A 57,549-nucleotide genomic window follows, 5' to 3' on the forward strand; every position below is an offset into this window, starting at 1 on the left:
TCAGCACTAGGACGGGCTGGTGTTTCTACTCGAACGGGCTGGGCTGGCTGAGTGCCACTGCCCGGCCCAATAAGCATGCTTATTCCATGGTTCCCGCAGGGCCGCAACAACGACCCGAGGGAGGGAACATGTCTGGAGGAGATACAATTTTCATTATTTCAGTTTCAAAAAAAAAAAATCATTATTTCGCAGAGCAATGAGCACCAGATGCAGTGATACGTCAACAGGAATTTTTTTAAGGAATCTGGAGGGGCTTTCTCCCCTATAGTTGAATTTATTTATTAAAATAGAAGGTAGCAACAGAAACAGTCAACACAACAACTCGAAACGTTATAAATCCCCTACAACTAAAAAGAACAAAAGTAAGACTATTTTTTGGTGCGACATTTTTTTTTCGTTCCGTCCGTCCGCCAGACGTGCGATCGCCTCCCCGCAATCCATAAGAAGTAAAGTCACGGAAGTTGGGGGTCGTCGGCTGCCTGGTGCCCTGGTCTCTCTCCCGTGCGATCTGATCTTCCCGCAATCCCCCTCACTCCCGACGCCCTACGCCAGGTGCTCGACTCCCCCACTCCCTCAACGCCGCCTCCTCCTCGATTTCTCCCAGACAGATGAGGCACCAGCCCACTAGGGGAGGGCATCAAGCAAGGACGCAAGGCTGCCTGCCGCCGGCCACCAAGGCACAGGGCCCATGCGCACTCTCTCTCTTGTGGTGACAGCAGACCATCGCGGTAGCCCTACGCCATGTGCCTAGGTTTTCGTCGACCCCTTCGCCATGTCTTTGTCGGACCCTTCGCCGACGACGAGCACCAACAGGTATGCCCATCCCTTCCCAGCTGCTCCCTTCCGTGGAGAATTATTAAGGAGTCGATGGTTTATTAATTGCTTAGCTTCATATATAAGCAATTTATATGTTTGAGAATGCTCTAATCCTCTGTTCATTTGAACATGATTCCAAAAATGTTCAGTTATCAGCTTCGATTGCAAAGTTCCTTTTTTTTTCTCAAATTTAGTTCCCAGATTTTATCATCTGCCTCAAATAGGCTTTCTTGGCTGTATGTTACCGTTTTTTATAATTTTATTTTAGATAGCTATAGCAGTTGCTTCTAATTTAGCTTGTAGTTATGGAATCTCCTTTTATCATTGCACCTGTTTCTAAATCATAATGGAAAGATTTCTTTAAAACTAGCAGGTCCATTATTGGTACCTGCAGGCTAGTCATGTGCTACACTGTACGACTGTAGGCTGTCATTGCCCATGGCTAATTGGGTATGGTTCTAAGCTGTCTTAACTGGAAGCTTTAATCCCAAGGGTAGTTTGGCACAGGAAGAAAGACACCCGAACCTGCAAAGGCACATTTCAAGAGTTGTTTCTATTAGTTAGTTCAACAACATTGCACAAACCACAAAGAAAAATGTCTCTTTTCTTTTTTTATGGACGCCCTTTTCAGGTTTTCCAGTGCTTGATTCATGTGAGAATATTTTTTAGGGGAATTGCAATATTCTTTTCTAGAATACCCTTGCCCAAGCAAGAATAGGAGGACGAGCCTCCACCTAGCTGAGATTCGGGTCCTTGTGAACACCTGAAGCTACTAAAGAAAAAGGTAAATGAATGCTCCAATGCTTATAACTAATTATTTGCTGATAGTTTTTCACTTTTTTGGATTTATTTTTAGTTTTGCAATGAATAGGAGAGTAAGGGATGGAATTAGAAAGAGGAGGGATGATGATGGCAACGATACGATGTCAATATAATGCAACACCGTAGGATAATCCCCGCTGGAATGAATACCTGTGCACCGAACAAGGCCAATTGGACCGAGCTAATGGTGTATAATGTGGAGATTGAAGACCACAAAAAAGTGAAAGGTTTCATAAAGTATGGTGCAATCTATTAGTAAAATTTTGGTCTTATCATGAAATAGTCATTGATTTAGAATGACTGTTTGCCAAGTTTGATGAATGACTATTTAACGTGTGTTACTCTAGATGTATATTTCTTAAATGTTGGTTATTTCCATGTATTTAAAGATATGGGTACTTGAATCTGTGAAAGTTGATCTGATATATTTTTGTTTCCTGTTGCAACACAAGGAAAAGTCTATATAGTAGAGCTGATGAGCTTGCGACACCATTTACATGACTGGTTAATTTCACAAACTTTGCCTTTTGAATTAAATAAATGTTACTTTAATGTCTGTATTTAATTTGATAGTATTGTTATTTTATCGTGTGATTCTTGTGTTTTTAGTATAAAATCTTAGTTGTTCCGTAGCAACGCACGGGCATGCTACCCAGTAAAACTTAAGAAACAAAAAAAAAGAGACGGAATACTGTTTAGAAGTTATAGTGATGAAATAAATATTTTGCTTTTTTCGCCTTTGTCAGCACTCAGCACTGACATCAAAGACAAAGGAGTGGGCACTTGCCAGCTGAGTACTATCCAAAAAAGAGTAACTGGTGGGATTTTTTTCTTTGCAGAAAAGGGAATTATGCATGTCGAAAAATCAATCCCTGATTTGGAATCGCGTGAGCGTTCGCTCATTAGTGGGGTAAAGAAAGCTCTCTTGTACTAAAAAAAAACTTGTAGAACACACTCAAAAGATCTTATATTACCATGCATGCATGTAACGGAGTTGATCTCAATGATATTCTCGGCTAGATTTATTCAAACATATATAGATATTGCGCCTGCACGCTTGAGCATTGGCACCAGCTTGCCACTGAGGTGGAGCGACATGACATTGTTCACACCGCCGACGAGCCTGCCGCCGATGAAGATGGCCGGGATGGGCCGTTCGCCGCCGATCATCTTAGATAGCGCACGCTCCATCTCTTTGCCCCTGGGGACGCTGTCTAGATCGTACACCAGCGCTGCCACGCCCAGTTCCGCCATTAAGGACTTCACCGTGTGGCTTAGGCAGCAATTGCTGAGCGTGAACATCACCACCGCGCGCTTCGACGCCAGCTTCATTACTCTGGAATCATATAATTAAGCAGATAAAATACTCTGCAAGAAAAGACGTTTCCTAGGGGAGCGACCACTACGGATGGACCTATGCGCATGCGCAAATGCGAGTATAAATACACATTTTTTGGATTCAGAAACAAATATGGTTCCCTGGTGAATTTGATTACTGACACATGCTCATAGTTTATCTGTGTTCATATATATAGATATGTGTGCGAAGAGTCCATACCTGCCAATAGCATGTTTCTTCATATCATCGCCTTGTATTTTTCCCAGAAGTTCATCCTCATCACTTGACAACTCATCCTTGTGCGCCCCATGTTGTATCTTCAGGACTTCATCTCGCTCATTTGGATCCTCTATCTCTTTATCTTTGACCAAGTTCTCTATAGGATCATCATATTCTCCATTTGAATCCTCTATCTTCAGGACTTCATCTCGCTCCATGCAGTATCTCTTTCTTCCAAGGCAGAGTTTCTTCAATATCGGAAGATGGTCAATGTCCGTTGGAACACCTGCTACACTTTCATGTATTTCAAGTATTTCGAGGTGTTTCAGACATCCGATCTTATCTGGCAATTCTACAGTGACGTTGCATCTCACCTGCAAGTATCTCAACAACAGCAGCTGGCAGATTCCCGTGAGGGGGAAACTTGTGCATTCATTATCGACCAGAACATGAAGGATTATAACACGAACTAGCTTAAAATCAACAAGTGAAGGCATACTGTTTAATAGTCCCATAAAACTAAGTGACCGAACATGCAGTGGCTCGATACTCTCTGGTGTAGTTGCATATGTTGCGCTACCGAAGTGGAGTGACAGTCGGCGAATCTTTTCAGTGAGTGCAACTGCCGACTGAGAATAATCAATAATAGTGATGAAATTATCTTCTATGGACTTGCATTTGATAAACTCAAATACCACAGGGTGCACTAAATAGGACATCCCCTTCTCGTTACAGCTGATATCCAACCTTTGAATCAGACCTAAACTGACGAGCTCATCAAAATAACTGGTGGCAACTTCAACAATGTCCTTATTCTCCATCGCATCGATGAAATCTTCAGCTACCCACTGCCTCACCAAATTATATTTCAGAATTAAGTAGTTTTCAGGATATACACTAAGATACAGTAGACATGTCTTCAAACTATGGGGAAGACTAGTGTAGCAGATATTCAGTACTTGCTTTAGAATTTCCACAGAAGTTGGGTTTCTTGTCAAACTGTCACAGAGTAAGTTCTGTACGTATTCCCATTGATGTACTATTTGGGGTTTGGTTGCTAGGAGTGAAGCTATGCAGGTAATTGCTAGTGGTAAACCACAACATGTTCTTGTAATCTTATCTGAGACATCATGTAATTGTTGCGGGCATTCATTTCCAGAGCCAAAAACTGTTCTGATAAGTAAGTCTTTAGAGTGGTTGTAACTGAGGGGTTTCATCTTGAATACATGTTCCGGGTCATAACTGCAACATGCCAGGGCTACATCCTCAATTGTTGTTGTTGTTATTATTCTGCTGCAACAGTTACCCTCAGGAAAAGCACGGCTAATAGTTTCCCATACTGACACAGCCCATAAGTCATCAACCATAATACAGTACCTAACATTTAAAAAAAAACAGAATGTTAACTTGCTTTACAAGATTCATGTCTACCAGAAATAGAATTTATTCTCATCGAATTTGAAGAGGAAGAGGGCAGAGAGACCATATCCAAATCTTTTCTCAGATCTACTTGTGGCTGCAAGTGCACACAAGGATTACGGATGCTGAGACTGAGACTAACTTCAAGTGAGTAACGCTAAACCTATAAAATGATGTACAAAATTTTGGAAATGTTTTTGCAATGTGAGTCAAACACACTTGTAGTGCAGTGGCATGTGCTCCCTGCAGTTGAGCCGGGCGTCCAGAGGTTCGATCCCTGGCCTTTGCACCTTATTCAGGTGGGACTGCGGGAGTCCCTAGCTACCCCGGTGACATTCAAAAAAAAAGAACTATATGAAGCAGCTAGTATAAGCCACACAAATAATCTGTCAACTAGATGGACATCTGGTCAATGAAACATACGAGTATCTTTGCCGTTCTTTGCAGAACTTGCAATCACGAGACAGTAAATATAAATAAAGTAATAAAGAGTGCATATATAATGTGATATAAGAGCCAAGAAAAAACCTCTTATCTTGGAGATGATTGGTGATATCTTGAATGAGATTTGGCACTCGGCAAACTTCGGGTGGATGGTTTGGACGGATTTGCAAGAGTATGTTTGTGAGAATCAACCTCATATTAGGCTTTTTAGCCGCATGTACAAACGCGCGGCATTCAAACTCTTCCCCCAAAACACGCCATAGTTCTTGGGCAACCGTGCTTTTACCGACTCCTTCCACACCAAGAATGGATACAACCTTGAGCTGCAGCTCTCTTTCATCACCACCATTATTTGGCTTAAGCAACCCGACTAGCTCATTTATTTGGCATTCTATGCCGACAAGGGCTACACGATTAGTATCCCCGGAGGCCCTTCGAAGACGGGGGCATGCTGATGCCTTGTTTATGACTGTAGGACAACTAAGGACGTATCCAAGCTTGAACCTGTAGTACCGTTCCATCACCTCCGCCACACGAATCCTGAATCCTGAGATCTCGTCCGCAAAAGCCACCTTGGCATCTGACTCTGAGTCGGCAAGGACGAACTGGTCTACACAGTCCTCCATGTCGTAGGACAATTCGCGCGCCTCTTTCATCCAGTAATTCGCAGTGAGTGGAGATTCGTGTTGTTCGTGTACCTCTGATAGCTCCACCAGCTTGGTTCTTATGTTGGCAACACCATTTCTTAGTTGCCGGATGGCCTGTGCCTGGTCTTCAGCTTCAGGTGCAGTATGTGGGAGCTTGTCGAGCTTCCAAAGGAGGGATCCCATGGCACCCATTGATGCACAATTCAGAGCTTCCATATTTCTCTGCGGTTAAAGAAGTGGTCACAGAGATCATGCGAGCTGTATTAGCTTTGGGCATAGGTGAAGTGAGTAGGGATAAAATAGATAGATGCGGCTGGTAGAAGAACTCACCGAAGTTATCTCCTGTGGCGCAAACCTTCAAAGGACATGGCACTACGAGGAGCAAGGCATCGTAGCAGTCCTATTTCAATCAATGTATGCCCAAATATGCGGGTACTACCCTGGCCCTTACTAATGACCGTCTTGTATAGTTAGTTGTTCGACTTCTATATCTGATCTAAATAGGGCCATAAGAATGAATCTCACCGGAAAATCCAATCAATCAGACGGAAGATATAAACCTTGGACTCGTGTGTTATGACAGTAGTAGCAAAGTTAAGTTGATTTTTTTTTGAGGTGGATCACACCTGAACTTTGGTTATGGTTTAAAACTACTGTATTAAAATGTGTCTATATCACTATATATAAGTCTATATCACTACCATATTACCGACTCTATATAAGTTTTTGTACCTCTAATAGAAACTAAGCGAAAATGAAATAAAAATAAAAATTAAGGTTATACAACTCCTACATAAATAATTTATCATCTCCACCTAAGGATAAATCATGCTATGAATATGACTAGTGAGCTTCTATGTACGATTGTGCTCCTGATCAAAACATTTCTTAAGTTTGAGAAACAATTCTATGGCACGATTTAGTGGCGTTGTTCTTTGAGTGGTTGACGATGTGTCTGTCGTTATTGAGGCTGCTATGGTGTTTTTATCAACTTTGGATCCTATTTTAATCTTTCAAATATGTTCACAGAGATAAAATGCATATATGTGCATTCAAAAAGGTGAATGTACATATAAATCAGTGTACTCATATGTAAAAAGAAAAACAGTTCTACGACAGCCTGATTCATTCAAGTGTTGTAACAGAATGCTATTCGAGCCAAAGCGGATTCTGTGATAGGGATTAATTGCGGAGGAATACTGGGAATAGTTACTAAAATACCCCTAATTACATCAATTTTTTTAGATCTAGCTAATAACTAGTTCTAACTTATCGAAACAGTATCTTAACGTGCATAAGGATAAAAGGGTTGTGGTGCAGGCTTCTAGTATAATATACAGTATATAGCTGTATAATTTTATAATACGGCGTTGAGCAACTGCCCAAGCAAGTGCGCAACAGCTAAAGTGATATAAAAAACGAGACAAGCTAATCATGCTCTCAAACAAAGATCCAACCACACAGAGATAAAGATATACGACACCAAGACATGAGAAAGAGAGGGCACCGAAAGGTCAAATACTCAAATCCAACCCGGGAACAAGAATCAAGAAGCTCCAACCAGATTTCTCCGGCCGGCGGGAAAGCCAAAATAAAATAACACAAGGCTGCTTATTTTATCTGACAACGGCGATACAATCATGACACGGAAAAAAGATGGATTGGCGCTTTCACTGTCAGCATTGTAAAGGACGACGACGCAGGCAAAGGTCTCGAGGTAGTCTACCGTTCTCTCTTTGTATAGCAAAAAGGGATCCTACTCACTCCCTCACTGAAAATCTCGTTTTTAACTTACTTCTTGTTTAACAGTTTGGCTTATTCAAAATTTTTATAAATATATGACTTGTTTTGTTAATAAAAATATTTTAATAATAATTTATTTATTTTACTATTTATATAAAAAATTAAATAAGATGAACAGTCAGATAAGAAATTTAAAAGTAAAAAACGACGCATTCAAAGGAACGGAGGGAGTAGTGTCCTCCGCTTCATTTCACTTAGGCATTGTTTAGATAAAAAACGTTTTGGATTTGGCTATTATAGCATTTTCGTTTGTATTTGACGATTAGTGTCCAATCATAAACTAACTAGGTTCAAAAGATTCGTGTCATGATTTACAGACAAACTGTGTAATTAGTTATTTTTTATCTATATTTAATGCTCAATGCATGTGCCATAAGACTTAATGTGATGGAAAATTTTGAAAAGGTTTTGGATTTTAGGTGCAACTAAACAAAACCTTAGCACGGCTGGCAAAACACTATTGGAATGAACGACTAGCGCCTGTACGTGCGGACAGACGGGGCATTCTCGTATGCGCACACTTGTAAAGTCATGTTTGGTTGCAGCCGGTAAAGTTTAACTCTCGAATATTTGGATACATGCATGAAATACTAAATATAAACTATTTATAAAACTAAAAAACACAACTAGAGAGTAATTTGCGAGGCAAATTTTTTAAGTCTAATTAGTCCACGATTAGACACAAATTGTCAAATAAGACGAACTCCCAAACAAACACCCCTAAGTTGTTTTCATGTCGTTTCGTGCGCCCAAGCAAGGTTGACATCGGCCCGAGCGTCACTGCTCGAGAAAGAGGGGAGGAGGCCTCTATCGGAATCCAGCTCTTTGCCGAGTGCCAAGTGGTTTACCGAGTGTTTTTTATCAGGCACTCAACAAAGAAGATCTTTACTGAATGCTAAATAAAAAAAAACTTGGTAAGAAAAAACTCAGCAAAGAAGTTTCTTTGCCGAGCACAGAAAAATACTTTACACATGGCAAAGAATCTTCTTTTCTTTTAGCACTCAGCAAAGAAAATTTTAAAGCACATTTTGAAGTAGTATATGAATTCAAATAAAAGAGTTTCCAACTACAAAGTTTTATAACACATCAAAATGTATAATGTTTATTTTGGTCCTTTCTTCATATGACAAAAGTAAAAGTAAATTTTGGTCATTTCTTTCATAAACTACAAGAGAGATATACAAGATTCGTGAACAGTGTTAGAACTACCATGTCGGATGAACATATGACCAAACAACCAAACAAATTTTGTAGATCTTAAGAAGTTATAGAATTTTGTAGTAGGCAACCTTTTCATTTGAATCCATATTGTCATACAAACTGCGTTTAAATTTGAAAAAATTAAAATTCAAAATTTTCAAACATTCTCGGATAGAAAAAACAAAAAAAATATTTGTATATCTCAAAAAGTTATGAAACTTTGTAGTTGATAACTTTTTTATTTGAATCTATCTTGTCATGCAAAGCCGCGTTTGAGTTTTAAAAAAAATAAAATTTGAATTTTGTAAACGATCTCAGATGGAGAAACTTTTTAAACAAAAAGTTTAGATCTTAAGAAGTTATGAAACTTTATAGTTGATAACTTTTTTGTTGAATTCATTTAGGGCCTCAAATAAGTATTTTACACTCGATTTAGTATAATATGTGAGGAACCAAAATGACTTATATACACATGTGAGCGTGTAATGTAGTGGTTAAAGAAGGTACCGCGTGTTTTGAGCAAAAAATGTCACGACTTGCGAGACGGGTGGGCGCTGGCCAGTGGAGGGGCTGCAATTAAAATTTTTCTTACTCATTTTCGAGGGTTTTTTTTGGTTTGAACTATGCCGAGTGTTAGCACTTAGTAGAGGCTTTGCCGAGTGCCCGACAAAAGTCACTCGACAAAAGTCACTCGACAAAAGAGCTCTTTTGCCAATGGTTTTTTGACTAAGTGCTCTTTGCTGAGGTAATATGTCTGGTAGTGGGTGGTGGATGCCTAGCCGGCACCGGTGGTGGAAGAGATCAATGTGAGGCAGGAGAAAAGCGAGGGAGATGCAATAACTGATCTACCTTTTGAAACATCTAGATGCTGCACTTGCAATATGTGTGAAGCCAGATGAAACACTTGCTGCAATACAAGATCTACTTGTGAAACATCTAGATGAAACAATTGCAACATTTGTACGTACAGAAACGACTGAAACACTTGGAATATATGTTTGAAACACTTGCAAAAATATATGCTACATCCAAATGAAATACTTGCAAACATACGTTTAGAAAAACACAGATAAAACATTCAAAACATACACTTGAAACATATGTGTACAGCCATTGCAATATGTACACAATCCTAATCTACTTTAACAACATCAAGATAAAACAGTTGAAACATTAAGATGAAACATCTGAAACACTTAAAACATATGCTTGCAACATGATCTTTCAATGCAATGTCATCTTGTTGCTTGGACGAGTGGAGTCTTGCTGTTGTGAAGCTCGATGCCAGTGTAGAGGTCGACGGCAGCGCATGGAGCTCGTCGTGCCATAGTGGCGCGCATAACTCGCTGCAGGACAACTTCACAATAAGCTAGCTCACCCCCTCCCTCGGCCTCGCCAGCTCACCGGCTCGATGGAGGCAGCCACGGTGAGTAGACATTGCATTGGAGTGTGGCCACAACGAGAGCAGGCAACGCGGTGGAGGCAGATAGGAGTGAGAGAGAGCATAGTGGACAATTTTTTTCCAGGGTGTGGATGAGAGGGAGAGAAGACACGAGACTAGGGGAGACACATCCAAATGAGGTGACGTCCATGTGGAATAATTATTTTTTACTACAAAATTGTCAAATGTACTTTGAAGAACAGGTGACCAAAGGAGGTGTTGGAAGAATTTGCTCTGGCAATACCTAGCCATTATTCATGTAAGATGAATAAGATGGGTAGCACACAGGACATAGGGATTATACTGGTTCAGGCACATGGTGCTATATGTCCAGTCTGAAGTTGCGTCTCTCTATGTTCGTATGCTTAGTTATAGGGGCTACTACGTGTAGCTATATACTAGAATGTAGAAGAAGGGATCCCGAAAGGGAGGCCCCTACCTATCCTTATATAGATGGGGGTAGTGATACATAAGATCACATCGGCTAACAGGTTGGCTTCCTAGTTTGTTACGTACAACAGAATGGTTCTATTGCTAGATATCCTTAGAAGGAATGACTTGATCTCCAAGCTAGTGAATTGTTCTGTTTGCCTTCATGGGCCTCATCTTTCCTCGTCTTCAGTTTGGTGGACAGACATAGTCGAATATACATCATGTTGACAATCATGTTGCAAATAAACTCTATGTTCATGCTATTTGCATAACATGTGACAATCTTGCTAGTTCAAAGTTAAATAGACTTCGTAAGAATTTTTCTAACACATATTTTTCTGAATTTGAGATGAAAAGATTGTTTAGTGATTTCTATGTAGAAGAAAAAGATTGTGTTCCCTTGTTCATATGTTCTATTTGAAGAAAGAAATCTTGAACAAACATATTCCATTCATTCACCAAAATTTTTTCCATCACCATCTCATACTATTGAGTTTGATTGGTACTTCTCTTAAACCGTGCGATACTAATGGCAATAATGTTTCGTTCTTATCCTTTGATATATGTTACCTTGCGAAGATAAAACATTATAACATGAATGAAATGATTATTTTGAAAGAAACTTTTATTCTCCCATCTTCGAAGCTATTTGCGGGTTCACCAAAGTTGAGAGAATATCTCTTATATGTAAACAATATTAATATGAATTATAAAGAAGCAAATGGATAAAATGGAATAAAATATTATAGGAACTGTCACACCCATATTTTAAGAACAAAATAGGATGCATAAAAGACTCATATGTGCCTCAGAAACAGTCGCACACATAAGTAGACAAAACTCAAATGTACCATTGCAGTGTTTATTACATAGCGGAATAATAATTATTACATAATCTCAAACAAATAAAGATACTCTCGACGGAAGCACCACACAGGGACACAGTCGACTGGTTGACTTCAAGCCTAGTACTCATAACGGTAGTCCTCATTCCATTCATCTTCATTAGAATATCCTGAGGTGTTGGGAAATTGCAAGAGTGAGCACATATCGTACTCAATAAGTATAACTAGGGGTTCATGAGGCTCAATTAGCTGACACTGGTTTGACTGCATTTAGCTTTTATACGTAGATAGCATATTTATATTTAGATAGGAAATGTCAATGTAGCATAATTAAATCCCATAACCACATGATCAATGTATACAAGAATTAAGAATAACACATATAAATGATATAATAAACCATCATTTATCATCATTAATCATGTTCATCAGTGTCCATCTATTCCGTTAGTTTTTCGAGCCGCCCGTATCCGTGGGCACGGCTAGTATACCAGATTTAACACTCTATAGAGGTTGTACATCTTTACCCATGAGTCACGATTTACCCTTTTGCCCGAGGTCGCGAGTCTCTTAACCCCCTTCCTAGGGAGGTCGGCAGGGATCACTATGAAGCCTTTCAAAAGTTCATCTAACCAGTTAGGGTCGCAAGGTTTCCCGGGCGCGCAGATATAGAGCCCCTCTTCCAAATGGCACAATGACTCGTAGCCTATACACATAAGGACAGAGGCCACACTATATCCAAAACAGCAAGCCCCTCTAGCGCCCTTTCGGGTAACCTCTAACAAGCTAGATAAGGTCTTGATACTGAGCTAAAGCCAGAGCCATATAGCCCTCATGGTTTGTACGAGTTATCCCAGCTTTTGCCAAGGGATAAGTCCTTATGGAGGGTCAAGATCAATCTAGCAAATGCCAGAGTTCTTTTCACCCTTTATGTTCAAGTTGCTAGAAAGCTTATTTTATTATTTATTGTATATCCTGTTAGATGATAGCATATATAGTGCGTGTGTTGTGCATGTAATGACCAAAGGCTTGGCTAGGATTAGTTCAAGGCTGATAGCATATTGTTAGAATGATCTAATATTAGCAATATCAGCATGTGGTGTTAAGTGTGTGTAGGTGCATGTAACGACCTGTTAGAATCACTCAAGTGTAGCGTGTGGTGTTAGAGTGTTATTGTTAGAATGATCTAATATTAGCAATATCAGCGTGTGGTGTTAAGTGTGTGTAGGTGCATGCAACGACCTGTTAGAATCACTCAAGTGTAGCGTGTGGTGTTAGAGTGTTATCAGGTGCATGTAACGACCAAGCATTGGTCCATATTAGCGTGTGGTGTTAAGTGTGTAACGACCAAACATTGGTGCATGTAAAGCCACCGGTGGAGGGCTATTCCCCACCAGTATAAACACGCAACCGAGTGATGCCAGAAAGGCTAACTCGTTACTGCATATTATTTTACATTCACATGGTACCAGAGCCTCTCTCCTCACGGAAGAAATTTTCGATCCACAATGGCGTTCGCCTCCTCCTCCACTCTTCCAGCTGCCATCTCCCTCGGCTTGGCCTTCATTCCTATCACCGATAAACACACCTACCAAAACTATCGATCATGGAAAGCCCAAGCTCTTTCAGCCATCAAAGGTGCCCAAGCCGAGCGCTACATCCAACCTTCCGCTAACCCTCCATCCCAAACCATCACCACCAAAAACGCCGACGGAAAAGAGGAATCCAAGCCCAATCCGGACTATGCTGTCTGGGTGGCTCAAGATCAACAAGTTCTGAGCTATCTGCTCTCTGGTCTCTCTGCAGAGATCCTTGGCCAAGTCAATTCAGAAACCACAGCCGCGGGCGCATGGGTTGCCATCGAGTCCCGCTTCGCGGCACAGTCCCGGGCGTGTGTGATCGCCACCAGGATGGCCCTCACCACGGCGTCCAAAGGGACCTCCACAATCGCCGAGTACTTCGGCAAGATGAAAGCCCTCGCTGACGAAATGGCAGCGGCGGGCAAGAAGCTGGTCCTCGACTTAGAGCAGATATTGCTCTCCTACCACCCTCTCTACTTGGCCAAAATGCTGGGTTTGGGGATGCAATTTTTCGTGATCAATATACATCTCCACCTGTGACTACTAATGCTCAGCCGAGTGATGTTGATCATACAGGTGATAAAGAAAAAAATTTCAGCGAAAATGGCGCACAACTTCACATTCCAGGTCGGCATTGCATGCAACTACACGGGGGCGATGTCATCGGCTCGCGGCTCGAGGTTGATGCGCCTGCGCCTCGTACTGACGCGCAATCAGCCTCGGATCGCCCGCCTGCACCTCGTACTGCGCCGCGATCAGCCTCGACTCGCCCGCCTTCCTACGCGCCAGAACGGTCGCCTGCGCCACGGGCGGAGCCGACTGCAGCAGCCGGATCGTCTGCGCCACCAACGGACAACGCCGTGGCCTTAGATCCCGCTCCAGCGCCACAACCTGATCCGACTCCGGCCGTACAGTGACCGACCACCGGATCTTCTATGCCCACAGCAGCGGCCACATCTGATCCTTCACTCCGTACAACGACACCAACGCACTCCGATCTTCCGGTGTCCGGACCTTCTCCTCCACCTGCGCCTGCAGCAGCTCCTCCACCACATCACCACTCAACTCGACTTCAACAAGGTATTATCAAACCTAAACGATATACTGACGGGGCAGTTAAATGGTGCAACACAACCATGCTGTCAAGTGATGAGCCGTCCACAGTAGCTGCTGCTCTTGCTAACAAAAATTGGGTTGCTGCAATGGATACTGAATACAAAGCACTTCAACAAAATAAAACATGGCACCTAGTCCCTAGACCAAAGGATAAAAACATAATTGGATGCAAATGGGTTTACAAAATAAAGAGAAAAGCAGACGGCTCTATTGATAGATACAAAGCACGCCTAGTTGCAAAAGGGTTCAAACAAAGATATAGTATAGACTATGAGGACACATTTAGCCCTGTAGTTAAAGCTGCTACTATTAGACTTATTCTATCCATTGCCGTCATCACGGGTTGGTCACTTCGACAACTTGATGTCCAGAATGCCTTTTTGCACGGAATTCTAGACGAAGAAGTGTACATGTATCAACCTCCTGGCTACATTGATACAACTCATCCTTCTTATGTGTGTAAACTAGACAAGGCCCTATATGGACTCAAACAGGCTCCTAGAGCCTGGTATGCTCGCCTCTGCAGCAAATTAGTGAAACTTGGCTTCACTCCATCCAAGGCTGACACATCACAATTCTACTATCAAAAAGGCAGTTACACAATTTTTGTCTTAGTTTATGTTGATGACATTATTGTGGCCAGCTCTTCTCAAACTGCCATAAGTGCTCTTCTGCAAGATCTACAACATGACTTTGCTCTTAAGGATCTTGGTGATCTTCATTACTTTCTTGGAATCGAAGTTAAGAAGACACAAAATGGACTGCTTATGTCTCAGCAAAAATATGCCTGTGACATCATAGCCAGGGCAGGAATGAAAAATTGCAAAGCTGTTGATACTCCATTGTCTACTTCAGACAAGCTCAGTGTGACTGATGGAAATCTTCTCGGTGCTGAAGATGCTACCAAATACCGCAGCCTGGTTGGGGCTCTCCAATATCTTACTCTAGCTCGTCCCGATATATGTTTTGCTGTGAACAAAGTTTGTCAATTTCTTCATGCACCTACAACAGTCCACTGGAGTGCTGTTAAAAGAATACTACGGTACATACAAGGCTCAAAATCAATTGGTCTTACTATTCGAAGATCTCCTTCCCTCGTTTTCAGTGCTTTCTCTGATGCAGATTGAGGCAGGAGATGTTGATGACAGGCGATCCACAGGTGGTTTTGCAGTATATTTTGGTGGCAATCTTATTTCCTGGAGTGCCAGAAAACAACCCACTGTGTCTCGTTCTTCCACTAAAGCTGAATACAAATCTCTAGCCAATGCTACTGTAGAGATGATTTGGGTCCAGAAAATCTTACAAGAGCTAGATTATGGTGTGACAATCTCGGTGCCAAATACATGTCTTCAAATCCAGTATTTCATGCTCGGACAAAGCACATAGAAATTGATTTTCACTTTGTCCGTGAACGGGTTGCTCAGAAGCTCCTTGAAGTTCGGTTTATTTCTACACATGACCAACTTGCCGATGGATTTACTAAGCCCATCCCAGCGTCACAAATTAAGAGTTTCAGATCCAATCTCAACCTCTTCAATGGCTGAGATTGAGGGGGGATGTTAGATGATAGCATATTTAGTGCATGTGTTGTGCATGTAATGACCAAAGGCTTGGCTATGATTAGTTCAAGGCTGATAGTATATTGTTAGAATGATCTAATATTAGCAATATCAGCATGTGGTGTTAAGTGTGTGTAGGTGCATGCAACAACCTGTTAGAATCACTCAAGTGTAGCGTGTGGTGTTAGAGTCTTATTGTTAGAATGATCTAATATTAGCAATATCAGCGTGTGATGTTAAGTGTGTGTAGGTGCATGCAACGACCTGTTAGAATCACTCAAGTGTAGCGTTTGGTGTTAGAGTGTTATCAGGTGCATGTAACGACCAAGCATTGGTCCATATTAGCGTGTGGTTTTAAGTGTGTAACGACCAAACATTGGTGCATGTAAAGCCACCGGTGGAGGGCTATTCCCCACCAGTATAAACACGCGACCGAGTGATGCTAGAAAGGCTAACTCGTTACCGCATATTATTTTACATATCCAAATATTCATGTTACAAGATCATGGATTGTAATCAAGCACTAGCAAAAACTACCCACATGCATACAAATAGGTAACAAGGAATTCAGATAACAAGCATCTACGATTTTGCTAAGGTCGTCAAGGTGGACACATACATATGATATATTGTATTAATTGTGTCTAGGTAATAAGGATAGTCCCAAGTTATACTTGTCTTGATCAAAGCTTTCCTGGAACTCCTGCTGGTCCTCAAAAGATTGCCCTTGATCACCAACATATTGCTCATCGTCTATACTCGATCATCAATCAACAACACGCATTCCAATGGACAATCATACACCAAGCAAACAAGCTATAATTAGAACAATACACCAAACAGTGATAAAACAAATATAAAAGTTTATAAAAATATTCTACGCAGCGCTACGATCTCACAGACGTAAAGATCACGAAAATCGGAGTTGAAACGGTGAAGTTATGAATATTCTAAGATTTCCTATAGAATAATAATTAATTAAATAGTATCACGAAAATAAAAAGTTTCAAAACAGTGAAATAGTGTCACTAACATGTCGAGCTCGTAAATCCGAATCTAATGAAATTTGAATGGACAAAAACGGAGTTAAAATGAATATTTTATGAGCAAACAAGTTCAATGGCAAAACTGTAAATAGCAGAAAGCGTATTTTCCTTCAACCGACCAGGAATACGCTTTTGAACTCAGAAAACGTATTGGTTCTCTAGGCGCCAAGGACTGTGGAGCAATTACTAAAATAATCCAGGGACTCCTAAACAAATTTTACAGCCAAAGGGGTATCGGCCGATCTGGGCCCTCGGGTTAGGAATGGACGGTCGAGATTGCGCCTGGGGAAGACGCTGGTCGGCTGCCTCGCCGGAACAGGCACCCCGCGGCGGCGCCATGGATGCACCTCGCCGGAGCTCACGTTTTAGTCGTTTCCGAGCGCCAAGCAGCGAAGGAAGACCACCAGAGGGTAGCGGAGAACGTCGCGAACTCACCACAGCACTTTACCTTGAGCGAAGAGGGATCGGGGAGGCCTCGCGACTGCGATGGTGGAGACCGGTGACTCGGAGAGATACAAACTCGCAACTGGGGTGGCTAGGGTTCAATTCGGCGCCTTAGATGCAAAAGGAAAGACTACAGGGTGAGGAAACAAGCTTTATGGCGCTCGGTTATGCACTTAGGGCGAGAAAATCCTGAAGAATCTGGGTGGGGTTGCTCCCCGGCCGAGTCCCGCTCGGTGACGGCTCAAGGAAGATGAACGGGGCGCTGCCACGCGGGCCCGAGCTGCCAGAGAGAGCAAGGCACGGCGCATGGGTGGGGAAAGACGCTAGGCCGCGCATTGGGCCGATCGCAGGGAGGGAAGGGCGCCCGCGCGGTTGGGGCTCTTGGGCTGCGGCTGTGCTGGGCTGATGCGATGGGGAAAAGCCGACTGGGCCGCGGGGGAGGAGAAGCAGGCCAGGGGGCTGGCTGGGCCGAGCTGGGGGGGTTTTGCTTTTCCCCTTTTTTTATTTTCTTTTCTTTTCCAAATTTGTTTTCCAAGGCTTTCTCAAAATAGTTTGAGTTCTTTTAATTCTCCAACAAATCACACAGCACAAAAATAATTATTCTCCAGCATGAATGCACAATCAAGTTTACGAAACTTATGATGAATTTTAATTCCAACAAAATTTATTTGATTACTACATTTAAATGCTCACAAAAATGCTTAAATAAATCCAATTAATTCCTATAATCGAAATAAAAATTTTGGGTGTTACAGGAACTGTCAAATACAGCCACACTCTATTTTCTGTAGACCATTTTCAGGTACACAAAAGTTGTGGACGGCAATTCTTGATGAGACTATGCCAAGGCCATCAACACTCACTATATATTAGTCCCAAGCCTCCATTCAAGGTGCAAGTTAAACTTTATTCCAAATCCTTTTGGTTTCCACCTACAAGGCTCATACTTAGTTCATGTGATTGTAGATTGAAACACCTTGCTATTATGGAAGAAAAAGATCGTGATGTTATCGCAAAACTACAAGTCAATGGCCTAGCACAATTCTTTAGATCGGAAGAGTTAGAGTCAAGGATGACTCATTTTCAAGAGGAAGAGGATGATGAGGACATCCCAACAGAGAATGCTACCAAGCAAGCTACCTCAAGTATCAACCATGCAACATAAAAGATAAATTCTTTGAACTCTTTATCCTTCTATAATCTAATAAATAATCTAATAAATTGTTTGAACTCTTTATCCTTCTATGAATCTCACCGGAAAATCCAATCAATCCGACGGAAGATATAAACCTTGGACTCGTGTGTTATGACAGTAGTAGCAAAGTTAAGTTGATTTTTTTTGAGCTGGATCACACCTGAACTTTGGTTATGGTTTAAAACTACTGTATTAAAATGTGTCTATATCACTCTATATAAGTCTATATCTCTACCGTATTACCGACTCTATATAAGTTTTTGAACCTCTAATAGAAACTAAGCGAAAATGAAATAAAAATAAAAATTAAGGTTATACAACTCCTGCAAACATATAAATAATTTATCATCTCCACCTAAGGATAAATCATGCTATGAATATGACTAGTGAGCTTCTATGTACGATTGTGCTCCTGATCAAAACATTTCTTAAGTTTGACAAACAATTCTATGGCACGATTTAGTGGCGTTGTTCTTTGAGTGGTTGACGATGTGACTGTCGATATTGAGGCTGCTATGCATGGTGTATTTATCAACTTTGGATCCTATTTTAATCTTTCAAATATGTTCACAGAGGTAAAATGGGTATATGTGCATTCAAAAAGGTGAATGTACATAGAAGTCAGTGTACTCACATGTAATTAGAAAAACAGTTCTACGACAGCCTTATTCGAGCCGAAGCGGATTCTGTGATAGGGATTAATTGCGGAGGAATACTTGGAATAGTTACTAAAATACCCCTAATTACATCAAATTTTTTAGATCTAGCTAATAACTAGTTCTAACTTATTGTAATACCCGATTTTAAGGATAAAACCAGATATGCACCATATGTGAGTTTTAGAAGTCAAATCTCACATATAGCTACAAATAAGGGGTAATATCAAAAGACAATGCATAAATATATAACATACTTAGTATAAAAGAGATAACCTTCAGTATCAAACAACAGATAGACAACTCCAAACTTCGGGTATTAACTCCTCTCCACAGGATCAAACTGACTGGTTGATCACAAGCCCAAAACTTCTCATGAGGTGTGGGGGAAATAGCAAGAGTGAGTCCATGTCGAACTCAACAAGTATAACCAGGGGTTCATGAAGCTCAAAAAGCTGACACTGGTTTGACTGCATTTAGCTTTTATATGTAGATAGTATATTTATATTTAGATAGCAATTGTCAAGGTAGCATAATTAAATCCCATAACCACCTGATCAATGTATACAGAAATTATGAATAACACATATAAACAACATAATAAACCATCCATTATTATCATTATTCATGTTCATCAGTGTCCATCTATTCCGTCAGTTTTCCGGGCCGCCCGTATCCGTGGGCACGGCTAGTATACCAGATTTAACACTCTGCAGAGGTTGTACATCTTTACTCATGAGTCGTGATTTACCCTTTCGCCCGAGGTCATGAGTCTCTTAACCCCCTTCCTAGGGAGGTCGGCAGGGATCACTATGAAGCCTTTCAAAGGTTTCGTCTAACAAGTTAGGGCCATTAGATTCACTCGACAGGCAGATATAGAGCCCCCTTCCATGGCACATAACCCGTAGCCTATACACATGGACAGAGGCCACACTATACCCAACGTGTCTAGCCATTCTTACGCCATTTAAGGTAACCGCTAACAAGCTAGAAAAAGGTCCTCATACTGAGCTAAAACCAGAGCCATGTAGCCCTCATGGTTGTACGAGTTGTCCCAGCTTTTGCCAAGGGATAAGTCCTTATGGAGGGTCAAGATCAATCTAGCAAAAGCCAGAGTTCTTTCCATCCTTTATATTCAAGTTGCTAGAAAGCTTATTTATTGTTTATTGTATATCCAAACATTCATGTTACAAGATCATGGATTATAAATCAAGCACTAGCAAGAACCACCCAAATGCATATCCAAATAGGTAATCAAGGAATTCAGGATAACAATCATCTATGATTTTGCTAAGGTCATCAAGGTGGACACATGCATATGATAAATATTGTATTAATGGTGTATAGGTAACAAGGATGGTCCCAAGTTATACTTGCCTTGATCAAAGCTCTCCCGAGCCTGCTGCTGGTCGTCAAAAGCTTGACCTTGATCACCAACGTATCGCTCACCGCCTATACTCGATCATCAATAAACAACACGCAATCCAATGTAGACAATCATACACGAAGCAAACAAGCTATAATTAGAACAATACACCAAACAGCGGAAAACAAAGATAAAAGTTCATCAAAATATTCTACGCAGCGCTACGATCACATAAACGTAAATTTCACGAAAATCGGAATTAAAACGTAGAAGTTATGAATTTTCTAAGATTTCCTATAGAAGAATAATTAATTAAATAGTACCACGAAAATAAAAAGTTTCAAAACAGAGAATTAATACTTCCAACGTGTAGAGCTCGTAAATACGAATCTAACGAAATTTGAATGGATTAAATCGGAGTTAAAATGAGTATTTTATGAACATACTAAATCCAGTGGCAAATCTGTGAATAATCAAAAACGTATTTTAACTTAGGTTGAAGAGAATACGCTTTTATTACTGAGAAAACGTAATCCGCTAATGCGCCTTGGACCGCGGGTTCAATTCTCAACTAATCCAGGGACTCTTTAGCAAAAGCTACCCCTAAGGGGTATCTTCTAATCTTGGCCATCCACGATCGATCTGACGGCCGATAACGCGCAGGGGGGGACGCAGGCGGCGGACCGGCCGGAGTAGTGGCGCTCACGGCGGCGCCATAGGGGCACCTCGCCGGAGTTCGAGAAACTCCGCTACGGTTTGCCAAACTCGAAACCGAGATCATGGGAACGAAGCTGGGATCGATGCGAGCTCACCTGAGCAGTTTGTTCGGGCCGAGGGCTAGCGGGGAGGCGTGTCCACGCGCGGCGGCGGTAGAGAACTCCCGTGAGATCTAAATCCAATGAAACCCGACGCTAGGGCTCGGATTGAACGGCTTGGGCGCTAAAGGAAACCCGCGGGGTGGAGAAGAATCTTTATAGGGGTTCGGGAAGATCTTCCATGCGATTAATCCCGTCCAAAACGGGATTCGTTGCCTGCCTAGAGTCCCGGTCGGCTGGGAAGAAGAAAGGAAGGGAAGGGGAAGACGCTGACAATCGGGGCCGGGTTGTCAGCGATAGAAGGGGCAGGGCCCGGTCGCCAGGGAGAAGAGGGGGAAGGGAAGGGAAATGGGCCGCTTGCGCGGTCCTGGGCCGAGGGGGAGGAATCAAGGGGGGCAGGCTAGGCCGAGAGGGGACAGGGCGCGCGCGTCTGGCCTGCTGCTGGGCTGTGAGCTGGGAAGGAGCTGGGCCTCGGCCACAGGTCCAGGCCGAGAGCAGGTAAGTTCTCTTTTTTTTTCTTTTTTTTTGTTTCTTTTTATTTCAAAGTCTTTTCAAAGCAGTTTTCAAATCAATTTGAAAATATTTTGACTTTGATCAAAACCACACATTGAATAAAACATATGCTCCAATATGAATGCACAACCATGTTGCTAAATCCTACAATAAATTTTAAATTTAATGAAAATATTATTTTTCTATGTTTCATGAGCATCAAAAATACCATAATTAAATCAATTTAGCTTTATTTCCAAAGGACAAATTTTTGGGTGTCACACTTATCTAAACAGTATCTTAACGTGCATAAGGATAAAAGGGTTGTGGTGCATGGCTTCTAGTATACTCCCTCCGTCCTTGAAAACTGTAATTTCTAGAGTTGTCCTAAGTCAAATTTTTAAAACTTTGACCAAATTTATAGAAAAAAACGCTAAGATTTATAGTACCAAATTAATACCATTAGATTTATCATTGAATATATTTTCATAAGATACTCATTTTATGTTATACATATTGATACTCTTTTCTATAAAGTTGGTCAAAGTTAAACAAGTTTGACTGGTACGGATTCTAGGAATTGAAGTTTTCAGAGACAGAGGGAGTAATATACAGTATATAGCTGTATAATTTTATAATACGGCGTTGGAGGCCAAGCAACTGCCCAAGTGCGCAACAGCTAAAATGATATAAAAAACGAGCCTAGCTAATCATGCTCTCAAACAAAGATCCAACCACACAGAGATAAAGATATACGATACCAAGACATGAGAAAGAGGGCGCCGAAAGGTCAAATACTCAAATCCAACCCGGGAACAAGAACCAAGAAGCTCCAACCAGATTTCTCCGGCCGGCGAGAAAGCCAAAATAAAATAACACAAGGCTTCTTATTTTATCTGAGAACGGCGATACAATCATAACACGGAAAAAAGATGGATTCGCGCTTTCACCGTCAGCATTGTAAATTTCGACGACGCAGGCGAAGGTGAGAGGTAGTCTACCGTTCTCTCTTTGTATAGCAAAAAGGGATCCTACACCCTCCCTCACATTGAAAATCTCGTTTTTAACTTCTTGTTTAACAGTTTGGCTTATTCAAAAATTTTATAAATATATGACTTGTTTTGTTAATAAAAATATTTTAATAATAATTTATTTATTTTATTATTTATATAAAAAAATAAATAAGACGAACAGTAAGAAATTTAAAAGTCAAAAACGACACATTCAAAGGAACGAAGGGAGTAGTGTCCTCCGCTTCATTTCACTTAGGCATTGTTTAGATCAAAACGTTTTGGATTTGGCTACTGTAGTATTTTCGTTTGTAATTAGTGTCTAATTATAAACTAACTAGGTTCAAAAAATTCGTGTCATGATTTATAGACAAACTGTGCAATTAGTTATTTTTTATCTATATTTAATTCAATACATGTGCCGTAAGATTTGATGTGATGGAAAATCTTGAACAGGTTTTGTATTTTAGGTGCAACTAAACAAACACTATTGGAATGAACGACTAGCGCATGTACGTGTGGACAGACGGGGCATTCTCGTATGCGCACACCTGTAAGGCTATGTTTGCATTGGTTGCAGCCGGTAAAGTTTAACTGTCGAATATGTCTTGGACATATGCATGAAATACTAAATAAAAACTATTTATAAAACTAAAACCACAACTAGAGAGTAATTTGCCAGACGAATATTTTGACACATGCTCTTTCTAGTATTGGAGCATCTCCGACAGTTTTGCAAAACCCTTTTCCATTCTTGATTTGTTAGAAAAAGGAGAAAAATCTCTCTACAATAGTTTGACAGCCTCCTTTCTCATCTTTTGCAAGGCCATGTTTACTTCCAAAAAATTTACAAAACAGGAATAGTAGCATTTTTGTTTGTATTTGACAAATATTGTCCAATCATGAACTAACTAGGCTCAAAAGATTTGTCTCGTCAATTCCGACCAAACTGTGCAATTAGTTTTTATTTTCGTCTATATTTAAATACTCCATGTATGCGTCTAAAGATTTGATGTTACGGAGAATCCGAAAAAATTTAGCAAAATTTTTTGGAAAGCATATTTCACATATCACATCGAAGCTTTAGACACATGCATACAGTATTAAATGTAGACGAAAATAAAAACTAATTGCATAGTCCACTTGTAAGTCACGAGATAAATCTTTTAAGTCCAATTAGTATATGATTAGACACTAATTGCTACAGCTTTTCGGAAACCTTATCTGGGACAAAGGGATCGCCTCAGAGGACCTGCGGCAGGAAGACAGCGACGAACGGATCGTTTCGGAGGAGCTGAAGGACGGATCGCTGGCTACGCAGTACTGAGATCTTGCTGATCGGCTAGCGAGATCCTGCTGATCGCTGGCTAGGCGATGAGGTCCAGGTCCGCCTGGGAGGAACTGCTGGCCGCCAGGAACCAAAGGGCGGCAACGAGTCGGCGGCGACGTACATCCAGAAGTGTGCGTCAAGAGTAGTCGCGTGGTGCGGAAACATATTTCTCGAGAAAAAAAATAAGTTCGTGGGACCAAGTTTTCATTTTAGAAAATGAATTATGTCAAATTACTGGACATATATGGACTCTTTTTATTTTCCTCCTCGTATAATTTTAGGAGTTGACAAATACCATGATTCGGGAAACAAAATTTGTCCAACTGTTGCAGATAATTGTAACATTTTTTTCTCTTTTTATCTCCGATTTTAAACAAAAATAATAAAAAATAAATATATTATGAGTTTTCTATTTTTAAACTTTGCAAAATGTGCTCACGCCCTCTGTGTGGCTTATGTGAGTCCAGACTTATGGTTTGTGCTCATACAAGTACACATAACTTGCATTTCTTATCTTTTTTACCTCCCATTTTTTCTTATAAATAATAAATATATTATGAGTTTCCTATTGTTTACTTCCAAAACATGATCACACCCTCCATGTCCTATATAAGAGTTCAAACTCACGATCCATGCTCATAAAAGTAACCACAACTCGTATTTAGCAACCCACGGGCACGATTGTTAGCACTAAACAAAATGTGTTAATGTTCTACGTTGGATCGGTGAGACAAGCAAAATCTAAGTAAGTGAGTACTTTATCGACATATTTTTAAGTTTTATTATTTTCTTTTCCCCTAGTATAGTTTGATATTTTTTATAGTTTTTGTATTTCTATTTTCCCGGCGCAAATTCAGACACGTGATGGATCGTGTGTTTGTGTCCCAGCGAGAGAAGTGTATAAGAGGGTTTGGATTGGTGGTCATAACGTGACGATGATGGTGGCCGAGATGACATGGGAACCGTTCGTCGGGGTGGTGGGAGATGGCAGTTTGCGTAGGATTGGCGGCGGGGGCATCGTGCTAGACTGGTAGACAGAAGTCCTGTGGTTACGGTAGGACGTTGTGAGAGGTTGGTATGGTAGTGATCCTGTGTGAGGTGTCGATTGTGGGTGGTAGAAGTCCAAGGTAGCAACTGAGGGGGTGCATGAGGCAGTGTACGCAAGCAAGAGCAGGAGTGGAGGTAGCACTGGTAAGGAAGAAGAAGGATAATACAGTTTCCAACCACACAACTCTTCTCTCGTACCAACGCACGGGCATATTTTCTAGTTAAGTAATAAAAAATTGACCCCACCACCACTTTGCAGTTGATAGCCGGGAGCCTAGAATTGCCCGGTGTCCCATAATATTGCCCTCGGTATGCCAATTGGCCAGCAAAATCCTCGCTCCGATCCGCCGCTGCTAGGAAGAAGAGATGGCGGCTAGGGCGGTTGTGGGCGCAGTGCTTAGCGCTGTGACGCAGAACGTGGTGGAGCTAGCGGTCAAAATACTTGTAGGGAAGGGATGCGAGCGGTGGCATGGTTTCCCGGCGAGCGACATCGATTTCATCAGAAGAGAGATGCTGATGATAGCGGCAGCCGAGGAGGATCATCTATCAGGAAAGGGCGACCCAAGCGCCGTGAAGTGCATATCCATGGAAGAGATGCGCGATCTAGCGCACGACATCCAGGACTGCCTCGACCGGATCCTGCGTTACGCTGAAGGCGAGGGGGAGACTTCACTCCTCCATCGACTCATGGCGATCGGCAGACCTCCGTTTGCCACCGAGGTCAGGCAACTCAAGGACCGGCTCATGGCTGCACATCAACGAGAAGTCGACTACAACGTCAACGGCAGCCAACCGGCGGACGCCTCCTCGTCGGCGACGTCCCATTATTCCCAAGCGGACACGGAGACGACGACCAGCAGGGTCGTCGAACTAGCTGTGGGCATCGACAAGCCCAAGCAGGAGCTTCTCGAGCTGCTCCTCATCGACACGGAGGAGGGCACCCCGAATTCGAAGCACCTGAAAGTGATCTCCATCGTGGGTTTCGGCGGCTCGGGGAAGTCCACGCTCGCCAAGGCACTCTATGACTGCCCCGACGTCGCCCACCGATTCCCTTGCCGAGCTTGGGTTGTCGTCGGACCTGAGCACAGGGGCAACAGCAAGGGCTTCCTCACGACCTTACTGGAGAAGCTCCGCCCAGGAGACTCATCGACGAGCCATGTCCATCAGGCCATGGTCCAGGACGGTATCAGAAACTACCTGAATACTAAGAGGTGACGATTGCTCATTTCCCATTTTTGAGATCAAATAATCTTTTCTACTCCCTTAGTCCCTAAATAACCATCGTGTTCTTGCTTCTTGAGAAATGACTTTAACTAATTTTATATATTTATCGTATATAATCAATATCATTAGATACAGAGTAGAACGTTTAACCTATTTTTATAATAAATTAATTTAGAGATACAAATGGTATATAGATTTTCTACAAATATAATCAAACTTATAGCTTGGAAACTAAAAATAATAGTTATTTATAGATGAAGGAAGTATATTATATCTGGTAGGTGAATTAGCAATACTAGTCTTATGTTATGTGGTCAATTGGCTGGGCCACTACCACTACCGCGGGTTTGTCGAGCGCCTCAGACCCTCGACAAAGGCCAATTTGCGCTCGGTAAAGGCTTTGCCGAGTGCAACACTTGGCAAAGGGCTCCCGGCAAAGAAACGCTCGGCAAAGGCTCCTTTACCGAGCGTCTTAATATAAGTTGGGCGTTCGACAAAGCCTTTGCCGAGCGCCAAGGCCGCGTTCGGCAAAGAAAAGCGGCGGTCACAACCGTTAGCCGCCATGACGTCTTCTTTGCCGAACGCCTCCAGTCTGGCGCTCGGCAAAGAGCAAAATAATTTTTTTCAAAAAATTTCTTTGCCTAGCGCCTCCAAGCTAGCCCTCGGCAAAGAGCAAACCATTTTTTTGAATTTTTTTTTGCAGAGCGCCTCCAATAAGGCGCTCAGCAAAGGGGAAGATTTTGTTTTTTAAAAAATTCTTTGCCTAGCGCCTCCAGCCTGGCACTCGGTAAAGGATTGCCTTTGCCGAGGACCAAACGTTTGGTGCTCGGCAAAGCTGGGTAAGCTGCCGTGGTGCAGCGCCACACATGGCAACTTTGACGAGCGCCGCGCCAAAAAGCACTCGGCAAAGGCTCTTTGCCTAGCGCTGCGCTAGGCAAAGCTAAAATCCAGATTTTATTTTTTTTTTGTTTTTTTCTTTCTATCGCTACAAACACAACAAATCATATATATATATATATATACATCACATGGATATCACCATGAACACAAGTAGCACCATTTATATCACAATTCCATCACTTTTATCACCACCGTCACCATATATATCACAATAGCACATATATCTCATAATAGCATCACTTATTCGGCGATAAAGTCCATTGCAACAACTTGATGTTCATAAAGTTCAACACAACAAGTCCAAGTCATGACATGAAGTTCAACACAATAAGTTCAGGTTCATCACCAAGAGAAGGAATACGTGACAACTTCTTCGACGTTACTCACTGAGGTGGTGGTGGAGGTGCGTACCCGGGCCACCCATGTGACGGCAGCGACGGTCCCCCATGCTCGTTCGTCATGTGGTTCGAACCCGCCGAGTGAGGCTACACACAGGATCATCGATTGCATGAGACAAAGTTAAACAGCTAAATAACATGCACATGTGATATATATTACTCACCGGAGTAGTGTGGAGAGCAACGAAGGGAGGAACGACAAGAGGAGGCTGAGGTGGACCCATTAAGTTGGGTGGTAGAGTAACACCCAGAGAACTCTGCAGAAACGCCACCACGTCCGACATCCTATGGTCACTTGCCATCTGTGCGGCCCGCTCTGAAGTCACAACCGCCTCCAGCTCGTCGGCCCTCTTGTTCGAAGTTTCCACCTAGGCCTATACATGTTGCAAAGGTAATGTTAGTGAAGCGAGATGGAAATCCCGTGTAATGCACGACGAGTAAACCAAAACTAACCTATAGTGCCTCGACCTGGGCATGTCCATAGGCCGGCCACTCGCGTATCGGCGGGAGTCCGGAGCCGCTCGTGGTCTGTGCTCGGATCTAGGAGAGAGTGGGAGTAGTGGCGCTGTCGATCACGCTGTTCGCCATCCAGTAGCGCCCATGCTGCTTTCCCTTTCCAAGACACATGACAAGGCACACATCGATGTTGTCAGTCATTGGATCATAATCCAACCCATACATCGCCCTCGCCGCCTCGTGGTACTTGGTGACTTTCTTGTAGGCGCTCTCACTTGTGTACGCCTTGGGCAGGTCCTCTGGGTTGAAGGAGACGTCGGACATCGCCTTGCCCTTGTGTGACATGGTATATGCCGTGAAGTAGGAGCATGGCTGGCCACCATGCGCCGCCGACTGTGAGAACGAAAAGAAGTTTGTTAGTAGTCTTTGCCTAGTTAAATTAAAGCATGGCACCAGTTACAAACATGATGACGTACCCAAGATCGGCAGAAGCCGCTGACATTGCGGTTGCCTTGATGGTGAGGCACACATGGCATGGCCAAACGGTGAGCCCGGGCAGCCGCGTGCTGCTGCCACCACTCCTCGCTCAGCCAACAGTCCACGATTTGCCCCCACACCTCGAGGGACTTTTCGCACCACCAAGGAATGACCTAAACGTCATGAAGTAATTGACATGTTAGGCAGTCAAGTTCATAGCATCTAATGCTGAAAGGAACTTAATTTAAAGTTGTTCAGTTACCTACATGAACTACTCTTTGGTGAGGGAGAGCCTCCGCTCTCGGATTTGTTGCTTGTTGACGCTCTCTCCAAACTACTTCCCATAGTAATCTCTGATGGCCTAGACTCTTGCCTTGTGGTACATGTCCATGACACGCTTCCTGCAAGCTTTCCTAGCCACAGCGTCCACATTGCCCTCGTAGCTCTCGTCGAGCTTGAAGTACGTCTACATATGAAGACACAATGTATGCATTAGTTATTTCAAGTAGGATCCAATGAATGTGTTGCATTGAGGCATGTAGTGCGAGGAAGACTTACCTAGAACTCCTAAAGGATGAGCAATGCCACGTTGCCTGTGGTGGCGTGGTGGGTGGACTCGTAGTGGGCCCACGTGTAGGCGGGCTCGTCCTTTCCGGCATGCATTACAATGCTGGGGAACTAGTGCGTGACCAGGGCCCCTAGGACGCCATTCACATGGCACGAATCCCCTTCCGACACAACCCTCCAGGTCCTGCACAAGTGATTAAGTAAATATATTAGAATATATTTAGATTTTGAACAAAGGATACAAAGTAATAGTGATAACATGTAGAGGTGTCTTACGCTTGCCCCTCTAGGACAATCGAAACATGTCGCCTCGGTTTGTCAGGGAGAGACATGGGACCTTGGAAGTAGACAGTCCCCGTAGTAGTGGAAGACGACGTCCTGGCGGAGCCGAGACGTCCTGGCAGAGCCCTCGGCTCCGCCACCACGGAGGTCCCCGTCGTCGTCGCCCTCGTCCTCCTCGTCCTAATGCACCACCTACTACTCCTTGTCCTCCTCCTCCTCCTGCGGCTGCTCCTCGTCGTCCTCCTGCTAAGGCTCAGGATGGACCATGGGAGTCGTCCTCCTCGTCGTCCTCCTCCCCATCCTGCGGCGTCTCATCCCCACTGGAGTGGGCTCTGGCGCGTCGTCCGCACCCCCTCCACTACCAGAGTCCTGGTAGAAGTGGCTCAGGCTCCTCTGACGGCCTCCTAGCATTGTTGCTCAGTCACCTGCATAGAAGGAAGACATAATTAGAAATAGACACAAAATAAACAAAACTAAATTAAAAAATTTGAAAGTAACACATGTATGTTACAAATATTCTTCATGATCGGGATTAGCTGGACCGTAAGTCTCATCATCACTATCTACCAGGTCAAAATAATGAATGACATCTGTCAGAGGAACGTTATCTTCATCGTCATTGCCTAGACGCAACCACTCAAGCATTTGTAAGTCGTTTGGATCTCGCACCTCATCTCCGTCGTCATCATTAATGACCATTACATTGTGTACATCCATTCCTATCTCACAGGTTAAGTCTATCTCGAACCTCCCTTGTAGCCCATCTTCTTGGTAAAACTCTCTGTCATACGTGGTTGGGTTGAAGTGGCAGTCTTCATCGTTTGGGAGAGGTGCTCCGCCATGTGGCGACACCTTGTGCACAACACACCAACCACTGAGATCCGGTCTAGCCTTGCAAGCATACGACGTATAATAAACTTGTGTGGCCTGTTGTGCCACAATATCACATTGTCTCTTAGATAGACAGAACCCTGTCGAATTTCAACAAGACCAAGATTCGGGGTCTTCCTTGTTACTTCCGGATCAAATCAATGACATTTGAATATGATAGGACGAGCTTTGGTGCTACCAGGGAATCTGATTTCATATATTTGTTCAACAGGCTCTTTGGCAGCACATGGCCCTCCGGAAGCATGCTAGCAATCAAGGCCAGCATGCCATTGAAGTGTTGCCGACTCATGTTGATCTCGGCCTTAAACGCCATCATGCGTCCAACGGCATCGAGCTGACAAAACTTTGTGCGGTCATGAAGGGGTTTTTGTGCCGAAGCCATCATGTCGTAGAACGCCTTTGTGGATGCCTCCGCCTCCTCCGCATGTCCATCGGGGATCTGTGCTTGCACGAAGTCATCTAACATGTCTACAACCCCGCCACCATCATCGACATGCTCGAGGCGAGGCCGCACAACCTCCTCTCTCAACCAATGCGCTTCACCATGGTGTACCCATCGGGTATAGCCCGGCACAAAGCCATTCAACTGAAGATGTTTAGCCATAGTTTCCTAGTTCTGCCATTTCCTATTTGAACACTTGCTACAGGGACACTTCGCCAATCGTGCTCTATTCACACCACTGCCGAATGCATGGTCCAAGAAAGCTTCTGTCTTCTGCCCCCATTCAATGCTAAAATCATGCTTACTTGTGTATCCCGCGTACATCCACTCATGGTCATCCATCCTCTAACATGCATATCAAAGATGAACATAAACATCAAGTGCATCTACTTTGTGTTCCTACCATCTACTAGGTAAGGATAGGTCCTAATCCCACCTATGGATGCATACACGAGGTTAGTTTTCATGGGCTACTCCGAGCCGAGACAGAATTTTGGCAGCACCTCCCCGCTGTTCTCCAGATACACATCCTGGCGGGGAGAGTGTGTATCTAGAGAACAGCACGGAGGTAAGGCCGAAACCTTGTCTCAGATCAGAGCAGACCATGGAAACTAACCTCGTCTATGCATCTGCGGGCTATCCAAAAAAGTGGACAATCAGAAACAGATACGGTTATACATATGCAAAGATCGCATACTTCCAACCGTATCTGTTTCGGACGGGAGACGCCTAACTGGGTAACGCGACCTACGACCACATGTGACGGAAAGAGGGGTCATACCGTAGGTGCCGGTGAAGACAGGCTAGCGGGGCAGTGCCGAGTCTTGCTCCTCCAACTATCCTCCAACGGGAGCCCTCCTGAAAAAACCAATTAGTGAGAACGAAAAATTTTGGCAGCACCTCCCCTGTACGGGGAAGTTACCAAACCTGCAAAAAAAAGACAACACGATGGCCGGCAACCACAAATACCTTACCGACGTGATGGCTGACAAGCACATACGTATTTCCACTCCATGCAGAAAAATATATGCAAGTATTAACAAAGTAAACTACTACTATAACCACTACTAGTAGTACCACTACTCACACTAGCACTACTACTACGCCTACTACTCCCAGTCCTAATCCTTCTACTACTACTACCTACTACTCCTACAATTACTACTACTACTCCAACTACTACTACACCTACTAATCCTACTACTACCACATTGCCTACCACGACTTCGCCTACTACTACTCCTACTCCTACTACTCCAACTACTACTACACCTACTTCTACTACTTGTACTCTTACTACGACAACCTAGACGTACCTGTGGCGGCCGACACGGGGTTGGCCGGGGTACGGGACACGACGTAGTAGGCGACGCGGCCGCGGCAGCCGCCGGAGGGGGCACGGCCGGGGCATATTGCCACTTAGTTTGACATGTCTAGTTAGTTTAAAGCTAACATGCAACATACTAATAGCAGATGAAGATAAAGTTTATATCAAAATTGCAGAGCTTGAAGAGATATGTAACTTTATAGCTTAAAATCACTTAGAGTCCAAAATTTATGTTTTAAGTTTTGAGAGCTTTAAAATTCAATTTTTATTATTTTTCAAATGACCGGATGGAGATACAACCTAAAACAACGTTATAATACTCTACAAGATCAAAAAAACCTCCATTCAATTTTTTCCATTTAAATCGTATAGGATCTCAAAGGAAAAAAAGATTCACTCTGTCATATGTTACTTTGAGGTTAAGTGGTCAGTGTGCTTCACTTGAAGCGCTGAGTTATTTTTTTTCTCTTGCTCGTTGTAATACTCTACAAGATCAAAAAAAACCTCTATTCAATTTTTTTTCCATTTAAATCGTATAGGATCTCAAAGGAAAAAAATATTCACTCTGTCATATGTTACTTTGAGGTGAAGTGGTCAGTGTGCTTCACTTGAAGCGCTGAGTTATTTTTTCTCTTGCTCTAGTTATTCTCGGGGTCATCAACCTGTATCCTTGGAGATGAAAAAAAATGAACTCCTTTTTGTTTTCTTGTCGTTTAGCTAAGAAAATCATTTGTGGTGGCGGACTCCCAAGACAATTGAATTTCCGTTGCTCTCTATCTTTGGCGGTACTTTCTTGAGGACCAGCCGCCAGAAATGATTTTCTTGGCGGTTTTCATTGTTTCCTTGAGGGCTTTTCACCCTCATGGATATTCCATTTTCTAGTAGAGAGTAATCTTATCTTACTATTATTGATTAGAGGCTCCACTTTAATTTTAATAGATGTGCTAAAAAAGATAAATCCTAGAAACTCACAATAATTAGAAACATTGAGCCTTAATTTGGAAGACTCTAATCGTTATTACCATAATAACCATTAGATATATTTTGTTTTATAAAATTATCGACCTTTGCCATTACGAAAAATACGTAAATTATCCACCTAATTTTGCATCTCAATTACCCACTTCTATCATTATAAAAGATAATTTAAAATAACTTTAAATTTGTATCAAAATTACTCATAAATACTATTATAAAAGATAAATCAAAATAGCCCCTATGTTTGTATTTAAACTACCCACCTCTTTCATTTTGAAAACTAATTTATATTAACCCCTTATTATTTTTTATATTACTTGTCATTGCCATTGTAAAAGATAATACAATGTAACACATAATTTGACTTATACTCCGAACTCCTAAAAACAACTTGATGTCATCACATAGACAAAGCCACCGATCTATAATAAAGCAAAGAACTTTTGATGTCATCACATATTTTGCGTGGACCACCAAACGAGAAAACAAAAAGGTGCAGTCTAACCTTGGCGTCGAGAAGCACAAGACGTTAGAACACGCTGAAGAGAGAAACCAAAAGTACATTGTTGGATTCTATGACGATCCAACAGTCAAGGTTAAACAAATACTAGCTAAATTGAGAATATATAACAAACAACAACACTTTTAAGATATGCATCCACAATTGTACCTGTGTATGTTAAACAATTGTATACTTCTAAGACCCATACCTAATAACAACCCTAGCTACAAAATTAAAATGCATCTTACCACAACCATACTAAGAGTCTATGCCTAATACAGTTAACAATAACAAAGTATTTCAAAATAATTAAGAAAAAGAGCAATTTGATTTTCATATGACTTGGAATGAAATTTAATTAAATAAAGAATCCACAAGCAGAAATACAACTATAGCTATTAAATTAAATTGCATCCTATCACAATTGTACTAAGAGCCCATACGTAATGTAGTTAATAATTAGAAAATTCAAAATAATAAATAAGGAAAATAGCATTTTGATTCAAATACCAGTTGGAAAGAAAATTATCTAAATAAAGAGTTAATATAAAATTAACAAAGGAAAAAGTTTGAATGAAAACAACAATTCATTACCGTTATGATCATTTGTATGTTGCAATTATTATTCGTGTAAGAGCAATGCAATTTTGACTAGCTGATGAATTATATTTCTGTACTGGATCAGGGTTCAAAATTTCGGCGAAATTTCGCCGAAATTTCGCGAATTTCGGTAATTTCGGTGGTGGCCGAAAGAAAAATCCGAAATTTTATTATATACTAATACATGTGCTATATAACTTTAGACTCATATTTTCTATTGTTTATATTGCATATTCTTCTATTCAATAGATGTGTAATCATAAATCATATTGATACTTGTTTAGATCTATTTTTTAAAAAATAAAAGCATACTTCATGTGCTAGTCTCTAAAAAAATTTCGGCGAAATTTCGGCCAAATTTCACGAAATTCGGTAATTTCGGTGGTGGCCGAAATTTTTGCGATAACGAAATTAAAAACCTTGTACTGGATTCATGATATTCTGAATATTTTGTGTGCATCGCCAACCAAAATGTTACAGATCCAGCTCTTTCTGCAATGGACTGATTGATGTTTCATCGATTGCTATTCTTATCTGTGGATGATAATTATATTGACATTTGTTTTATCATTGTTAGGTACCTTATTGTATTTGATGGCATCGAGGAGGAACAGTGGGACTTCGTAAAATTTAGCCTCCCTGAAAATACTGGAAGCAGAGTAATAGTGACAACAAGAATTCAAACAGTAGCTGAAATTTGCTGCAACCATGGTAACAATGGCTATGTGTACAATATGAGATCTCTTGATGAGAAGCATTCCAAGGATCTGCTAGATGTTGTATTGAAGAGACCTTTGATTGGTTTGGAGCAGAGTTCAACATTAATCGTGAACAAATGCCATGGTCACCCACTAACTCTTTTTAGTGTGGCCAATTATTTGGGGAGAAAAAGAGAGTTCACAGAAACAGACTGCAAAAACTTTTGGAATGATCTAGGTTCTCACATTGCAAAGGAGTATACTTTCAGAAAGCTGCAAAAAATTCTTCTAAACAGCTACAGAAGCCTGCCTGCTCATCCCGTCAATCTGAAGACCTGCTTACTGTACGTGTGTGTGTTTCCAAATGGCCATCCCATCAAGAGGAGCAGTTTGACGAGGAGATGGTCAGCCGAAGGATACGTGCAGGATCCAGATCCATGCAAAGCTGTGGAGGATGCAGATAAAAGCTTAGAGGAACTAATAGACCGGAACATCATTCAGCCAATCAACCCAAGGAAGAATGGAAAAGTGAAAGCGTTCAGAGCTCATGGCATCATGCATGAGTTCATGCTACACATTTCCATGTCTGCTAAGTTCATTACAACTCTTCGTGATCCGCAGAGAAGCAATTATCGTCACCTCTTCATGAATGAAGACGCTGCAACTTCAAGTGGCAGAGTATTGAACGTGAACCATCGTCACAGCTGCCCTGCAATTGGAGGGAGGCCTGGCAATGAGAAACTGAGAGCTCATTCTCTGACGATCCGTGGGAGTGCAGGGAAAGCTGTTGTGGATTTTGCTAACTGTGAGCTGCTTCGAGTCTTGGATATAAAAGACTGCAATGATTTGAATGATTATCATATGGACAGCATACACAAACTGTGGCATCTGAAATATCTAAGTCTCGGCCCTACAATAAGCTGCCTTCCAAGACAAATTGAGAAATTGCACTGTTTAGAGACACTTGACATGAGGAAGTCCAGGATAGAAATATTGCCTGTGGAAGTCCTAAAGCTGCCCCACCTAGCTCACCTTTTGGGGAAGTTCAAACTTGAGAAGAGATACAGGAAGATGTCTGAATTAGGCAAGTTCTTGCCAAAAGAAAGCAACTTGCAGACTCTAGCAGGATTTGTCACAGATCGCAACCCTGGATTTCCAATGCTAATGATTCGTATGAAGAGGTTGAGAAAGGTTAAGATATGGTGCAATGACTTCTGTAGTAAGACGTTGGTTGAACTCTTGGCCGTTATCAAGAAGTTTGTTGAGGATGAAGCGGACACAAGTATTGGGGTCCGCTCTCTATCACTACATCTCGGGCATTACTCCCGGAAAATCCTGCATTCTCTAGAAAATTCGTTTGGCTATCTCAGTTCCCTGAAACTACATGGTGCACTGAGGGAACAGACCCAGTTTGTTACATCACTGTGTGGTCTAACTGAGTTGTGCCTTTCATCGACTAATAATCTGATGGACAATGATATCTCAAACCTACGCAAGTTGATCCACTTGGAGTACCTAAAACTGGTTGAAGTCAGCCTCGGAGGCTTCATCATCAGAAGACGAGATTTCCCAAGGCTGCGACGCCTAAGCCTTGTGCAGAGTCCAACCCTTCCTACAATTGAACAAGGAGCATTGCGGAATCTCATTTCCCTTCACCTTCTAGATGAACGTCTATGTGACTTAGCTGGCATTGAAATCAGAAGGCACGAACACCTGCAGGAAATTGCTCTTGATTCTGAAATCAAGCAGGAGGCAAAAACGGTATGGCAAGATGCAGCTAAGAAGCACCCAAAGAGGCCAACGGTTTTGTATCTCAAAAAAGTTGATCCGCAGAGAATGGGTTCCATGGTGAAATATGTAGCACTTGAGGCTGAATCCTGCAGCATGCATGAGGAACGAAGAGTCCATGTGCTTCCATCGGTTTCAGATGAAGAACACACTTCAGCTTTGAATGATGTAAATTTTGCAGGCCCCTCTGTGGCTTCAACCGAGCTGCACTGTGAGAGGAATGACGGCCTTATGGCGTGTTCTACAAGAGCATCAATTCAGGTCAGCATTTCTATACCTGCTTCAGGTTTCATATATGTTTCTGCTTTGATCTTCTCTTCTTACAGAAATACATGTCATCGTGCCAATCGTTCGGTATCATTTATGAAACTAATGTACTGACGTACTGAAACACATGTATCTACAGGTGGAGGCTCAGGGATTATTGCAATCATCTTCCATGTTCGATCAGCAGTTACCTGTGGGTATTCCGCAGGAGAAAGCCAAAGCTGCTGCTCAAGAGACCAAGGGTGAGATCTCCTTAAGTTCTCATAATCCTAATTTTGGTGGTCTGGAACATGGAAAGCGATCACAGAGCGCTGATGATCGTGGAAGGATGAAAGAATCTAACTATGATGCTGATCATGAAGATGATGGTAAAGATAAGAACTATAAGAGACATAAGAGTTTTTCAGGATATCAGAAAGCAGCGCCGGGGATCATGATCAAGGAGACAGCTGTACATGGCTTTACGAGTGCTGTGAGAAACACTGATTAGTTAGAGCTGTAGATAACATTTATGGGAATGGGAACCGTAATGGATGAGATTCCAGAGGATACTATACAAGTGACAGCAGACAGAGAATTTGGCTCTGAAGTTACAAAGATTGGAGGAACAACGCATTGAGGAAGGTGCAATAGCTGACACAAGTGTTTCTACCCTCCAACTTTGTTTATCTTGGTAGATCTTGCTTTTACTGATAATGAGATTATTGCCGCTATGTGGATAGAATTTATTTTTCTCTTGGTACAAATCAGTATGAATAATTCATTATTGTCTGAATGCTACAGAAATCTGGAGGTGGCTAGCTAGTTTAGACTAATTATCTGTGGAGTCAAATGTACTGTTATATTCGAGAAATGTGAGGAAGTAAAATAATAATTCTTTACTGCATTTGTTTTGCTCATTTGGTTGCCGATTGGTCTACTTGCCACTGGTTTTGTCCAAGAGAGAGGAGACAGTGTAGAGAGACTGTATCTTGTTTCCACATGAGCGTCCATATAACATCTGGATCATTAACCGCTCCTCCGATCCGTGGAGAATTAACCGGTATGGTGTGCAGTGCAGGCGTGAAGGAGCGCCGGCAGAAGCGACATGGCGACCGCGTCGTGACGTGAAGTGAACTGGGAAGGAGACGACGGCGAGCACAGCACCCAAGCGCCGCCGGGGTCCCGGTGCGGCCGGCGTCGAACGATGGCTGGGGTCTTTCAAGGATCGCCTGTGGGCCTTAAGAGTTGGACTACGAGGAACGACGGCCCACCTAGCGTAATCAGGTGTTGGGCCCGGCCCAGTATGCACGCATTTGGGCAGAGAAGTGCAGCCCAGCACTTGGACAGGTTAGGCTACTCCGACGCTCTCGCTTCACCCATCAGCGCCACCACTGGTCTTCGGTTCGGACCTTTTTCTCTCTTGGATTGGAGGAAGGCAACGGCTACGTTGGTATCTGTTTAACAGGAATTTTTGGGCATCCTTGCCAACGTACACAAATACTAGGCGTAGAAGAAGGCCACCGATTATTCATATTAGTACGACAGAGTTCCTGTGACAATATTGACATGGAAATGCTGGAGAAGTGTTATGGACCTTGATGTCCCAGCAAGAATCATTTGGCAGTAGTAACAAGATTCACTCAATCCAGGATGCATGGAGCTTGAGACTTTTCTGTGTTACTGCGACTGGAATCCATTTAGATTGCTACAACTGGAAGCATGTCAAACTTGGACTGTCCAAGAAAATTAAAATGATCTATAATTTGGAATGGAGGAAGTACAGAAGAATTTAGTCTTACGTATTATTGCTAAACAATGTCCTCAAATATAACCTTGGACATGTGATGTTCAATTGTTTAGGGCGAGCATAGTGCTACATAGTAGTAACTCTTCATTACATGATTTGTCAATAGCATTTACTTATTTCCATATACAAAACGCACAGTGTCTCAAGCAGAGGCCTGAGAGTCTACATTGTGGATATTACATACTCCCTCCATACCAGGATTAGATGACGTTTAGGACATGATTGTGCTTACCAAGGAGTCATTAATTAGAGGCTAATCTTCCGGTTTTGCCCTTATTAAATGGAACCGAAGGTGTTCCCTAGACATGAAAGATTCCGTTCTCTACTGGTTATTAGGTCACATTTTGCATGGCACTGTAGGCGTTTTTTTTTTTTTGCTGATGGCGCGCGTTTTTTCCCCTGTTGGCGCGATTTGCAGGCCAGCGTCTGTCCGTCTACCAGAGCACGCTCTATTTAACATGCAACAGAGTACTCCTTTCTCTTCCAGTGTTCCAAACGTCATCCACTCTTTCCTTTTCTACTTCTATTTTCTTGCTATGGCTGCATTTGATTTAAACTTGCCATTAGAGAACAATGACTTGGGATTTGATCTAAACGTTGGCTTACAATAAGATGGCAATATTGGTAAGAAAATGACAGTATTTTATTGTTTGCTTTTTTTTTATTCATCCTCCTCCGGCTCGTCTTCACGGACTCCGGCACGAGCTCTAGCGAGTCAGCCGTCGACTTCACAGACTCCGACGTCTTCGTCTCCTGCGAAGACGACGCCATTCCAGCAAACTCGAGCGAGAAGAATGGCGACTGGCGGCGATCGGCGACGGGCTAGAAATAGCGAACGCGGCTGTTGGGATACGAAGCGAGCGCGGCTGTTGGATACCTTGTGGCCTCGCGGCTTGCATGCGTGAGTCTGCTGCTGCTTGCATGCGTGGGTCTGCTTGCATGCGTGCGTCCGTTGGGAGTAGGGACCGAGACGTCGCCTTGAATGCGGGCATGCGGCTGCAGCTGAACAGACGGATGCGCGCGGCAACAGAGGGTATTCGCGTCTAAGTTTAGTGTGTTTAATCCAGAACGTCAACCTTTAAGAAAATGGCATAGGTGCCCAAAACGTCACCTAATTGAGGTATGGAGGGAGTATGTTGTATGATGAGTACCACTAGTGCCTACAGGAGACACTCTAATATGGTTAGTTTGACACTTTCTTCGCTCGTAGTATGAAAACTTAGATTATGTTATGAAATAGTAGACCTAAACCTGTTCTCTTATAGTGGAAGGAAGAGAAACACCAAAAGAGGGAGGTATACAAGGATGGTGAACTCTTGGAGCTCATTGGCGACCTTTGTGGCTTCATCATGGACGAGGTTGTTTCTTCCAAAGGCACTTAATTACTATGATCGATCTTCCAACTTGGATAGTAATCCTAGGTACCAATACATCCATAGGACTCATAGGCTAGCTTTAGGCCGTTGATAACAATCTGGACTGGTTTGGACTTGTGAAACTATTTGAACTTATGAATTATGGCTATGTAATATCGTAATGATGGACTTTATGAATTGGACTTTTGAACTTATGAAATATGGCTTGTAATTGTGGTTTATATATATCGTGCTCTTGTGTTTGTGGATCAATATATGTATATATATGGTGGTCAGATTTGGATTTGAATTATATATTACATGCTATGGTCAAATTTGGATTTGAATTTAAATTTTTTTGCTGGAAAATCAACTGTAGGGGTGGTTCCAGATTGAACCGCCCCTGCAGATACAGACTGTAGGGGCGGCTAGTGCTGCAGCCGCCCTTACAAATGGTGGTTATACAAATCCAATTTGTAAGAGCGGATGGTGTTTTGAGCCGCCCTTACAAATACTAGTGTTTTCAGCTACTCTTACAAATGGTATTTGCAAGGGCGGTTCGGCCAGCCATCTCTACACTAAAAGCCCATAAGAGGGACGGTTGGGCCAACCGTTGGCTTGTTGTAGTAGTGAAAACTATCCTAATTTTTTTTACTTATTAGAGATGATAATTAATAAATATATAAAAATTAACTATCCTAATTTATGGGTTGGGATTGCTCTTAGCGATACATATGCCTCGTTATGACTTATATATATTGCGCTATTCACATATTAGTGCTGATCGCTTTAAGACGATCCCAGCTCACACCAGACAACTAAATTTATTAACTTACGTGTCTCTAAAATACACTTCGATTTTCAGAAGTGGACAGTTCATTAATGAAAACAAGCTAGCGATCTGCTGCTTCTAAAAATCTATTAACAAAGACCAATCTCTAAAGAGATATGCAGCTTCTTGAAGATGCTCTAACAAAATAAAATGCTGGTAGTAAGTTTGTAACTATATTACATAAATTCTTGGAATTTTAATATAAAGTTTATCTCGATTCAACCTCACATGAGAAAGTTATGATTTTTTTTTTATTTTGCAAATCAGCTTATAGATAGTTCAAGACACAAACTAACGGTGATAGTCTGACAACGATGATGACCATTTCATTTACGTGCTCTTCCCTGTTATATGCTCCAACTGCTATACATTACCTTTCGTGTACAATGGATTTCTTTGTGCCTTTGACTTTGGCATGTACACCTCGATCGGAAAAGACTCTTCTTATAGCTATCATTAGCAGCAAGCATCGCTTCTTTGCTTGCCACAAGCGCAAAGAATAAAAGTGAAAGGATATATCTACATGAGAACCTGGATGCTTGCTTTTTGTGCTTTGCCTGGACAAGTACCTACCTTGAGTGCTCGCCGGTAATTAACTTCGCACGTCGAAAACACAAAATGTTCTTGGCTTCACAATTCAGCCTCTTTGCTCCAGACGATGTTTCTATAAATTGCAATGCTCCATCAGCACCGGACTTGCTCTCACATTTGCACGCTTACTAGCTGTTGGTTCCACCACAGAGAACACGCAGCAAATTAAGGAGAAAATAGGAGGGGGAGACTGAGAGTCTGAGGCTGAGAGGGTAGCAGCAATGGCGGACCTTGTGCTTGGGTTGGCCAAGTCGGCGGTGGAGGGGACGCTGACGATGGCTAAATCGGCGATGGAGGAGGAGGCGAAGCTGAAGAAGGGCGTGCAGCGTGACCTGATGCTTATCTCGGATGAGTTCGAGATGATGCACTCTGTCCTCAACGTCGCCAAGGACCACGTCACCGACGACGACGTGACGCGAACCTTGGTGAGGCAAGTGCGCAACATGGCGTTAGACGTGGAGGACTGCATCGAGTCTGGTGTCCACCTGGAAGACAAATCCAACTGGTGGCGCCGCTTGCTACCGCCGTCCTGCGTGCCGGCTGCGCCGCCCGGGGCCGATCTGGACGCCACCGTCGCCGACATGGAGCTGCTCAAGGCAAGGGTTGACGCCATGGGTCACCGGAACATGCGCTATAGCCGCGTCGGTGATTCTAGCTCCAAGAAGCCTGGCAACAAGCAGACGCAGACGCAGCAGCAGGCTGTAGTGACCACTACTGCAGCAGCAGCATCATCTGGCGGCATCTTTTCTATGGTGAGGTATGCAGCGGAGAACCTGAGCAGTCCAGTGGATCTTGCCACGTTGATCAACAAGAAAGATACTACATGCCCTCATCAGGAGCAGGGCTCCCCTATGTCGTCGACCGCCGCAGCCGGTGTCCTTCGAGTCATCTCAGTGGTGGGAACAAGAAGCGATCTGGGGATGATGTCCATCAGGAAGGCGTATGACGACCCAGAAACCTGCAGCAGCTTCAGATGCCGTGCCTGGGTGAAACTGATGCATCCCTTCAATCCTGACGAGTTCATCCGGAGCTTGCTGGCGCAATTCTACAAAAACTATTGCCCACAACAAGAGGTACCAGGAGATGTCATGGAGCCGACGGAGGTGATGGTGGCGGCAGATGGTGGCGTAATCGTTGAGGAGTTCAAGAAGCAAATGAGCAAGCATAAGTACCTAGTGGTCTTGGAAGATTTGTCGTCCACCATGGTTGACTGGGAGGCCGTCAGAGCCTACCTACCTGACAAGAACGACGGCAGCTGCATCGTCGTGCACACGCAACAGCTTGGAATGGCAAGCTTGTGTGTCGGACATCCGCATCGTGTTTCGGAGCTGGAGAAGTTCTCGGCCGATCATTCTGTCTATGTCGTTTTCAAGCAGGTATATATGATCAAACCACGATAAATTATTTATTTTCAACCAAACATGCATGCATGATGCATGTACCCCCCTGGCCTGTCCCCAAAAAGAAAAAAAGTACCCTTTACTGCCTTAATTTTATTTCTAATTTTGACTTCACCATGTTCTGCAATTCAGATCTTCAATAATCGTTACATATCTTTATTATTCATTAATTACGTATCCCTCCGATCTGTCCTAAAATAAAATACAAGGGATCAAAGTTCGTTCTATATCAAAGCATCTTAATTTGACTAATAAAATTATAGTGAAAGATTATTAATATGTACCGCACCAAAGAGGCAAATAATGAAACTGCATTGTCTAATTTATGCTAATTTGATGTCGTAAATGCTATTGTTCTATTTTAGAAATCCGGTTAAAAATTATGATATTTCGACTTTGAGGATTCCTTATATTTTAGGACAGAGGAAATATGAGGAAACACCACCACAAGATTTTTGCTGTTTTCTCAGCATTTTTTGTGATATTTTTTCCAAGGATTTGTCCATAATTTTTACCTATCGATACATATCTAAAGACACAATAACTCAATACGTAAAGACACAGGAACTCAATAGGTAATTGATTTTTACCTGTTGAGTTATTGTGTCTCAAAGAAATTGTGCAACAAATTGGCCATAACACATAACTAGCTCTTTGCATTCATTCTAAGGCCATTCCTAATGCATTGCATAATGGTACTATATCTAACCATGAGGGGATAGAGATGTAGAAATAATTCCTACTGTACATTGTATCATGGCTATGAGATAGTTTCTATACTTACCAAATCATATAGACACTATATAAAAAAATCATAATAGCAATGAATGTTCTTCATTCTCCTATCATTCACATATTATATACGTCCATATCTTAGTTCTCGTGTAAATATAATTTCTTATATAGGAAACAATTTCCTTCTCTCTTTCTTAATTCCAATACCACATCATTATTTTTTTAGTTGATCACCCTAATTAATGGTCATAGAGAGCTTCCTAGTGTTTGGATAGAGTTTGCTTATTCCTCAAGTCACTCAAGACATTAAACCAGTCTGGACCCAAAATGTGAGCACAATTTTTAAGAAATATTCTTTCAAAACACACCGCCACTGTCAACTATTTTCATAGTCCCTTCAACTTTTAGAACTGTTTTGTTTATACACTAGGTGGTTTAGAGAATGGTTTTAGCTAATGAGGTGCCACATCAACCATCCTACATGGCTCGAGGTTAGTGTGAAGGGGTTAAATAGGACTACAAATATTCTTTTTGAAAATATACAATAATATTTTCTAGTGAAATATCTAATTAAAAATCTTAAAATCCGATTTAATCTTAGAAATTTTGTTTTAGCTCAAAAATTATTAAAACAGTTTCTGATACTTCCTAAAATCATACTCTATCCTCTAGTGATTAGCTTGGAATTAAATCTTCTATGGTCCCTTTTTGGTATTCATTTGTTAACAGATGTGATTGTTAACTATTAGTAGGAAACATGGCATGAATTAACATACATGTTCCCATGAGGAAACGGGAACAGGAATGGGAACATGACGACACGGGAAAAGAAACATGGGGTGCTGTTTTATAACGTGGGAACGTAAATGTTTCAGTCCTTGGAATGTGGACATTCCTGGAACATGGAAGACCATGTTCCTGTTCCTGGGCCAGAAAAGTTAGGAAGATGTCATTTTCCAGAAAACAAAATAAATCAACCCCACATGACATTGATTTTTAATTTCTTTTGCAGGAGGCGGATGGAAATGTTGAGGAAACCGTGGTGAACATGAAGCTGAAAACTGCACGTGAGTGGCTAAACCAACATGAACTTATTGGTCACGAAGAGGATTTATACAGCCTCTTTTGCACCCGCTTCAATGGCCGCGTGGTATCTATCTGGGGGATGTCTGGTGTTGGCAAAACATTTCTTATCAAGAACCTGTACTACAAGCTACTAACTGGATGGACTGATCACATGTTTGGTTGGGTGGATGTATCCCATCCATTGGACTTAACCAACTTGTCACGGAGCTTGCTTCTAGATTTGAATCTTGGGTATCTCCAACGCGGCATAATGCCAACTTTCAAAGACCCAATTCAAGCGTGCCGCGAATATCTGCTGAAGCATCCCCGCTCCTTCATTGTTATCGATGGTTTGCAGTCAATAGAAGAATGGGACTTGATAAAAGCTGTCTGGGACATTGCAAATTTATCTCTAGCCTGCATTGTTGTCATTACCAATGAAGAAAGTGTTGCCAAACACTGCGCATCAGACAGCTACTCAGTGCTGAATGTTCAAGGTCTCGAAATTCACCACGCCATGGAACTCTTCCAAGATAAGGTATGTTTCATTTACTTTATTTAGTAATCATTCTTGTAATTCATGTAAATACTGCTCTAACCCCTTAAGTTTGTGTGTAACCTGTGTTATTGGGTTTTGCTCTAATGATCCTCTTCAAAAATTTCACGGAACTTGAAGCTAGTGGTAATTAGTTAAAATTATTTTCTTCATGGGTCTGGATTAGGGCTGGCCCTATCCACCAGACCTCGCCTTCTGCTTAGCAATTTTGATTCAGAACATGAAGCTCGATTGCCTCTTTGATTCAGAAGAAGCACCAGGGCAGAAAGCATCCATATCTGCAATTTTGATTTCACACTAGACTACATTAGCAGTTCCTTCTAGTGGCGGATCCAGGCCCCGGGCTGCCCGGGCTGCAGCCCGGGGCGCGGCCCAGAAATTTCTTTAACAATTCTTTTGTGCCGCCTAAGATAACCCTAAAAATATAGATTTAGCCCTAGCTGATGTGCCCTTAGAATACCTTGCACTATTTTTATCCCCCCCTCTTTGAGTTGTTTCTGGATCCGCCACTAGTTCCTTCCAGTTTGAATATGGGGCATGGGAGAATGGATAGGAAGGGACTTTGGCCACGAGAAGGGAGAGGAAACATGGGAAACTCATGGCTGACTCATCACCGAATATCCCCCGCAGATGGTGGAGCTCACCGCGTGTGCATAGGGGCGTCGGAATATGGGCACCATGCCGCTTGTGGGCGGCGATGGGTGTCCGGCTAAGCTGCCCACCCATCTCATCTCGTATGCCGCTGCTACCATAGGCGGTTGGGCGGGTATGCATGCAGCACAGCGAAGGTACCCTCGGTAGCAGAGGTCTGGTGCCGCCGCCATCAGCCATCTCGGTGTTGGTTGGCTGTTTCTCTGATCAATACGTGCGGATAGAGAAAACCGATTGAACTTGAAGCAGATGGTGTGGAGTGTTGAATCGGGTGGCTTGCGCTGGGGTTGGCTTCAACTTGAGTAGGGTCAGTCATATAAGGCCTAATTAGACCTGTGACAAAAATAAATTTAATTAATTATTATTAGTAGCTTTAAGATTCCTGCAAAGTTTTTTTAAGAGGGCCATCGAAGCAGAACTCCCGTTATTAGCCATGATCACAAACTACCATATTATTGCAGAATATCGATATACATATGTAACTCGAGCTCAACCATTGACTATTGTCGTAGATCAACAATTAACTCGATCTTTGAGTGGGTTCCAATTCATGACTAACACTTCAATCATATCTTGATTAGCTCCTTAATCACTTTAGTCCTATTAGATTTTGAGAGCATGCAATATCTAGTCCAATATCTGATATATGTTGGCTCTTTAAGATTGCATTATTTGAGGGATATATAGAGAGAGTAGGGGCACCACTCTCCCTCGGTGGTTGCCGCTTGCCAGTTTGATGCTCGATCTCAACGCATATGCATATGTCCATGCTATGCCTTGTTAAATGTGTGTACATGAAGGCATGAGCAATGACTGGACAGGGGATCACAAGATTGAGGATTTTTGTGTGGGGGTGTCGATACACATCACCAGGGCATCTAGAATTGATGCTATCACCAAAGGCCACGATGCTCCCTCACCACCAGCCTTCCCTAGATTAGCCAGTTTCTTGACTTGCACAGCTGCCATCACGTTAACCATGCATCAAGCTTTTGTATCCACTATTAGCTTCATCCAACCATTGTCCCCCACCATTGCCTTGCCTCACTGCCATCTTGTTCACCTCCATGGCTAGTCCATCGGCCTCCTCAATGATCTTTAGGGCTTGAAGGAATGAACCTTCCTTTCTCCCTGGCAACACACAAAAAAAACCTTTAAAACAACAATGCCTGAGCATCGTGATGATGGAGGAAGTGAAGAAAGGGCCTGCTTGCCAGTTATACGTGACTGGTGATTCTACTTATTGTGTATGCGACAAATAATATTGATGTGTAATTTGGGGAACCCTACAAGGGCTAGTGGACTTAGATTGGTTGGCCTAACTTTGGAGGCTCATGGGCCACATGTCACTGCTTGCTCACTACCCTTATATAGCCAAGTTGGCCCATTACTAAGAGCACAGAGCTTGTCTTCTATCTTGACATCTATGATATGTTTGGCTACTACATGCGAAGGGTCATGGGAACAAGTTGTGCAAGGTGATAGAGGGAATTAAGGTGGCGATTTAATTTTTCATCCTAATCCTTTCTTTGGTTTGTGGACATAAATAAGTAGAGTTCAAGAAGGAATTCATACAGAAGGCACCATGACACCTAAGAGGGGGTGAAATATGTCACATAAAAAGTTACTACCGGCTTATTTTGCCTAATTAACAAAATCTATGCAAGAGACATCAAAAGAGTTTGCTAAATGTTGGTATAACTAACCCAAAAGAGTTTTGCACCATAGGTTCCAATCCTGGGAACCTAGCCAACTAGACTATAACCTAGAACATAAGGAAATGTGGAAGTTTAAAGGGTTAGAAAATGTAAGTCCTATTGATGATTTTTGGGGTTATTAGGAAGCTCCTCTCCCCTTTGTCATTGTTGAATTCCTTTGCAAAGGGCCAAGCTCTCAGTCAAGTAACTATATAGCTAGCCCTCAGGCCTCCCCATGTGCAATTTAGTCTTCGAGATAGCCTCTCTCGTACTGCTTTGCCGTTTTCACTATAAAGCTTCCAACCAAAACATCACAAAGCCTCGTTCCTTCTGGTAGAAGCTAGGTGGCTACACTAAAGACACAATTAGCATGATCTCACAAGATTACAAGCCCCTACTGTAAAAAAATAGTGGGCGCAAGCACCAAGTAGCAAGAGGTATGTGAACCTTGCTAAACACTAAACCTAATCCTAAAGCAAAGCACCAATATGGTGATCTAACTAGCCTAAGCACTTCACAAGGTACTATGCTAATCACCTAGTAAATCCTTAAGCACCTTTGGTGCCCAGAGCACTTAGAATAGAGCCTCAACTATTCTTCAACTTTAGCACATTCTAACAACCACTACAAGGCCATCCAAAGGGGTTTTTATAGCCTCCCCTGTCAATATAGTCATTGGTGGTAGACACACTCATGCAGTGAGCATTGGAAAGGTCTGATGCTACCACCTGAAAAATCTTGTGATGCAACATGGACTAGCTATTGTAGTCAACCATTGGGGGTCTTTCTCCGGTGCACCCACTAGAGCTTTTTGGTGCCCCTCTGTCTTCTATGCAGAAACCTCTGTGCACTATTTCTTAATTTCTCCGATGCTCCCACCAGAGTTTTTGTGTGCTCTTGATCCTTCTCTGCACAATTCTAGCAAGCCTCCTCAATTTCTTTTTCCCTAAGCTCTGGTGCTTTTCACTTGAGCATCAATAGAGAGTTAAGTGAGGCAAAACCTTAGCCCACTTCACTTAGCAAGTATTTTTTGGTGCTCCCAACTCCAGCACCACTGGAGCTTTCCGGTGAGTGTTAAAGCACTAAAACCAAACCCTAGGTGAGGGTTGGGCCTTAAGCTCTAGTGCCCATCACTTGAGGGTTCTGTGCTACTATTTGGTGCCCATTTTCTCTGTTTCTTTGTGTCTTGTTGTCCAGGCTCTGATCACTTGGTGTCTTGGACTGCATGTAGTCTTCTAAGGCCTTCTAAGTGGCTTTATGTCCTTTGAGGTGATGATCGCTGGATCTCCATGTTGTCTTTTTCCATGTCCATATATCTTTGCATCCATTGAACTAAAACCTTGTATACAAGTCAATTTGTCATGTTGTCACACAATCACCAAAATCAACTATGGCCCTAGCTTAGTTGCCATTTTCCTTACAATACTCTATTTAGTGTGTGGGTTTTTGAGTGAAAAAATATATAAAAATTTATGATAGATATGATGATACATTCATCTTTGATTAGAAGTGCAACTCCCACCCAATTCTCATCCCTCACCTATGGGAGTGATTGGTGTGAGTTGGTCCTCAAGACTCCCATTTCTCTTGCCATCAAAACTTCTACACTACGAAACAAACAAAAAGTTTGTAAACTACTACATCCAAGTTTCCATTCCCTCCTTTTTTTCAATTACCCCCAACCAAATGTGCCACTAGAGTTCATCATCCAAGGAACGAGGAACACATTGCTGAAATTAGAATTTACATTTTTTTAACAGATGGAACTTCGAAGCTTCTACTAATTAACGTTTGGGGTATTATTCTATTGTTTGAACAATAGGTCGGAGGTCGGATAGGCGATATGATTGATGAGGAAGGAAGGCGCAACATTGTGCGCAAGTGTGGCGGACTTCCCAAAGTAATATGTGCTGCAGCTGATATTTGCCTGTCCGGCTCATATATAGGGTTGCATGATTCCCTCAGAAAAGATAACCTTGTCTCTGTGCTGGAGGCAAACCCACTATATATCAGAGAAAACCTAGAAGATTTGTATGCATGGCTACTTTCCTACTTCCATTCCTGCCCGGATTTTCTGAAGCCATGTATCTTCTACCTGTTAATCTTCCCTCTGAACAACACCATCCGGCGGAGGCGTTTGGTGAGGCGTTGGATTGCGGAGGGATATGCTAGAGACAATAAAGAAAGAATAGCAGAGGAGAACGGGGAGATGTCCTTTTCCAGGCTCGTCAATCTGAGCATGATCCAGGTTCAAGGCCAACGCAGGAGCAGCGTGATGATGGCTAAGTGCCAGGTCAATGGCTTCCTACGTGAATACATCATCTCACGGTCAATGGAAGAGAACCTTGTCTTTGGACTGGAGGGCCAATCCAAAAGGGGCTTGCAACGCACGGGACGGCACCTTGCCATAGACGAGAGCTGGGACAGAGACAGGAATGTGTTTGGGAGCATCGATTTTTCACGGCTGCGGTCTTTGACAGTGTTTGGTAGGTGGGAATCATTCTTCGTCTCTGACAAGATGAGGCTTCTCCGGGTGCTAGATTTGGAGGACGTGTCTTCAGGTGTAACAAATGGTGACGTCGAGCTGATGGTGAAGCTGCTGCCCCGATTGAAGTTCCTCTCCCTGAGAAGGTGTACTGGAATCAGTCGTTTGCCAGATTCCCTGGGAGATCTGAAGCAGCTCCAAACTCTGGATATCAGGGAAACATCTGTCGTCAAGCTACCGAAGAGCATCGCCAAGCTAGAGAAGCTGCAATACATTCGTGCTGGTAGTGGTACCTCCATAGTAGCACCATTAGATGAAGACACCAGCAGATTTGGAAACCTGCCACTGCCAGTAGTAGTAGAAGCACCACCAGAGAATCCATCAACGGCAGCAGCAGCTCCCAAGAGCAGGATACAGGCTACGACTATGGCGTCCTGGTTGTCAAAGTTGAGCATCCACCGCCGTACTGATGACAGCTCTCACAATGGCGTCAAGTTGCCTAGAGGGACTGGGATTGGGAAGCTTTTCAACTTGCACACACTGGGTGTTCTTAATGTGAGTGCTGCAGGTGACGAGGGCATTCTGGAGGAGCTCAAAAACCTCACCCAGCTGCACAAGCTTGGGGTGTCAGGCATCAACAAGAACAACGGCCACAAGTTTTTTTCAGTCATCTCAAGCCTCGCACATCTGAAATCCTTGTCAGTCCAGGTACAGCTCGACGAGGACAGTCGTCAGCCTAGCTGCTTGGATGGCATCTCCACCAAGACTAGAGAGAACCTGCAGAGCCTTAAGTTGTATGGACTCCTACACAGGTTGCCAGTATGGACCAAGGAGCTTCAGAATCTCAGAAAATTGAGTTTACATATGATTGTGCTAACACAAGAGGGGATACATCTACTTGCAGGTCTACAAGAGCTACGGAGTCTTAAAGCAGGATTGGATCAACCTCAAATCGTATTGATCTCGTGTGTGCAGAATATATACACTTACAGACTCAGCGACCTCTCCTACAAAATAGCTCTACGCGCGGTCATGGCCTGCGGCGCAGCGGCTTGGGCGGAGGTGCGGCGTGCGCATCGTGCGCTTGTGCATGCGATCGTGTGCAACCATGCAGTTTTACAGAACATGCGGACACATGTACTCAGTTCTGTTATCACCCCCCCGCAGTGACAGCGTCGGGAGCCCCGACGGTGAGACTGGAACGAAAACTGGTGAACGTGAACGTCGGCAGCCCTTTGGTCATCACGTCGGCGAATTGCTGATCCGTTGGCACATGAACGACGCGCAGTTCACCAAGAGCCACTCGTTCCCGAACGAAGTGGATGTCGAGCTCGATATGCTTCGTGCGTCGATGGTGTACCGGGTTCTTGCTCATGTAGACAGCGGAGACGTTGTCGCAGTAGGCCACTGTGGCGCTGGGTACATCGTAGTGAAGCTCGTGGAGCAGCTGTCGAAGCCATATGCACTCAGCCACGGCGTTCGCCACGGCTCGGTACTCGGCCTCCGCGCTTGATCTTGACACGGTGGCTTGGCGCTTGGAGGACCAGGACACGAGGGCGTCGCCGAGGAAGATGCAGTACCCGGATGTTGAGCGGCGCGTGTCCGGGCACCCAGCCCAGTCAGCGTCCGAATAGGCGATGATTTTGGGGACGCCGGTGCCGTGAAGGTGGAGGCCGAACGACATGGTGCCACGCACATATCGTAGTATGCGTTTGACCACGGCGAGATGACACTCGCGCGGATCATGCATATGTAGACAAGCTTGCTGTACGGCGTAGGCGATGTCGGGGCGGGTGATGGTCAAGTACTGTAGTGCGCCAGCGATGCTTCTGTATTCGCCGGGATCACGGACAGCAGCACCTGTGGTCGACGGCAGCTTGGCCTTGGTGTCGATCGGTGTCAACGCCGGCTTACAGTTTGACATCCCGGCACGGTCCAGAAGCTCTTCAGCGTACTTCGCCTGAGATAGGAAGAAGCCACGGTCGCGGTGCTGAACGTCCACGCCGAGGAAGTAATGGAGAGGTCCCATGTCCTTCACGGCAAACTCGGACTGTAGTCGTGCGATGATGTCTTGGAGAAGTGCCTCGGAAGATGCAGTGAGCACCATATCATCGACGTAGAGGAGGAGGTACGCTGTGTCCGATCCGCGACGTAGTACGAACAGGGATGAGTCCGATCTTGTAGCGACGAACCCAATGGAGCCGAGGAAGCCAGCGATCCGCGTGAACCATGCCCGTGGTGCCTGGCGGAGGCCGTACAAGGACTTGGAGAGGAGGCAGACGGCGTCGGGCTGTGTCGCGTCAACGAAGCCGATCGGCTGTTGACACAGCACACGTTCGTCGAGGTGGCCGTGGAGGAAGGCGTTGGAGACGTCGAGCTGTCGCGTTGGCCACCGGCGTCCTGCAACAAGGGTGAGTACGGTGCGGATCGTGGCCGGCTTGACCACGGGCGTGAACGTCTCGCCGAAGTCGATGCCGGGACGCTGGGTGAAACCGCGGACGACCCATCGCGCCTTGTACCGCTCGAGGGATGAAGTTTGTGCTTGAAGACCCATTTGCCGGTGACCACATTCGCACGTGGTGGCCGGGGAACCAGCCGCCAAGTGTGGTTGGACTGGAGCGCGTCGAACTCGCGCTGCATCGCCTCGCGCCAGTTCGGGTCACGCAGAGCTGCGCGAGCAGAGCTGGGGATGGGCGAGATGTTGACGGTGTCACCTGCAGTCGTAGCCATGGCATACCTCGGGTTGGGTTTGAAGATGCCATCGCGTGCCCGTGTCACCATGTGATGGCGTTCTAGGACCACGGGCGTGCGTGGCGGTGTCGAGGAAGCCGCTGCTGGCGATGAGCTCGTCGATGCCCCTGGTGGCGAGCTGGTCGACGGTGTGGCGTCGTAGTGACCTGGCGAGGCGCCGGACACTGAGGACGCGGCCGCAGGTTCTGTGGGTGTCGTTGCCGACGGCGATGCAGGTGGTTCCGGCGCTGTAGGAGTTGCAGCCGAGGACAGTGTAGAGGAAGGTGCCGACCGTGCAGGAGAGGACGGGGGTCTCGCCCGCCGTTGTACAGCCTGGTATCCAGGTGTGATGACAGGGTCATCTTCTGGGAGGCCATCAGATGCAGTAGGCGCAGAACACACCGGTCGATGAGACTGCTGCTGGAACGGGAATTGCAGCTCGTCGAACACCACATGACGAGAAGTGATAACACGGCGTGTCTGCGGATCATAGCAACGGTAACCCTTGTGATCTGAGGGATATCCCAAGAACACGCAAGGTACAGATCGCGCGCAGAGTTTGTTGGCCGCTGTTGCGGATTGATTGGGGTAGCAGAGGCTGCCGAAGACGCGAAGGTGCGCATAAGTCGGAGGCGTGCCGAAGAGGAACTCGTGCGGCGTGGCAGTGCCCGTGGCCCGGCAGGGACGCCGGTTAAGAAGGTAGGTGGCTGTGGCCAGGGCCTCCGCCCAAAAGGATGGCGGCGCGTGAGCATGCAGGAGCATCGTGCGGACACTATCATTCAGGGTGCGCAGTGTGCGTTCCGCCTTGCCGTTCTGTGCAGATGTATACGGGCAAGAGAGGCGAAATGCGATGCCGTTGTCCTGGAAATACTTACGAAGGGTGAAGTTATCAAATTCTCGGCCATTATCAGTTTGGAAGCTAAGAATGGGTAAACGAAATTGCCGAGAGACATATGAACAAAATGACAAGAACGTGGGAACAACGTCTGATTTGTTCATGAGTGGGAAGGTCCAGACGTAATGGGAGTAGTCATCAATTATTACCAAATAAAATTTATTGCCTGAGATACTAGGTACAGGAGACGTCCATACGTCTGAATGAAGTAATTGAAAAGGGAAATAGCTAACTGAAGAAGATGAACTAAAGGGCAGGCGCACATGCTTCCCGAGCTGGCAGGCAGGGCAAGTATGAGCGGCTGACTTGGTGCAGTTGAACGGAAAGGAACGCAGTGCGGCTGTAAGCTGATCGCGCCCCGGATGTCCGAGTCGCTGATGCCAAAGGTCGACGGAGATAGCGGTGGCGTGGAAAGCTTGAGGCGCCGGTGGCTGCAGTGGGTACAGATCGCCCTGGCTATCACATCGGAGCTTCACCTGGCGGGTATGAAGATCCTTAATGGAAAATCCATACGGATCGAATTCAACCGATACATCATTGTCACGGGTTAGTGCTCGAACAGAAATAAGATTTTTGATCAGAGAAGGTGTGACTAGAATATTGTGAAGAGCGAGAGGAGATGTGGAGGTGGGAATGGATGAGCCGGCCAGATGAGTAACGGGCATGGAGGCGCCGTTGCCTACGGTGACCGAAGGAGAGGAGTTGAGGGGTTGGACAGTGGGAAAGTTACCAGGGGCAGATGCCATGTGCGACGAGGCGCCAGTGTCCAGGAACCAATCAGAGGTGCCATTGCCAGCAGGGGGGACGCCGGCGCTCGCCAACGCTCGGACACCGTGTGCCCGAGGTCGCGCAGGGCGTCGGAGAGCTCCTTCAGCTTGGCGGTGTAGTCGGTGATGTTGAGGTCACCCTGGTACAAGCTGCGGTACTCGGCCTCCAGGTACACGGCGCGGTGCATCTGGTGGTCGCGGAAGAGGTCGACGATGGCAGCCCAGATGGTGAAGGCGGTGGCGCCGGGAACGCGCACGATGCGGAGGACGTCGCGCGAGATGGTGTTGTACATCCAATTGACCAGGCACTGGTCGATCATGACCCAGTCCGGATCGGCACGATCGGCGGCAGTAGGGGCGGCGGCGAGGTGGGAGTGGAGGCCGAACTTGCCGACGACGGAGTCGAAGAAGCACCTCCATTCTGGGTAGTTCGGGTTGACCATGTCGAGGATCGTCGGAACATGCGACTTGATGTTGACAGTTTGGAGAGAGGTGGGAGCGTGTTGTGGGGGTGGTGGCGGCGGCACGCTCGCGCTGGGACCATTGGGATTGACCGGCGCGGTGAAGGAGGCAGCAGAGGAGGAGGAAGAAGAAGGGGAACCGCCATGACTGAACTGTCCGAACTCGAACAGGGGGTTGACATCCATGGCGGGCAGCGGAAGAGGAGGTGAGCGCTGGGCGACAGGGGATCAAGCCCAAGCTGATACCATAAAGCAGGATTGGATCAACCTCAAATCGTATTGATCTCGTGTGTGCAGAATATATACACTTACAGACTCAGCGACCTCTCCTACAAAATAGCTCTACGCGCGGTCATGGCCTGCGGCGCAGCGGCTTGGGCGGAGGTGCGGCGTGCGCATCGTGCGCTTGTGCATGCGATCGTGTGCAACCATGCAGTTTTACAGAACATGCGGACACATGTACTCAGTTCTGTTATCAAGTCTGCGTCTTTTTTTGTCAGAGTTCCAAGATGATCAGCTCCTTTTCGATACACGGTTATGCTTGTCCTTGCTCGAGATTTCTTGCAAGTCCAGGTTACAGGCTACGATAAGGTTTGGTCATTCATGTCTTGTTAGTGTGATGAGGTTTCGCTGCTGGGGTGTGTCGTCACTGCGCATCTCTGGCCTAAAGCATGTCGAAAGTCTGACGGAAGTCTGGCTTAGCGGGCCATGTGATGACGCTCACAAGCAACACTTTGAGAGCGAGTTTGCCAGTTATCCATACTGGTCACGATCTCGAAGCAAACCTGTTTTCAGGCTGGAGGAAGAAGCAGGTTCGTCAACCCCATGGCTAATGACCAGCTCGTGACAATGGTCACAGTACTCATCCTCCTCTTAGGCGCTTTTGTCAAACAAGTAGGACAGGGGAAGCTACTGCTGCATCGCCTTATTATATATATGTTGTATATATATATAAAACCGTCATGACTCATGACCAGTAAGGCCTTGTTTAGTTTGTAAAAATTTGGGTTTTTGGCTACTGTAGCACTTTCGTTTTTATTTGACAAACATTGTCCAATCACGGAGTAACTAGGCTCAAAAGATTCATCTCACAAATTATAGGTAAACTATGCAATTAGTTTTTATTTTCGTCTATATTTAATGCTCCATGCATGCGATCAAAGATTCGATGTGATGGGGAATCTTGAAAATTTTTGCTAACTAAACAAGTCCTAATTATATGCATTTTAATTTGTGCAATGTAATGATGCTACACATACTACTGTGATTGACTTGACTACCTATGTATGATCCGTCCAATGTATTATCTCTAGTCTTTCGTTACTGACTACGTACGTATATCTTCCGAAAAAAAACTGTTGTTTGGTGTTATAGGACCCACACGCCCCATACTAGTAAAATCTGCACATGTATAAAGGCTCATACACACCCACATATTGATCTGCAAAATACCAGCATCAGGAAGGGCGCGGTGACGATAACTGTTGAGCGTCCGGCAACAAGAGTGAGACTGCAGGGGTGATCGCTGAATGTTTCATGACGGCCCGTGTCGTGTAGTGGATTGCGCTGTGAAATGAATACATGTCACCCTGTTCTGAACTCTGAACTCTTTTCCTTCTGTTCTTTTTTTTTAGATAAAGGAATATCCATTCCAGCCTGCACATTCACGAGTGAATGCTTACAGCTTAAACATTACAAAAGTTGGGACATAACCCAGAATCCGCTAAGCGGCAAACAAGATAAAAACTTGGGCCCTAACACATGAGGGCAACCTAGCCATGACAAAGTCCAGAGCTCAGCTAAAGCAAGCAAACTGATCACAAATCTAAACCTTACACATGAAGACACTCGAACCGGGCAAACACAACAGATATCTGTTGCCTTACACAGGAAGGAAATCAAACAGGTACTGCCCGAGGCACAGACCAAAACAAAAGAAGGATTCTACACTCCTATTCTCTTATAATGTTTCCAGGAACTAAAGAGTTGTAGTGCTGCTCCTTCCAGATATCTGCAGCCATAATTCAAATTTCTTCTCTCTTCCTCTTTAGACAGCAGAGACCAATGCCTGATCCAGAAAGTCCCCCTGAAAATCACCTGCAAATAAGAATTAGCAACCAAATTTTGGAAAACCGCATCATTTCTATTTAGCCATAAAACCCAACAAAAAGCTGCTATCCCCACTAGCATTTGATTTCTTAGCCTTGGAGCAAAACCCCTTATCCAAGATCCAAACATGTGGGATGTACACTTTGGTGGTTTAATACTAAAAGTTATAAATAATGCGTTCCAACAAATCTAGCCACCCGGCATTCAAAGAAGAGGTGTTGGATACTTTCATCCAGACCACACAGATTACACTTAGAATCACCCTTCCATCTTCTTTTTAATAAGTTGTCTTTTGTTAAAATTACTCCTCTTTTCAAGTACCAAAGAAAAATTTTAATTTTCAAAGGCAACTTCGCTTTCCAGAATACTTCGTTTCCAGATATCTTCTCTCTTTTCATTATTTCTCTATACATTGACTGCGTTGAGAAAACTCCATTCTTTTTATTTTGCCAAATGAATTTGTCTTTGTCATTGTTCAGGCATACCTGTAGCACTAGAGCCACTAAATTGAGCCAATCCTTCAGTCTTTCCCCCACTAAACCCCGTCTGAA

The 57,549-nt window shown here is 43.7% G+C and overlaps 4 protein-coding genes across 4 annotated transcripts; 3 read left to right on the top strand and 1 right to left on the bottom strand.

Moving 5' to 3' along the window:
- LOC8074388 (putative disease resistance RPP13-like protein 2) lies at positions 2,459–6,468 on the bottom strand. Its single transcript, XM_002451056.2, has 4 exons — positions 6,037–6,468; positions 5,144–5,928; positions 3,197–4,573; positions 2,459–2,974 (listed from the first exon to the last, which is right to left on the bottom strand). Exons 2-4 carry the CDS (start codon positions 5,920–5,922, stop codon positions 2,665–2,667), a joined length of 2,466 nt encoding a protein of 821 aa, XP_002451101.2. The 5' UTR covers positions 5,923–5,928; positions 6,037–6,468; the 3' UTR covers positions 2,459–2,664.
- On the top strand, positions 25,416–26,298 carry LOC8074389 (disease resistance protein RPP13). The gene has a single exon (XM_002449787.2). The coding sequence runs from the start codon at positions 25,450–25,452 to the stop codon at positions 26,296–26,298; it is 849 nt and encodes a 282-aa protein (XP_002449832.1). The 5' UTR covers positions 25,416–25,449.
- On the top strand, positions 31,325–37,370 carry LOC8074390 (putative disease resistance RPP13-like protein 2). The gene is made up of 3 exons (XM_021462153.1): positions 31,325–31,425; positions 34,705–36,874; positions 37,020–37,370. The coding sequence occupies exons 1-3, from the start codon at positions 31,325–31,327 to the stop codon at positions 37,368–37,370; spliced, it is 2,622 nt and encodes an 873-aa protein (XP_021317828.1).
- On the top strand, positions 41,576–51,054 carry LOC8066713 (probable disease resistance RPP8-like protein 2). The gene is made up of 5 exons (XM_021462154.1): positions 41,576–42,832; positions 44,595–45,185; positions 49,374–50,325; positions 50,410–50,940; positions 51,029–51,054. The coding sequence occupies exons 1-5, from the start codon at positions 41,669–41,671 to the stop codon at positions 51,052–51,054; spliced, it is 3,264 nt and encodes a 1,087-aa protein (XP_021317829.1). The 5' UTR covers positions 41,576–41,668.

Source organism: Sorghum bicolor, chromosome 5, assembly GCF_000003195.3.
Source record: "Sorghum bicolor cultivar BTx623 chromosome 5, Sorghum_bicolor_NCBIv3, whole genome shotgun sequence".
In the NCBI taxonomy this organism is placed as follows: domain Eukaryota; kingdom Viridiplantae; phylum Streptophyta; class Magnoliopsida; order Poales; family Poaceae; genus Sorghum; species Sorghum bicolor.

Coding starts and splice junctions, on each gene's coding strand:
- LOC8074388 (XM_002451056.2), bottom strand. CDS start 5,922: ATGGAAGCTCTGAATTGTGCATCAATGGGTGCCATGGGATCCCTCCTT. Junction 4,574..5,143: donor AATCATCTCCAAGATAAGAG/GTTTTTTCTTGG, acceptor TTTAAATGTTAG/GTACTGTATTATGGTTGATG. Junction 2,975..3,196: donor AAGAAACATGCTATTGGCAG/GTATGGACTCTT, acceptor ATATGATTCCAG/AGTAATGAAGCTGGCGTCGA.
- LOC8074389 (XM_002449787.2), top strand. CDS start 25,450: ATGGCGGCTAGGGCGGTTGTGGGCGCAGTGCTTAGCGCTGTGACGCAG.
- LOC8066713 (XM_021462154.1), top strand. CDS start 41,669: ATGGCGGACCTTGTGCTTGGGTTGGCCAAGTCGGCGGTGGAGGGGACG. Junction 45,186..49,373: donor TGGAACTCTTCCAAGATAAG/GTATGTTTCATT, acceptor TTTGAACAATAG/GTCGGAGGTCGGATAGGCGA. Junction 50,326..50,409: donor ATACATTCGTGCTGGTAGTG/GTACCTCCATAG, acceptor AAGCACCACCAG/AGAATCCATCAACGGCAGCA.
- LOC8074390 (XM_021462153.1), top strand. CDS start 31,325: ATGGAAACTAACCTCGTCTATGCATCTGCGGGCTATCCAAAAAAGTGG. Junction 31,426..34,704: donor AAGATCGCATACTTCCAACC/GTATCTGTTTCG, acceptor TATCATTGTTAG/GTACCTTATTGTATTTGATG. Junction 36,875..37,019: donor CTACAAGAGCATCAATTCAG/GTCAGCATTTCT, acceptor ATGTATCTACAG/GTGGAGGCTCAGGGATTATT.